The 72,089-nt window shown below is 41.3% G+C and overlaps 1 protein-coding gene across 1 annotated transcript; it reads left to right on the forward strand.

Annotated features, from left to right (window-relative positions):
* The first annotated feature begins 13,037 nt into the window (after positions 1–13,037).
* ACTR3 (actin related protein 3) lies at positions 13,038–41,984 on the forward strand. Its single transcript, XM_042040977.1, has 12 exons — positions 13,038–13,220; positions 28,197–28,252; positions 31,844–31,968; positions 32,523–32,633; positions 34,086–34,181; positions 34,719–34,826; positions 36,932–37,075; positions 37,801–37,974; positions 38,350–38,442; positions 38,893–39,018; positions 40,592–40,675; positions 41,079–41,984. The coding sequence occupies exons 1-12, from the start codon at positions 13,177–13,179 to the stop codon at positions 41,172–41,174; spliced, it is 1,257 nt and encodes a 418-aa protein (XP_041896911.1). The 5' UTR covers positions 13,038–13,176; the 3' UTR covers positions 41,175–41,984.
* Positions 41,985–72,089: the final 30,105 nt, after the last annotated feature.

Raw genomic sequence — 72,089 nt, forward strand, 5'->3', positions numbered from 1 at the left:
CCCATCCCCTTCTGCGTCCCCACCACCATCCCTATCCTCATCCCTATCCCCGTCCCCAATGCCATCACCGACCCCATTCCTAGCAGCGTTCCCATCACCACCCCCACCCCCATCTCCATGCCGTTCCCGTCCTCGTGCTCATCCCCATGCCCGTCCCGTCTGCAGCCAAAGGCTGCGCTGCCGGTGCCCGCTCCGTGTCCCGCCGGGAAGCCCCGCTCTGCCGCCGGACTCGCTCCCGGGTCCTGACCGGGGGTGCCGCCCTGACCGGCGGAACGGGGCGCGGAGTCACCGCTCCGTAGCCACCGCGGGGAAGCGCCAGAGCGGGCTGGCAACCCCGGGCTCCTGCTGGTCCCAGGATCATTCGGGGCTATCCCGCCGCGGCTCCTGGGAGCGGAGCTGGCAGCGGGAGAAGCACCGGCTGTTCCAAGGAGATTTACCATCCCTAACGAGGGAATGGGTAGAACAGCTCTGATGGAGCAGGGCTTCCTCCGGAGACACGGGCATTTATACGGGCTTGTCCAAAACTGTAAGAAAAGCAAGTCAAAAAAAACCAAACCAAACCAAAACAAAACAAAAAAACCCAACCCAAAAAAAAAAAAAAACCACAACCAACTAAAATATGGAGGAACAGAAACGGCAGAGGAAGAGAGCACGGTTTGAAAAACTAGAGAACAAAAATGGGGTGGGGCTTTAAAACCCCCCTTTTAAAAAAAAAAAAAAAAAAAAAAAGGAAGAAGAAAAACCAAAGTGAGCAAGACCCTTGAGAAACGTCCTAAAATGCAGTGAGGTGGTGGAAACGTAGTTTCATAGTTACCATAATCTTTACACGCTCTGATACAAAATCTCACTGGACCTGAAAGTAGTGGCAACTAATTAAATTTTTGAATAGATGTCTGCTTCGCCATCAACGCTCTTTTAAGACCATAAAAAAGTGATATTGCGTAGATATGCAAGCTAAATTAAATCAAAATTTTGAGATGTATAAGTTAGTGACTAACAAGCTGCAAAAGGAAATACTAGACAAAGTCTATCAAATATATTGAATAAAATGAACTATTATAGGCTTAGATGAAATCGCAAAATCAGATTCTGGTCTTCTTTGGTTTGGTTTTGCAGTCTGTGTTAGTAATCTCTGTAGTCAGTGTTGATTAATATTTAAGAACTAAGCTCACAATAACAACCTAAAGATAACCAATGTTGTATGTCACATCTTGCAGATTATTCAGTATTCACCTGCTAACAGAAATAAAGCTTTTTCCAAAATTTAACTGTTACATATTTTGGAAATTTTACAGCAAAAACTGCTAGGAAACAAGAGTAAGCAATGTATACACGAGTAAAAAGGTAAATGATGTTTAATTGTTATTAGGTGATACATGTGATATAGCTGTGAAATTATTTTAAATGCTACTCACACTTACTGTTGAAATCAAATATTATATTTCACCCTTCTTACAAGTTAGTGATTGAAAATATCCATTCCCTCTCACATAAAAATGTGATGTCTTATAATCATAAATCTGGGTGAGTTTTGCTGTTGGGCTTGAGTTATTTCCTGTAGATAAACAAAAGTTACTTCTTAAAAAAAACCCCCAAATTCTAAGAACTTTTAGTCTGAAACTGGTTTGGGCTTTTTTGTGAGCCTGAATTTCTTAGTACAGCTGTATTTTAATTTGCATATAGCAGCACTAAGAGATGTCCAACAAGTTTGATGCCCCATAAAACTGGTTGTTAGAAGCTGTAAGATACAATCCCTACCCTGAAGCATTATAGCATAAATGGCGCAAGGACATGCAGTGAATTATGCTCTTGGTTCAAACTGTCCTTTTTTGATGTACTCTGAGTACACATTATAAATGCTGTATTGATTTGTTGTTCTCCGGGCCTCACCATCACTATTGGCCTTTCAGCCAAAATTGCCAAAATGTGCAATATAGTGCTTTTACATGAAATTTTGACTTTACAACTTTGTAAAAGAGATTTGACATTAAATGAATTTCTTAGCCAAAGCTTCAGGAAAATAGCAGTCCTCTTGAAATGGTGCATTCTGTGAAATTCAGAGGAGCTGAAAATTATATAAAATGTAACTGCAAAAACACGTGTGTATCTCACAGCATCTAATTTTCTTGGCTCTTGCAGATCTTTATTTAGTATTTATACAGAGACTCAGTAAACTTACATAGTTTATCCAAGGTCACTCAGTTCAACAGCAGCAAAACCTGAAGAGAAAACCAAAGAGTTATGACTCCAGTACTCTGACAGAGAAACTGCATATAAGACTTTCCTCTAGCTAATAGTGCTTTTACTAAATAATATACTGGAAAATATTATGCATAATTTATATTAAAATTGGGTGAATGTTTTATATTAAAAAAAAAAAAAACAAACCCCGCTGTATGTGAACAGGGAGAATAAATAAGGCAACAGGGAAAGCTGAGAGTCCCAGGCTCTTCTGTCTTACCTGAACCTGCATTGATACAAGAGCTCTGGAAAAGGGGAATTCACCTTTGAGATGTTGGTTTGCTGCCCCTAGAAAATGTTTTTCCATGGTGATTGGCAGTAGCTGGTTCTAGCAGTGACAAAATATCTGTGATATGCAGATTTTCTCTCTTTTTATCCTTTAGTCTCCTTTGACAGAAAAAAACACATGAAATCCCACCTGAAATAAGACCAGCTCTCTGGGTGTAACTCCATGTGTCTTCTCATGTGTAAGAGTTTTCTTCTTTAGGAGGCAATGCAGCAGTTTGCACGTCAATACGGCAGCACAGTTAAATCCACCTTGTTAATGTTCTGATTTTCAGCCTTTTGACTGGGGCAGGCAAACAGGAGAGAACTGCTGTCCTTCAGGTGGAGTGCCAAGATTTCTTCATCACAGGATGAGGCACTTACACTGTGGTTCCTGGGGTGTTTTGAGAAAAACAGGTCAACACTGGCAGAAGCCCAGAAGTTTGTACTTCTTACACTTTAAAATATCACAGGACCTCTATATTTTTAGCTCTTAAGCAATTTGCTTCCTATTGTAAAAGTTCACATGATGATCTTGTGTCTTCTCTGAAAGAAACTATTATGAGAATTATTTCCAGTTTGTTTTTGCTGTGCCTTTTTCAGGAATTAGGTTTTAGTAAACACATGTAATAAAACAATATGTATCTTGAAAATATACACATACTGCATATTTTTTTATCTTGCTGTGAATATTTTAGCTACATGAATAGCATTTCTGTAGGCAAAGCAAAACTACATCTACTTCCCAGCAGCACTATAATAATTCATAAAATAAAACATCCACAAGTCATGGAAGCCTTATAAATTGCTCTTACAAAGAATTTGAATTTAGCTTCTGCTCGTGTATGTTCTAGTTACAAGAACATAAAAGCTGATTTGGAAGAAATAGATCAGATCCCAAGAATGAAATTTAATACTCTGTAGGTCTCATAATAAATCTCTACAAAGGAGTTGAATCCACTTAATTTAGAGAAATGCTTCCTTCAAAAGGATTTGGAACAGATCTTTGACGAACAAGATGTTCATGTTGATGAACAAGGCAAAGCAGCAGAAGAAACTGTATTAGAAATTCAAACAGACAAAGTCAGCTTTGATCATCTTCTGCTCTTCACAGGGAAATGATTCAGTCTGAGTGTTCAGAACTAGACTCGGTGTAGGACACATGACAGCGGGGTATTCCCCTGTCCTGTTGGGTTAGATCAAAAGTCCATTTAGCTCAGAATCCTCATGTCTCCACAGGACTCATAATGGATGCCTGGGGAAAATGGTGTTCAAAACCGGGGAGTGGTTTCCATGGCACATCCTTCTAGTTTTTAGAAATAAATGGGTAACAGCATCCTCATCTGGAAGGATGTAATTCAGCCAATGCATTTAATAGCTCTTGATGGACCTATGAATTTGGATAATCCCTTCTGTGAACTCAGTAACAAAAAAGCTGTTAAGGATTTATTGAGACAGTCTTGTGACATAGCAGAAAATAGTTTGTTTTGCTTGGGTTTAGGCCACTGGTTAATAATCTTATCACACAATTTGTAATCCTTGTTCCACTTCACCTTCTTTGCATTATTTAAGTTTTAACTGTCTTATGTTTGTCCCTGAATGTCCTTGAGGTGTTCTCACATCCTAAGTCCAGCTTTGCAAGAAGCCACTTGTGATCAAGGGAGTGATCCTATTGCTCAATTATACTCACTGCCTTCCCCTCCTCCTGGTCCAGTTCTAGAGAGGCTGAAGTGAAAACATTCATATGAATACACAAAATATAGTTAGACTGCTAAAGTTATAATTTCCATTCTGTTTTCAGTCTCTTTTTTGTGTATTTACAAACATTTCATATTTTTGACCCATGCTGAGCTGCTACATGGCTGTTTTTTCAAATGTTTTACCTGATGACAAGGCTCTAAGAAACCTCAGTGCTTAAAAATTTATTATTTTGAATAAAATCTATGCTGATCACTATGAGAACTACTGGTGCTTACAGGGAAAATATTACACTGCGGATGTAATAGAAGAAAAAACACAAATATTTTTGTGATGTAATTTTTTATCAACCATTACTTTTAATAGCCGGAGAAAATTAATTGGAACCAAGAGCTTTTTTTACTTCCTACTGAACACTACTTGCAAGTGTTATCTAGTAATAAAATTACTGACTAGTACAACAACTCGTTTGGGGAACTTGTCATCCCTTACTTCAGTCTCTTTACTCTGCTGATTTATAACAGGAAAGAAAACAGGAAGCTTAACTGGCAATGGGATTTCCCAGACTGAAAATTACTGAATTGCTATCACTCAATTATTTTCAGTAGATGAGTTGTGATCATAATTTGCTTTAAAAAAGACAATTTAAAAAACCATTTGAAAGCTTATTCAAGCAAACCAAAAAGGAAATGGAAAGTAAACCTTTTGGAAGTGTTCTGAATTACAGAATTACCATGACATTGAGAGAAATCGTATGCAGGACGGGACTGCACATGTAGCCTTCATGCATGTTGACAACCAGAGAGCCATTTGAACAACCAGAGCTGGCAGAAAGGCATGTGTGAGCATGAATACCTGTGCTGCTGGAGATGTGCTCCAAAAACACCAAACAGGCCTTAACAGAGAGTCAAAAGAGAATTTTATTTATGTTGAATAGCCCCATTAAAGCAAATTCTCTAAAGGTCAAGTCAAGCAGTTCTCCCAGCACAAGGCTAACCAGATGGAATTGCTGATAATCTGACCCTTCCGTGTTCAGAACACAGAACAGATTTTTACACTTGTGCTTTTGCACATTCCTGGGTGAATAACCACAATGATTCACAGAGGCACATTGCAACATAAGGTGGTATTCAAAGGGAATGGAAGCATTGCCCAATATGGTAACAGTGAACTGATCCCTTGCTGGGAATGCATAATGCTCCAGATAAGGCAGGGATTCTCCTAGGAAGGGCCTAAAGCAAAGGAATGGATGGCCCATGTTGATTCTTACCCCATTAGCAAGGGAGGCCTCCTGTGTATATATGGGTTCTATAGAATGGATTAAACTGGAAGCTGTTCTGCAGGGAAATACAGGGGGGAACATTTCATTTTTCACACCTTCTAATTTTAACATGTGCCTCTGGTGTTCTCAATGCAGATGGTCTTAAACTGCGCCAAGAATGAAATTTTATCAGGTGAGGAATTGCACAGACAGAGCTACTGGACTGGGGCTTCACTGGTGCACCATTTTTAGATCAAAATGTTTCAAAGTGTATTATTGATCATCAAGGCCAAGTTCGTTGGCTTGTTAGGATGGCACACCAAATTCAACAGGCATGTAGTGCTCCAAATAGAGATCTTAATGCCCCTATTCTCACAGGAAGGACTAACATAATTAATGTAATCTGTTTGTCTATAAGATTTTCCCCAATTTACATATTCATTAGCATAATTTACCAGAGTGTTTGCTTTTAGTGCTGTTTTTTAAAGCAGCAGAGTAAGAGAAACACTTGGATACAATGTGTTAGTTTTGATATATTTTTGATACTGGACATGTGAAGACCACATCATTAAAAATTGGCTGTGGCCTTCTTCAAAGACATTCACATAATCCTAACAGTGTCAGACACAGCACTGTAGAGCTGCAAATCAGCTTTTATACTTTTTGGTGATTTGTTAAGGTATTATTTCAGGAAAATTTCCTATGGTCTTTGAGCAGGACAAGCAAGAAACTGCAACTTTACAGAAATGAATTAACAGTTTCTTTATATATTACCAAACAGATAGAATAAACCCAGTGTGGATGCACCCAGCATGCAGAAATAGTGCTTTGAAATTGTTTCCATTTTGTATGCAAGCAGCATTGTCACTAGAAATAGATTGAGTTATGCATTTATCGAAGAACACAGTACTTTTAAAGTGTTCCACTGTTGACTAACTTAACTAGCATTGTATATTGTTTCTAAATAAATCATATGTCTTAATAAGAAACTTGGACTGCAGATAGCTGTGATAATTGAAAAAGATGCTGCATGAGCTGTTCATTGCCTTCCCCCAGCTCTGGTGGAGAGAACGTTCCCTATTCTGCAAGGGAACATTCCCTATCCTGCTAGAAAGAAGGCAGCCAAATAATTTAACCCATCACAGGGGGTATTTTTAGTTATGTCTCATTTTGTCTAGAGACAATTGGAGACTGCTTATCCGTGCTTCTCCAATAGAACTGTGGATGCTATAATATCCAGCTGACTGATATTGTATATCCAAGCAGCACCCTGCTGCATCCACAGAAGAACACCTGCCCATGTGAGTTCCAAATTCTCCTCCTAGTCCTCCTCTCTTCCCTGAATTATCTTGAATTAAATACAAAAAGAGTAATTGTGCTGCAGCACAATGACCATAGATGTGATATAATAACCTTATAACATCTATTGTCTTCTGAAAGCTAATCTGAGGAGTCAACAGTTTGGGTAAACTGAAGAGAATGTATTCTGATCAAAAGTCACACACCAAGGAGAAATCCAAACACCTACAATATGAGTATTTTTAAACAATCCCCTTAAGCAAAGCCATTTAGAGTGAGAGGGCAAACATTAGCAGCCAAACCCTCTCAAAAGTTGATAAGCAACTGGTGAAAGCCAGAAAAGTGTCTCAGAACAGAAACCCATTTGTTTACCTGCCACACATTCAATTACTTGCAGTTTCAAATGGTTGGGTAGCAAAAAAACCCATGGTGTCATTGCACTCTCTCTGACTCTTCATGCTACCTCTTTTGTGAAATGACCCACTTGGCTCACCTTGATCCTCTTTTCCAATCCAGCTTTTCTTGCTCTGATACTTGACCCTGTGTTAAGGCTTGGTTTTACCCTGATGGGCTTCTGTGCTCTGCTGGAAAGCTCACAAGCCTGTTAAACAGCTACTAAACTGCAAACTGGTGATGTACTGGTTTTATTTAGCACAGGGATGACATCTCTGAATAAAAAATAAAAGACAACTAAATTAAAAACGGTGATTTTACATAAATTTGTGAGTTACCACGGTTTTTACTCAAATTAATGTTCATGACACGCTATGGAGGTCAGGTACCTACAGTTGTGATTGATTTAGGTTTTCAGTTCAGTTGAGGTGCATAAGTCACATGAAAAAGGCAGCAATACACATTTGTTCCAGTCAAGGAAGTAAATAGGTGCAACTGAGAACACATAATAATGTTTCTATTACACAACAAAGCACAGATTTTCTGATCATGGACAAAATATGCACTGTTATTCCTTGGGTCCCAGGTGTGACTGTGTGGAGCCTGTGCAGTATGGATACAACACAAGGGCAGAGGTTTGTATTCTGCTTTGCTGTTGTAGCAATCCTGCTGCCATCCTTCTTCTAATTCACTTGCAGAGGCATTATAAAGGATTAAGATGCATTCATTATGAGAATGAACAGAATAGCAGCACAAAGAGAACCAATTTTGAATGGAAAAGCAAGCTGTAGATAGGAATGCAGTTTCCCTCGACTTTTGCAGATTTTGCCTCAGGCCAGAACATCAAGTTCTTATTCGAGGCATCACATTTTCAGTCAAATTCTTTTTCTAGGTTCATCTTTTGATACATGATTTGCTGTTATTCCTATCAAATAAAATGGGCAATAGTGGTGTTATCATCATAATAGTCCAAGGATATAAACAAGCCCCAGTTTATGTTTCTCTCTCTCCCTACACACCTTGTTTCAGTGTGCCAAGAATTATTAGCTGGGTTTTTTCCCATCCCTCATTTAGAAAAAAAAATATGGTTGGACTAATTATATTTTGAAAGTTAATGGTTTTAGCTGATCTACGTTGAACTCTTGGAGAGCAGCCACATCAAATGAGTTCCTGGTAATTTGCCATGACTTCACCATGTGCAGCTCCATGAAATTACATGCCTCCCATATGGCTGTTGCTATAGCTATGCCAAAATCATCCAATTACACTGTAATCTTGCTTGTGGCCCTTCTTGAAGGAAATCTGCATACATCTTATATCTGGGTAGATAAAATGGTTTGGGTTTTTTTAGCTCTCTGTAGTATTCTCTCAACTACTGGAAAACTTATTTATATCAAAGTACTCAGAACATGATGGTTAAGAGATTATGCAGTGTACTTTATAATAAATACTTACAATAAAGGAATATTGTCTAATGGATAACCTAGACCTGATTTTTTTTGGCTGTTTCTCTAGCTTTTATTGTCATGTTTAGCTGGGTTTAAGGGCTGTTCAGTGTGATGTACTGGATATTAATGTCCCTTTTAAATTCAGTTTATGCCAATCTGAATGGCAACATGCTGATCCAGGCATCAGATTCCCAGCCCTCCTGGGCATTTCCAGAATCCTTCCACTCCTGGAACTTCCTTTTGGCTTTTTTTGTTTTGTTTTGTTTTGTTTTTTCTCTTGCACTTTACTGTGCTTCCCAGGCCTGGATCTATATATGGATTCACAGCGTTGCTCTTTCTGCGTGTTCAAGGGCAGGCCATTAACTGCATGAAAATGATCCAAAATGAGCAGGATGCTGAAAAGCTTCCCATACAGCTTAGCAAGGGACTTGTAATCCTTTTGTCTAGGTACACACTTCTTTGGGCGGAGGTACTTGTGTGAAATTTTAATATTTAGCACTGCTGGAGCTGGTAAATCATACCCACATCTTGGAAAACTCTGGAGCCCCACAACTTATTTGTATAACACTTGCAGAAAGCTGTCTGCAAATTCCCTCCATCTGAATCAAACTGTTAGACTGTATCTCTCACCTGTTGATTAATAGAAATACTTTCTTTCTGACTTTAATCCTCTCATTCCTTATTCATTTGTATTCACCTGCATTCCCTTGCTCTGTGTTTACATTGTAAACTGCCTGGAAGCAGATGGCAACAGGAGGAGGATGCTCTGCAATGGTAATTACTCTTGTTATCATGGATATTTAGGAAAAGATCACCTTCAATCCAACTGTGCTTACAAAAGCTGGACTTGGTGCATTGTAGAGGGATATGTTGCTGGATTATGTGTGCTGTACAGGATTTCACAGAATCATAAAGGTTGGAAAAGACCTCTAAGACCAGCCCAGCACCACCATGCTCACAGCTAAACCATGTCCCCAAGTGACACATCCACATGCTTTGTGAATACTTCCAGAGATGGTACCAGATAAAAGCAGTTCAGGCTTTTATTCACTCCCATTCCGTTGGTAAGACTGAGAACATATTAAGACATTGCCTCTACACATTAAAAATTTGGTTTTTGGTACACCCTGAAACAGTGAAAAGCTTTTCATAACTCAGGAACAGACTTCTGGCCAAATAAGGATGAAAAGATTCAGAAAATTACACCATGAAAACAGACTGTAGGCTTTTTCTACTGTTCCTGTACTGAAGAAACAAGTAAAGGTTGGAAAACCTTTCCATGAAATCAATCAGCACAGCAATCCTGCTGGATCTAGCTGAATTTCAGCTTTATAAGCTCAGTTTTGTAATTTAAGCACAAGACTTCTCTGCTAAAAATATCCACCAAGATAATGTAGATGCCAATGCATAAAACAACAAAAGGTCTATAGAGAAACCAGTATTGAAATTTAGATTGATCTATTTGAACTTGGATGAGTTAATATATCAAACCTGTATTTATGGTCCAACAGTATGGGATAATACTGCTTGAAGAGAAATCTTGCCCCTTTATTAGAGTGATGCCTGGGTACACAGCCACCTGAAGAACTGCATCTGGAAGGATTAATAAAATGAAACATGAGATCTCATGGCCAGGGATTTCAGTCTTTCAACTCCTTCCCTTGCAAAACCGTGATTGAATTGGCACCTCAACACTGAGAGAAATGCTATGGGTTTTGGTCCTCAAATGTAAATTCCACTGTAATTCAGTAAACCAAAATGCACTAGCACTGCTCTTTTTCAATGTCATTCTTCACGCAGACTCAGGAAGAACACACACTGTTAGCAAGAGATTGCAGTGGAGTTGCTTAATAGAGTTGTTTCACTTTCCATATGACCTGCAGTACTTTTTTGTTCTGCTCAGTGCCCCACCATTTCCCAGAAAACACTTGTATTCAGAGAGAGGAAAAGATAAATCCAGCTCCAGGATATTTTCTGTAGAGCGCATTAGAGTAAGTGCTTTTGGGTGTGATTTAAAGTTTTATAGTGAAATGATGCTTCTGCTAGCAGAAAGTCTCCAGCATACTTTTATAGCCATTCTACTCTCTGTCCTTTGACTTTGCTATTAAGGTTTAGCAAGACTAATCAGGAGCATTATTTGGAAATATTAGGTAATAAAGACTGGTCTGTTTAATAAAGACTTGCTCTGTTTAAATCTGACTGCAGCTGGGCAAATTAGTGGTGCTGATCCCTTCTGTGCTGGCTCCGTGAGCTGTATGGCCAGGACAGGACCTGCCAGCTCCATCCTTTCCACATGCCTCAGGTTTTTGGACCTTGTCTTGTGCTCCTCTGGGAGGATACTTGAACTCTAGCAGCTGGAGCCCAAAGCTGCTCTGTCATTCCATGATTCCATCTGCCAGATGCAGCAGTTGAACCTGCTGCATGTATAACCCTGACTACCAGGTAATAAAACTGAGAGGAGAGTGAAAAGTCCACATGGTAGTTTATATCCTAACTGTATTTATTTTAGGTAAATATTTACCTACACACACACAGCGGCACATACATAGGAAAGTGCTATTTGCACTTTCTCTTAAAAGCTTTCAGAGATATTCATCTTTAATATTCTAGCCCAGCACAGCTCATGAGCTACACAATATCCTGCAGAAATCCCTTTCATTATCTCCAAAATGTCTCATAATGTTCTATTCGTAATTTGCTTTGACATTAAAATAAAAATGTTAATATTCTCAGTATCTCCTTTCCTTGCTTATGTTCCTCAGGAAGATCTGGCAGCCCACAAAAGCCAGATGGTGACTTGAACTTCCCAAATGAACTGCCTGGCTGCTGCTACAAAAAGGGATGGTTTTGCTCCCTCCTATCTCATCCTGAAGGGCATGTACCTAGTCCTTCCTTTGCATTAGCGCTGCCTCTAGCCTATCCCTCCAGTAAAAAAGGCAAAGAGTCTATTAACTAGAGATAGGTTAAACCAGGTGAAGAGAACATGCTTGAAGAAGGAAGCAGGACCATTGTGAGAATACCTGGAGGGTTCCCTAAGGGACATGGGGCCACCTGCAGCTTCATGGCTCCGAGGTGAAGTCAGGATGTCAGACCAGGACTAGGACCAGTGCTGGAGGCTACCGAAGGGGCAAGGCAAGCCTAATATCAAGCCAGCAAGTGAGGCTAGGACAGCACAGACCTACAGCATAGCTCACACAAGAACTGAGTGAGGGGCCAGAGCTGAGATTAACTGGGTCTCCAGTTCTCTGGGACAGGAACGGTGAGGTGGAGGCTCCTGGTGATACTTATTAGAGCCATTAAGATCCATTAGTACCTGCTGAGTTCTGACAATGAAAATTACTCCTTTCTATGGACTACCAAATTTGTTCACAGTTTGACATCTGATTATGCCATGAAGCTCACGCCTTCTCATTGCCAAGACAGGAGCAGCAGGCAAAGGATTGAAAATACCTAAAAGCCCCATTATGAGAAGTGTTAAAACACTAAAATACTTTGAAAACAAACAAAAAGTAGTGTGTGGCTGCAGTATACCACAGGGCAAGGACTGGGCCAGACGTGGTGTGCACAGCACTCTGTCCTTCAGAGCCTGAGTTTTGGAAGGTGGAGAGAGAGAGAAAGAGAACAGACTGTATTTTGTTCACCTGAAAACCAGACCCCAGTAGGACATTGTCCCTTGCCCTCTTTGGGACAAAGATGATGAGGGGTCTGGAGCATCTCTGTTATAAGGAGGGACTGTGGGAGCTGGGCCTATTTAGCCTGGAGAAGAGAAGACTGAGAGGGGATCTCATGAATGCATATAAATATCTCAAAGACAGGTTCCGAAAGGATTGTGCCAGACTGTTTTCAGTGGTGCCCAGCAACAGGACGAGGATCACTGGCCATAGACTAAAGAACAAGAAGTTTCACCTCAACGTGAGGAAGAACCTCTTTCCATCGAGGGCAGCAGCGCACTGGCACAGCTGCCCGGGGAGGGTGTGGAGTCTCGCGCACTGGAGACATTCCGAACCCACCCGGATGCGTTCGTGTGTCACTGCTCCAGGTGACCCTGCCTGGGCAGGGGGGATGGACCGGGTGATCTCCACAGGTCCCTTCCAACTCTAACAATTCTGTGATTGGAACGGACTGTCCGTGGAGGTGGTGGAGTCACGGTCCCTGGAGGTGTTTGAGGAAAGCCTGGACGTGGCACGCAGTGCCATGGTCTGTTTGACATGGTGCTGTTCGGTCACCGGTCGGACTCGGCGATCTCGGGGGTCTCTCCCAGCCCGCCTGACCCTGTGCTAGCTTGTGCTAGCCTGTGACAGCCCGTGATACTCAGTGATTCAGCCGCCCAGCCGCTCCCGCCGCCCTGAGGGCGCTGCCGCCGCTCCGCCCGGCGGGGCGAGGCCGCGCCACCGCACGTCACGGGGCGGGGCGGGTCAGCCATCTTGGGCTCGCCGGGCAGCGAGCGAGCGGGCGGGGGCGGAGGCAGCGCCCGCCCTGCGGAAGTCCTTCGGTGCCGCCGAGCGCAGCCCGCCGAGCCCCGCCGGAGCCTAGGGCTGCCCGCCGTCCCCAGCACCGCCGCTACCGACCAGCATGGCAGGGCGGCTCCCGGCCTGCGTGGTGGACTGCGGCACGGGGTGAGACACGGCCGCTGACAGCTTGGGGCCGCCCGGGGCGGGGCCGGGCGGGTTCCGCCGCCGATGCTGCTGCAGATGGCGGCGGGGGTCGCGCTGCCGGGCCGGGGAGCCGCGCCCGAGCTGCCGCGGGGCCGGTGCCGGGAGGGATGGGATGGGCTGGGCTGGGCTGGGCCGGGCCGGGCCGGGCCGGGGCTGCATCCAGCCGCCTTCCCTTCTCCGCTCGGCGGGAGAGGTGTCCTGGTGTGGCCCAGCTCGTTGCTTTCTGACCGGTCGGGGCCGCCCCCTTCGGTCCCGGGCCGGGGTGCGGGACCTTGTGCGGCTGCCGGGGCCAGGGGAGGCGAGCGGGGACGCGGCTCCCGCCGGTGCCCGGAGCCCCTGGGATGCCCTGGCTCGGGGGAGTCGCCGCTCTGCCCGGCGCCGTCTGGGGGGATCGTGTGTATTTATTTTTTTTTTTTTATGTGAGGATAATGTCATTTATTCTATGTTACTTCTGTCTGTGGAAGAAAAAAACCCCTCCCCCTCCAGTGAGCAGGCGCAGAGGAACTTCCTTAGTTTTGTCAAAGCCTCTTCCTGCTTTCGGGCTTTTATACCTTATAAGGCAGTTTTCAGTGTCAAACCTGAACCAAATCCGCTTTGGAAACGCTTCTTTTCGTTCAGCAGCTGCCGGGCGGTGGAGAGAATGCGGTGGCAGTGATCTGTAGCACAAGCAGCGAGGCGGCAGGAGGCCCTGGGGATCCGGGCTCCCTTTTGCGGGGCTCCCGAGGTTTGGGGCAGGGCAGCAGCCCCGGAGGTGTCCGTGGGAAGCCGAGCCGGGCGGGCTGCGCGGTGCCGCTCGCAGGAATGCGCTCGGGAAGTGCAAACCGCGCTGTGACCCGCCGGCTGCAGGGCGATGGGAAAGAGGAAATGTCTCCATCAGGCATCAGCTTTTCATTGGAAGGGACAGCGCCGGGTGTATTTTCAAAGCTCTTTAGCTGCCACCGATGGCATGCTGCTTCTTTAACTATTTTTTAACTTTTGTTTCACCTTTCATCCCTCTTGCTAAAAATAAAGAAAATTTTCAGTGAATGCTCTGTAGATGCAGATATGTATCATGCTTTTTTGAAAGGGTGTGTTCTGCAATCCAGGTACTTGTTTCTGAAAGCACATGCTCATTATCCCCCCAAGAGAATTTGGTGTAGGACAGTAATAAATCGGTCTTTAGGAAGAGCAGGTATATGTATGTGTGTGTCTAATGTCTAACAATTGTGTGAAGAAGTCATTCCTGTAGTGAAAGCAGAACTAAAACCTTGAATTCTGTGGGATGGAGGAAAATTAGCACAGTGGGATTGAGGGTGTGTAGCTGAGTGCATAGAAGTATTTGTGAGTTTAACATGTGTGTATGTGCTGTTTATTTTTCAAGGCAAAAGATCTGTAACTACTCTGCCACATGCCACCGGAGGCTTTTTCCTATCCCACGTTTGTGTATCGCAGGTAGTCCCATTAAAGGCAATAATTATGTCTTTATAGGTTTGCAAAGTACAGGTTGTGACCACTGGATTAGAAATTCACTTAAAGCTTTCAACAATGCCCCTGCAGGAGCAGCATGCAAACACAGAACTGTGTAAGAAACAACTTTGTCTTGTTGATGTGAGAGGTGTACCAAGGGACGTGAGTGTTAAAACAAATGTTCCTGGGGAAGATGTGTGTGCAAGTACACCATTAATCAACTTCAGAGGGTATACTCTGTAATGTTTTTGAATATGGCGTTAGCCAAATGTTGCTCCTGTTTCATTTATTTATTTCCTTACAGCTCTAAGATGCTGTTTTCTTGTGCACCAGTATTTTTTTTTCATGCGGCCCAGCCTATTTTGCTCTCCAAGCTTTTCATTTCAGGTGCGTTTCCTAGTCCAAGGTTGTTCTTCTGTAAAATTCTGCTTCAAGAAAGTGGGGGCAAAGATTTGCAGCACTGTAAAGATTGCAGAGTGTTGGGGTGGTTTGAATTCAATATTTTCAGTCGACAAAAATATAAAGTGGTGAATTTACAAAGGAAAAATACCATAGTTGAGATGAATAAGAAACAGGTGGGTAATAGTGCAGTGGGTTATGATAGCATAATCATGGTTTTAGCTTTTATTTTTTTGATTGGTGCAACCCTCCCAGCCCATCTCATTTAGTGTGTGAGAAGACAAATTATGTCAGCCCTGTGCTCAGTGCAGATCACCCAAGGTCTCAGTGTTCTGTCTGCCAAAATGACAGAAAGCAGAGAAATTAAGTATAGCCCCCAAAAAGAGGAAAAGAGGTTTTAAAAAATACAACCAAAGCAGGAAGGGTGAAAGGAACTGTGTTGTTTAGAACAGGCTTTAAATGTGCACTGCTTTTCCAAAAGGTAGGCTTTTTTTAGAGGGAGTGGTTGATTGCGATTGTTACTTTGCAATCTCGGGAGAATTTACCTCAATCAGCAAAAGGGCAGGTGTAGAAGAGGTATTAAAGAGTGTCTTCCTATGTGTCTTGTGCTTGTAGCCACAGGTCAGTTTGTTTATCTGAGTGTTAAATTTTGAGGTTTTTAGTGTGTGTGTATGTGCATTTTTGCCAGCTAAAACAGGGATGAGAAAGGCAGCAGTTGTGCTTTTCAGCATCAGCCTGCACAGATTATACAAATGATAAGAACTTCTTTCAAAGCATAAAGAGACCAAAACCCAGAAGAGGTTGGGGAGATCATGTAATCACTGCCATTTGAGGTTTTAACAGCTCAGTCAAACTTTTTAGGGGTCATCTAAGTACGTGCCATCCAACCGGAGCTGGGAAATGGTTTTAATCAGTGACATGACAGTCAGATTATGGATGCAGCCAAAATGCTTCCGGTGTTACATTTGTTGCCTTGAAATTTGCATTCTTTGCTTAAGCAAACTTGATACCTAGAAAATAAGGTAATTGATACCTGCATAAGAGCAGGTAAATACTTAATTGTGGTTTAAAAAAGCTACTTGTCTGAAGTACTGTCCTTTTAATTGTACAGTTGAGTTACAGGCATGATATGAAAAATTGGAAGAGCCCAGTTAGCTTAACATAACTGTTAAACTCAGTATTATGTATTTCCATAACTGATAGCCTTGTCTATTTAAGTTTTAAGTATATTGCAGTTTTGTTGGGTAATCTGTAGAACAACACTGTGGACCTTATTGTCAGGAAGTCTTGGTCCATGTTAGTAATGAATTTGACTTCACTTGGCAGCTGAGAGCCCCTCTCTTTCCCTTCTTTTCACAAAAGAAAGGTCCATGAGCAATGAGCTATAAAGTAGCACCTATGTGCTGTTCTGTTTATATCCTTCAAACACTGTCAGATTTTTGATTTTCCCGAAGTCAGTAGGTATGTTGTGAATGAGACTTACTTCATGCTTTGCTGTATCTAAGGATTTACATGCATTTTAAAGTAAAAGTTCAGAATAGAAATACAAGATGGAGTTCTTCCCTTAAAGTATATGAGCAGCATGCCAAAGAAAGGAAAGGGCTCTTAGTCATTTTTTAATCGCAGTAGGCTGCAGTCTTTTGCTTTGTGCCTTTTGGGTATTTGAATTGTTCTTGCCGCCTCTTCTACAGGCGAGCACAGCGCTGCCTGCAAGTCATGATTAAAAGCTCTTCCTACGCCACTTTAGAATTTAGCCTGATTAGGTTGACAAGTAGATTTTTAACTGTGTCTTTATGTGTGAATACACTTCTTTCCTTCAGTATAACTTGTATAACACTGAAATAGCTCGTTCGGGATGGCAGATAATTGCAAGTGTTCAAATTAATGGCTCTTTAGCTGAGCTGAAGTAAGTGGCTATGTAACTACTGTACTTCCAAAATGAGAACCTAATTATAGCAATGAAAGGGATTTAAAGAATATTATTTGTGTTTTCTATACCTGAACTTTGGTTTTGGTAGGTTTGTGTGCCATTTTTCAGTGGCTGCCAGGTGGATCCATTTGATACTTGAGTGTCACTGGTGACCAGCTTCTGTAGTGTACCCTAGAGTCTTGTTGGGAGGGTCATGTGTGTTCGTAACCCTTTTCTTGAGTAAATTGGTTATGTGATTGTGTGGAAAAAAGCCCAACCTGTTGTCATGGATCTTGTTTCTTCTGCCTCCTCTCCTGTGCCAATCTAGGCCCCTTTTTCATTTCCCATACACAGGTTGCAAAAATTGATGTATTTTTTTAACTTCTTTCTTGAATACTAGGGGTGAACTAAAGGTTTGGGGGTTGCCTGGAGGAAGATTTCCTGGTCTTGATGGGAACTCAGGATTTCTTTGACACCTCCTGGCAGTCCGGGTTCCTGCTGAGCTGAGAGCCAGGAGGATTGAGGCTGCTCAGGATTTCCAGGGTTTCTTGATGTGGAGTTGCAAGCTGTTCTTTGGAATGAGTCACATACATCTGAGAGTTTCTTGGCTGTTCAGTCTCTATAACCAGTGCTGTGAATGAAGGAGGAGTAAATCTGGGCACACAGAACCTCAGAGGAGCAGAAGCTGGCTGGAGTGAGTTTGCTGTGGGGACTTCTCTACAAACCCTACTGCTCTAGTTAATCTTCATGCAACACCTCTATAAATTCATGCTCTTAAGGAGAGCAAAGTATTTATGGGTTGAGTGTCTTCTGTGTGATAAGTTATGAAAGGATTAGGTTGTTCTCTTTCTCTTCTGGGTTTTGACCTGAGAGTGTAAATGAGTACAAGATCCATAAAAAGCAGTAATCTTCAATAAACAGCAAAATCTGTGAGGTGAGAAATCCAGTACTATAAAAGCAAGGTAGGGGGAAGTAGCAGTCTGTTTTGTGAGCTCTGTGACTTTCTAGTATCTTATACTGCACCTCGAAATTATTTTTCTTTCCTAATGTTCCAGACATGGGTTATTTCTGAAGGTTTTTCAAAGCATAACTTATGTTTAGTATGAAGACTTCAGCTCCATGATATTTTTGTAGTTTATACTTCAACTGGATATCTTGTCATGACCTTCTGTGAGCTCCAGTCTTCATGAAAGTTTTATGTGTTGTGTCATCCCAGAAGTAAGTTTTCAATATGGAAAGCATGGACAACATATTTCCTTAATGGCATATGGAAAAAATACTCTTCCAGGGTTTTAAGAGCATCTTTTGCTTGCCAGCGGCTGAAGTGTGGTTAGGGAGGGAGGGGAAAATGTGTCATTCTTAATGTGGAAAAAGGAATTGTACTAGATTAAGAATTTATTTAATACATTTAAAGAACATTTGCAAGGAGACTTTGAAGGCTGATGATGACCTGTGGTATCTTTTAAATGATTCTTAATACATCACAGTCCATGTTGCAACACTAAATGGTCAGAGTATGCAGTATAATTGGGAATAATAGGAGTTCAGTTAGGAGAACATACATATACATATATATACACTTTTGGTTTTTTGTAATTTCATCACAGGAATCAGTTTGTATCTTATTTGAGTGCCTTTCAGAATCCATTCAAGATGCATGGCACCCTCCAGTCCTTCTGTTCCTGCTCCTCTTTTCCCAGGTCTCACTTATGCTTGATACAGAGGAAAGGGGCAGTGGCATGTCAGAGTAGAGGACAAACCCACGTGCATCCCTGGGCTGGATCTGTAAAGTTAATGATAAATGAACCTCCTTCTATGAACTGCAGAGCTCCTGCATGGGGCAGGGTTTGAGGGAGGGCAGGGTTTGAGGTGTGCCTGGGTCGGGGCAGATTCCATTCTTGTTCCTTGGTGTTTTTAGTACCTGGCTTGGACTTTCTGCTCAGCAAGTGTGTTAATTACATGATCCTATGGACATTTACTTGTCTAAATTAGTTGAAAATAGTTTTTAGGAGTACAGAAATACTATACCAGTTCTGAGTAGTAATCCATCCTCTGTATTGTTTTATAGGCACGTATAAGAAACGTCACAGTTGGTCTGTTAGTTCATGCAATTGAAAAGTTTCAACATAATGTTTCAACATTTAGTTTCATCATTGCAGGCTTTCTTTGGGACATGCTGAAAGGTTTTGACAATTTCAAACAAACTTTTTAAAAAAAAACTTAAATGAATGTTTGTCCAAAATTAGAAGACTTTAGGGAGACAAGGTTAATTTCAAAGGTAAAATGACTAAAAACATACTTCGGTTTGTCTGAAAGGAAATTCAAAGTTCTTTTCTGCTCTATGTGAGAAAAGGAATCTGTTGCTTTAATTTTTGGTCTTGGTCACTGAACTAAAATATATTTAGGTGTACCAATCTAACAGAAATCATCCTTGGGTAGATACTTAAAAATACCAGTTGGATTGAAAGCTTGTTAGTGCCCATAGCAGGATTACTTTAACCATCAAAATGAAGCATCAGTCCTTTCCAAGTGCTAGTAGTGATGTATTGCTGGGGCTTTGCTTATTCAGTTATATCCAAAATTGAAAAAGTAATCATTTTATCCACTGACTTAATGTAGGGTATAATATGATTGAATTTTTTTTTCTTTTTGTTCTGGTCATGGGGTTTGCATTTTTAAGACTAGATGGAAAAACTCTAGATAAATGTACGGTTTTAATTTTTTCTGGGTTTTCCTTTCTCTCTTTATTATTCTCTTGTGGTCAGTGCAAATGCTTGCAGCTGTGCACAGGATGTGTTTTGGCATGCTCCGGCTGTAGAGAGCAAGATGCAGACAGGAGGTTATCTGTTGTTACTTTATTTTGATAAATAAATGCTCTCAGTGGATGAATCCAAATTGTAATACTTTACTTAACACCATATCTCTTATCTAGCTTTTCAGTATTAGTATTTTTTTGTGATAGTTTGCCTTACATACAGAGCACTGTTTATTGTCTTCATGAGCTTTCACAATATGACTCCTTGCATATTTGCAGTCAGACTCCAGAATCTCTGTGATCCTGTTAAATGAGACCTGCTTTTTATATTAAACATGATTTACTGGTATGTTTTTGTCCACAGCTGAGTGGGGCATTTTTTTCTACGGGCCAACTGTTTCTAATCGGACCCGTCTTTTATTAGAAGCGTGCTGTAACGTGATAAATGTGTAATCTGGTGCTCTAGTGCAAGCCTGCTCTTGATGGAAAACATTTGGTTACCTACTGAAAGGCTGAAGTGGTGATGGGTGTGCAGGGCAGATTGGAAGTGCTGGGCCAATCCCATGGTGCTTGCTGGGTGCTCCTGCTCTCCATCCCTGCTCTCCCAGTCCATTTGATTTCATCCTGCCCTCTGCCCAGGTTGGTGTGACTGGGGCCATGGCATAGCAGCTCTTGGGTCAAAGCTGGAACTCTCAAGTGCTGAATCCGTGCAAATAGCAAGCACAAAAGACCAGTTTTTTAATGTGGAATAACTTTACAGTTTTAGCCCCTGTATTGCATCTGCTTGAAAAAACTTCCAAGTCAGGCTTTTTCTGCATCATAAGACTTAGGTTTTACCTGCTTAATTTCTTCAGGTGTGGGATTTTGTTTGCTTGCAGGTTAAGTATTCATTCAATTGATCCTTGCTTGCTTTATCTGTTGAAAAATATGTGTATTAATTTATTCTCTTGGGTTTTTTGCTTCTGCGAAATGTCTGTGCAGTCATTGAATATCCTTAGTTGGAAGGGACTCACAAGGATAATTGAATCCAACTCCTGATGTTCAGCTTATTTTGGTTAAATGATGTAGAAAGTTGCCAAATAAATCTCCCCCTCATATTAAATAACTTATACTATTAAGTAATTATTCATGTAAGACTGCCAAACTTTTGGGCATTCTTCCCTCATTATTTGGAAATACTGCATGGAGTAGGCAGGCTGGGAAAAATGCTCAGAAAACCTGGAAAAATAAAAAATAATTTAAAAAAATTATTAGAAAGCCTATCAGTATAGGTGAGTGCTGTGTGGGTGTGGTGTAACACAGAGGCACTGTTAAGACACTTGCTAAAATGAATTAGTGTGTAGAAGTCTCAAAGGGAGCAGTAAGTAGAAGGGGAGTGTTTTGCCTTTGCCAACACAAACTACTCTACTCTGATTATACAAAGATAATATCCAAAACCATTTGCTCTTCTTACTTTGAGGAAAATATAGTCAAAGGAAAGCTTTGTATTAACTTTTGTATTAAAATATGTGCCAGCATTAGATAGTAGAAATGGGTTTAAAAATACAAATAAAATTGTGAAAGACCACAAATTTAGATGGTAGTATCATCAGGGTACCAGAATTTGGATTTTGTTAGTTGAAAGCACTTAAGAATGGTCTGGTTTCAAGTCCACTTTTTGTGGCTCAATCATAAGCCAGTCTTTTGGACATAAATGCATGTTATCTTCCCCTTTACTTTTAGGAGAAGAGAACTTTTCTAGAGTCAGGTTATCAAAGTTGTTGTTTTTTGTTTGGTTGATTGGTTTTTAAAGATTTGGTGGTAGTAAACATAGAGCAAAATTGAAAGTTGTTGCCCTTCCACTCCGTCCAAATGTTAGTGAAGTTAGAAGCAGCACAATGCAGTAGCTTCCTCTTCTCCAGACTGATGTTAAAAATGTTACCTGAAGACTCTTATTGCAGTACATGTGAATTTATTCTGAGAGCTTTGTAGCATAGGCTGCTTTTGTCCCTATGTTCCTCTTGGTCATTCTGGTCTGGCTCTGTGCAGCCATGTCTTTGTGGTTTTCACTACCCATTTTAGCTGGATTTTACTAGCAAGTATGACAGTCGTGTCTGTGCTCTGAGTTGTAGAGGTAGCTGCTGATAAAAAGCAGCACTGGATAAATTTCTACACAAAAATATAGATGCCTTTAAAGATAAATCAGCTTTTTTTAAAGGTGGTTTTTATCTATTTAGGAAATAAATGATTGCTAGAAGCACTTCTAATTCAGGCTGCTTTTGAGCTCATTTGTTAAATTGCACACCAATCTGCTTATGGTTTGTTTTACTGTGAGAGTTTCAGTGTGTGGCACAGAAGTACTTGTTGTCAAGGTGAAGGTTCTTGCTTGACTGGGCTGATATTTTTGGGTGGAAGTGCTCTAAAATAGTTTCAAATACACAGTAATACAGTTAATTCCAAGGTCAAGCTTGTAGACTCTGAGATTTTTAACACCTCTGCTACCTAGAGGTAGTCATTTTCATTGAAATACTATGCTACCCTTTTACCATCCCTTCATGTGTCTTATCTATGGTTTAAGAAGGTTCTTTATCTGAGTGCTTCTAATCTTGTGGGGTTTTTTCCATTTATAGAGCTAATTTTTTGGCTACTATTATTGATTACTTAAAACACTTGTTGATCAAAAATGTTTTAAATTTTGAGAGAAGCAGCTGCTATTTAAAAATGCAAACTAGTAATGTGTAAAAGGTAAAATGTATTAGCTAAAGATCTAAATATGAAAAGCATGAGTAATTTCAAAATCTTGCTGTCTTATGTTTTATCAAGGACATTTGAAAAGAGATAGTAAACTAATTTATTAATACAAGTCCCATTTTCCTAATATAATCAGTTCTTCAGGGACTTCTGCTGCTGCTTAAACAATTTGCACCTGATGCTAGAGCTGGGACATTTTTAAAGGAGTAAGTTGGCTTTCTTCTTTCACTGTAATTTTCTGATCAATTTCTCTTTACAGGGATTTGAAAAGTAAATACTTCCTAGGCTTTTCAGTCCCATCTGGTGTACAAGAAGGATGATAGAAGAAAAGCAACGAATAAAAACATAAGGGCTTGTTCAGGCTTTTCAGTCACATGAGGCTCTGTGTATGAAGACTAGGAATTCATCCATGTTTGAGAAATGTTCCACTTCTTTTTAAAGCAGCTGTTATCAGAAGACATCAGACAGTAAAAACATGGTATCTATCTTATAATTTCCATCTGTATAGAATTTATCCAGTTCAAATGGGAAAGGCTATTAAGCCCTTTTTGATAAAATCTTTGATGGACAGACCATATGTCAGGAGCTGGTATTGAAGAGCAGAATCGCTTCCCATTCTGTTTAAAAACTTCGAGTTTTTGCCATATGATTTATTTCATACTCTTTTGAATATATTGCCATATGCATGTTCTCCTTAGAATCTCCACACTCTGAGCTTTTCTGTAGTGCCTTCTATACCCTGCTTAATTACAATTTTTTGGGTTAAGGTAATTTAGCCAGCAATGAATGTGTGTTGAATGATGTGTGTTGCAATCATCTTGCTTTCTGTCTTTGGCCCTTGTTTCCTGGATCCTTTTTTCCACATGGTTTTAGTAGAGAAATGCAAAGCACTTCTGCCTCAGGAGAGTTCATAAAAACATTGGAAGAGGCTCTCACGGGAAATGGGAGATTGGCTCTGGACCCATTTGCATGGAAGAGGATATGGAGTAGGGATCTCCTGCTGCCTGAGCAAGTGTGACACCTTGCAAAAAGCCAGTATCAGCTTACATTTAAGAATAAATGCATTTAATTCTGTGTAAAGCCTAATCTTATCACTGGATGCTAGACTTGTTTGCAGCATGGCCACTTGGACAGGTTTTGCATAGGATTTGAGGTGTGTTTAGTTAGAGAAACCTTGCTGGGCTTGATGTACAGGCTGTGGTGCACACCAAAGCAGAATTTTAGAACTTACACATGTATGCTGTACAGCCTGTGGTGCCTGGGAAGCCCATTGCATTTGCAAGCTCAGATGGTGAACAGTAATTCAGAGCCATCATGAAGGGAGCAATTTCATGAACAAGAGAAAACAGCCCTCTGAACAAAATGCCCTAGTTTTTCTAATGATGTACCTTGAAGGTAAACCAGAAAGAGACCATTTTGATTGCATTCTGTTGTGGGTTTTTTACTCCCCCTTGCTTTACTCTTCCCACAGAAAGGTGTTTCTTTCTTCTTTTGTTTGTTTTCCGAGTTACTTTGCATCTTTCCAGTGGGACCAGCATTGCAGGTACATCTTACTTCTGTTTGTGTGTGCATTTTAAATGTGTGACATTTCTGTTAGCCCAGGTCATTAGGAGTAGCTGAGGAATAGGCTGCAACCCAGATCTGCTCTAGGAGTTGGAGATCAGGTGATGCTTGTCCTCGAGTGCTCTTTTCTGCTTGTGCTTGGTTAACTCCTGTCTTGGTGTGGACCTGTCAGAGAAATGACACTCACAGCTCATGTTGGACCCCACCCCAGCTCTGTGTTACTTCCAGGAGCAGCTGGACAACTTCATTGCTTACAAAGCAGTTGTCCCTCTGTTCCTCACTTTTGTTAAAATTACAGTTGTGCTTGAATAACTTGGGAGAATGGCATTTGTTCTGGGCAGGGAAGCAGTGGAGCAAAGGTATGTGGTCAGAGTTTGTGGTTTGCAGATGGAGGTTCTGGTAATGACATCCTCGTTACAAGTTCTTACCCTCAGTGCTGTTTCCTTTTGGCTTTAAAATTGTCTGTGTGACTAATGCATAAGTAACCTTCCAGTGACATTGCTTTCGTGTCAGAGCCTCAGAAACGTCTATTCTAGGTGAGAGAGCACATGTAAGAAATCCCATTAGTGCCATTGAGAACATTGTGGGAAGCCCTTTGGCTGTCCTTCCAGAGAGCTCTCAGGCAGAGAGTGCAGAGCTGCTGTGCAGCTTCAGGATGTGAGTTTTTGAGGGTGATGATCACATGCTGGAAATATTTCTCCACTGATAGGTGAGATATGGGTTAGTAGTGTTAACTCAGAAGGAACCTTCATTAGTTGCTCTCCCAAACCTGTTTGTGCTATGAATGTCCATTACAAAAATATCGTGATTTGTTTGTCACATGTCTGTGTGGACTAGAGAGTGGTGTTGCCTTTTGGAGAAGGTGTTACAGGGAAGTCAGTGGGGAATATCAGATAGATGCATGTACACACCTATATGTATATACCGAGAGATAGTGTGGGAGGGAGTGGGGGTGTGTGTGGTTCTCCATGTACAGACAGGCACATGTGTAGAGACTTTGTGTGCTGCTCTTGGATACTCTGTAGCTGATTTTCTGAAATAAAGCTGAAGGTCATGATTACCCAACAAATTTTTTGCCTGTTTCTTAGGGGTTTTCTCCTTTTTTTTTTTTTTTTTTTTAATGAGCTTTTAGGTCTACAGAAATATTTCAGGGAGCTGAACATGGAGAAATAAAGGAAAACACTTGAACAATCAAGGCCTTCACCTTTGGGATTTTGTAAATCAGTTTTGTGTTACAGATATTAATAGAAATCAGCTTATACCATTACACTCCTGTGTGCAGTGCCTTGTGCTCTTACTGCTGAATGCCCCAAATTCCATATGGGAAAGCTGAGTCCATGTCTCATTAACGGCATGTGCCTGCCTGTCTCCATGCAAGTCCCTCCTGCCACTCTTCAGTGCTGTGCAGCAAGACAAAGGGTGTTCTGTGGAAAACTGTGATCCAGTATTGGTACTGCCTTATGATAGCTCTACTATCAGGATTCTTTTCCTGTAGCAGCAATAACTCCTGCCCTGAAGAAGATGGGGTGTGCCTTGTTCCCCTGTGAATCATTCATTAGTCAGACACGTTGCCATGTATGAACTCCTTGTGGAATCTGGATTGCCTATAGTATCCTTCTTTTCATGCAATTTAAATGTTTACTTCAAGTGACAGTGGTAGAATATATCTGATCAGTCCGAATAAAGCCTCCTATCTGCAAAAGTTAATTTGTAAAGAATCCTACTGTTACTAGATTGTGCATTTGGTGAATTGAAGATTTTTATCAACTTTCATTCAGTTTTACTGTAGCTTTTTGCCTCACCTATCACATTTTTAGACTTCATTTTAACTCAAAGAGTATCTCTATATGCATTTAGCTATGAAAATCAGGGCTGTGCTGTGAGCCTGAGGCTCCCAGGGGAGCAGAGGGTCCCTCCCTGACCCATGTGCCAGCAATGCTGGAGTTCCAGGTATGCAATGAAGTCTTGTACGTGAGAGATGTGTTGTGTAGAACACTGCACTGGAGACTTGCTGATACAATGGTCTAATATTCCAAGACCAAAAGTCATGCAGGTTTTTTTTCCTGTTTCTTTTCTTGGAAGCCTAAAAATGCATTACTTTTTTTTTCCCTGAGTCAGTACACTTCTTGCTGAGTAGGCCATAGTATTTTTATATATGCTGATTTTATGTCTGAATACACTCCTTTTATGTAAAATGCATCTTTCATGAGACTGTTTTTCTTTCAGTCTGCTGGCTGTGTGTGTGCTGGGCAAACTCCCACCCACAAGCAACTAAGCTGCCAGTTACCTGCAACAGTTCAGCTTTTGCTTTCTTTGAAATACTGAGTTTAATAATCAAACAGTTTTAACTGTTAAAAAACACTTCTAATCTAGGTGTAGGTTTTACATATGTAGCATTCAGACTCCAAAGTTCTTGTGTAGATTTAGCTTTAAAATCTACGTGCCACAGTTGTGGTTTGCAGGGGAAGGTAGAGGGAGTGAGTCAGTATTTGCTGGTTTACTTAGTAATTGTGGCACTAAAAGCCTCTTAAAACACTATAAATACAGTGATTAGTTTTACTCTTCGTGATAGATTACCGAAGCACCAGTTTGTGGAATTCTTGCTATTTCTTTTGGGAAGTAGATCTTTAAGAAGAAAGTTAAAAACAAACTTGAATGAGCAAAATCCAAGTTGTGTGTCCCTAGTTGAGGCATGTACAGTGCCTAATGCAGATATCTTCATGAAGTGTGAAATTCTTTCTAATATTTAGCTTCTTTTTTTCATTATTTATCATCTTTTGGCTGTGACGTTTTCTTTTCCAGTAAACATTCCTGTTGATCGGTACGAAGTCAAGTTTCTGTGTGTGGCTACTCACAACAGTTAGTGTGTTACACACAAGATGGAGTTTACAGCTTTGAAAACACATTTCTTGCAAAGTATTTTTGGTGCTAGAAGAGGTCCTGTGCCAACCACTTGGTTATTGAGAGAGAAACCCACCTTCCCTCCGAGGATCTGTGTCTTGGCCCAGCGCTGATGGGTGATTGAAGCTGTGTAGGTGTTTCTGGGCATGTGCACAAGCTGCTCCCTGCAGACCTACTGCAGCAGCTCTCCTCTCCCAGCCTGGGGAACCCAGCCTCTTGCTGAGTTACTGCTGTGAATTTATGGTTTGGTAAAGTTACTGCTGCCTTACACCTCCTAAGATCTTCCAGGTTTACATCAAGAGTGCTGAAAGCTGTAGAGGTGCTACTACAGCATTCATGCTTTTGCTGATGATAATTTAGTGCAGCTGCCTGACTGTACAAAGAAAATGAGAACTTTGTCACGTCTGTGTTTGTTAAAAACATGTGGGTAGGCTCTAACTCTTGAGTTAGAGCAGGGCTTTTTGGTCTGCATGGTTTAGAATTTTCCTGTGCTGCTTTGGTGACAACATTTCTGGCAGCTGGTTTTGGTACCTTGAGTTTTGTAGTTACTTTTCATGAATGCTTGGTTAATTTCTTCCGTTTTCATGCATAATGATAACAAAGATAATATATATAGCACAGTCTGGAGTCTGAGTGGAGGCACATAGTTAATTTCCTCTTGTTTTCTTTACTCTTATTAGACACATTTTGACACTGTTTTCCATTTGTGAAATGAGATGTCTTTTGCTACAGCTTGTCATTATCAGCTGCTTGTGACATGAGGATGGCCAGCCCAGCTGGCAGTCCATGGGCAGGGCAGCTTTTCCCCCCTACAGTTAGGAATTGCAAAAACACTTCTACCACTAACATTAATTACATGAAAATATTTCTATAGAAATGCTACCTGCTGAGCAGGGAAGACCTGCTCTGACAAAGTTGTACTCCTAAATATTGATAGATTGAATGACATACTTCGTGTTCCATAGTAAAATGCTGTTAGAGTAGAAGTTAGCAGTGATTCTTGATCTGTGGCAGGAAGCATTGTCTAACACTTTAAAAGAGAGCAATTCTTAGTTTGCCTTAGTCCTTTTTAGTTTGTTCATCTTTAAAGAAAAGTCAGCGTGGTGTCCTTGTTATATGTGACGAGTGGTCTGTTCATTAAAAAGGGGAGGTGTCTTTGTTATTTGTGGTATTAAATATTACAACTGATTTTTTTTTTTTTTTTTTTTTTTTTTTTTTTTTTTTGCCTCAACAGGTATACAAAACTTGGATATGCGGGTAATACTGAACCACAGTTCATTATCCCTTCATGTAAGTATTTGTTAGTGTGTATCAATGCTGAAGTTACTCTTGGAGTTTCTGTAACATGGCATGTAAAAAAAAACACATTAAAAAGAGTGACTTGACCTCTGAGAGGTGACACAGAGTCATAATGTGGCTTTTCTGTTTTGCTACGGATACTCAGTTTAGAAAGATACATTCATTACAAAAGGATAGTAATAGGCTAATTTGTTGGACATTGAAATAATGTAAAAATCCAGTAGCATGGCTACATTTACTTTTTTGGAGGTTCTTTGCCGTTTAGTGATTTTTCTGGTAAAACTCTGAGTTGACTATAATAGGAAAAGAGAAATAAAACTGTATGGTTTAATATCTCTAGGGTTTAAAATGTTCTATTCGCCTGGTAGTTGTCAGTATTACAGCTATGTTAATTTACTGTGCTTTGCAAATACAACAAGAAAAAATGTCAGTTTTTTCCCCCATGTAGAATAGCTTATTTATTTGCTCCCTGTCTTCTGAACTCTTTCTCCCACTTGAAGAGATACATTCCTAATCCAGAGAGTGTAACTCACTCAGCTTCCTTTAGAAATGCTTCACCTTTTGACCTCGTTCACCACTTGGCAGTTCGTCATTGTTCATCTGTGCCAAAGTAATCACGGATTACATCCTGGTGAAAAAGAGTAATTAGCACACCCAGTTTTCCTTGCAAATACAACAGGAAGAGAGCTGGAGCTAATACTGATTCAGCACAGTGACTCTAAACTAGAACTTGGTAGTTCAGGCTCTGTTAATAGTGTTAATATTTCTAAGAAACATACTTCAGAAAGTAATTTTTGTGGAAAGGTGAGGCTAAGTCACTTGTATGAGAACAAGGAATGCATTAAGAGAATCCTTTCTGTATCTTCTGTTTTGGCTTCAGATAGATATTTCTTAATTACTTGGTTTTTCAAATTAACTTCATTAAGTTTACTTCAGTGTCATGTAAAACAGTACAGTTTTGCTTTTCACACAAAAGCTAGTCTAACATTAGATATAAAAAGTTTCTAAATATTGGAAAAGCCCTTACATTGCTATTTAAACTTCATAGCAGTTGTTAAATTATAAGTGGGCAAGTGGTTATTTAATTTCAGATAAACAGACTTTACATACATACTTTTTCTGCATCTTTAGATTTGGTTTATTTAGTTTGAAGATCACTTTCTTGTTCCAAAAAAGAAGAAATATCATGACACTTTAAACACTGGGAATGGAATGACTTGTCAGATCATTAAGCAGAGAAATTTATCCAACAGGGATGCTATTAAAGTAGAAGAGAAGGAGGGGAAATGAGATTTTTTGACAGCCTTTTGATATAGTGTGGGGTGTTGAAAAAAAAGGATGCTCAGTGTAGATGTTCCTACAGCTGAAATGGCCCTTGACTGCAATTTTCTCAATAAAAAAGACATTTTTCTCATTTGTACTGCAATCCAAGCTAGATAATTCCAGTAACTGCCTGAGTTTGTGTTAATCCTCTGCCTCGAATGAAATAAAGTAGCACTGGGTTAATCCACATTAGAGAAACAAAAATAGAGTACAGCAGTACCTAGTTTCAAAGTAAAATGTTACAAAAAGCTCTTTGGTGTCTATAAGTTCCTTAATATTATTCCCAGTGGAAAAATGGTTTGGTTTCTCCTTTGACTTCCAGTAGTGGCAGCTGCATTTTATCAGGTTGATTCTCTAAAATTAATGTTTGCTGTTAAACAGGTCTGAGCAGCATTCCTTGTGCCTTGTTCACTTGCAGCTTATCTTATTCACTACTGCTCGTAACAAATTTTTATCTCCTTATGATGTGTTCTTGATTTAATTCTGAATATGCTTCTGTAGAGATGATAAATGCTTGCATGAAAAGTGAAGTAAATGAGAATATATTGGGCCAATTTTTTGATGAGGCTTGGGTTCACTGCTTTCTTCCGTGGCTGCCTTTTAGATTTTAGATCATTAATTTTGCTTGATTTTTATTCACTTAATCAGGTTTTTCCTGCTATATGTTAAAATGGGAGTCACCTTCTTTCCATTACCCAGTAGTTCCCTTGATTTTTCATTATTTCAGTTAATCTGTGATAGCTGTTGGCCTTTGCTTTACTTCTAAAAGAAAAAACTGGCTTGAATAGTGTTTCAGCACAAAAATTGCTTCAATGCAAGGATGTTCTTCTTTTTTTTTTTTTTTTTTCTTCCCCTAAAAGCTCTTAATTCTTGTGCCAAGCAAACCAAAGGCAACTGCTCTGGGTACTGCTGGAGTGCTGCCCATCCTCAGGCACTGCAGCTGAGGTTTCAGCAAGATTTATTTTCTTGTTTGTATTTTCAGGATATGATTCTTGATTCAGGTTGTCTGCTCCTAATTTCTGCCTTTCAAATGCAGGGCTGAACAAGCTGGCCTCGAGGGCAGAAAAATATTTGAGAGCTCTCATCTTGTTTTAGGCTCGTAACAGGGTGAAACTAGTTGGGCTTGAAAGTTGATGTGATCCTGAGGCAAGTGATGGATTTTACCTGAAAGTTCTTGAAGAGAACACACAAAAAATTTCCCCAGGTGTGGAAGCTCTGTAACAATGACCTGAAAATATTTGTCAAGACTCTTCTCTTGACTTGCAGCAAGCACCTGCCTTGCGACATTTCCTTCCCTGTGATTTTAGCTTCTGCTTCCCATCTACTCCCTATTTGGCTTCCTCCGGCCTTCTGCTTCCTCTCTGCTCTCCTGTAAGCAGCTACAGAAGTTGCAGTATGATTCAGTTTTCTTCCTGAAGAGCTCAGAATAATGACTTCTGTTTCATCCTGTTCAGTCTTTCACAATATTCAACTTCTTGGTTTCTCTGACTCTGCTTGTGTTGCTCTGTGTGGGAAGGGGAGGGAGGATGGGGAGGATCAATGAACTCGGGGTGCTTTACCCATTAGCAAGCTGCTGATTTCCAGGTCCTGTAGCTGTGCTGCCCTGGCTGCTGGGCTTGAGACTGCAGCTGTTTTCTTAAGTTTTTTTTAATCTTAGTTGTGAGCAAACATAACTTCTTGCTGAAGGTGAGAACTGTAAAAATATTTCTGCCATTGAAAAAGCTTTTGGAGGACAACCTTAGAACAGTCGAGGCTGATATTAATGCTGCTTGTATATATGAATTTCCTCATCTGGGTGAAGGATTGTGTTTAAGATTTGAAAAAATACAGCAGATATTGCTGGTGCTGTAGTGCTGGTACCTGGGGAGTGATTCTTTTTAAAAGAATAGCACTAATAATAAAAATTGATATTGTTACTATTGGAGTGTGTGGAAAATTAGCTCATTTGTTGAATAAAATCTGAGCTCTGTAGGGATATCTTATTTTAGTGATTCTTTTTATATTTTATTTTCCTGATTGCATGTTGAGTGTCTAACAATTAAATTTGTATTTAAGCCTGTTACTGTGTTAACTTTTTAAGTCCTTACCATGCTTACCCGTGACTGGAAGTCAAATTATCTGTTGTTCTGTGTAGCTTTTCTGAGTTATGCTTGAAACAAAGGATGACTGTGATTACAGTATTATCTTTTATCAGTGTAGGTTTGCTTTTTTCAGTGCAGGATATGTGACCTACAATAATGTTTGTGTTCTCTGTTGAAGGTATTGCTATCAAAGAGTCAGCAAAAGTGGTCGATCAAGCACAAAGGAGGGTTTTGAAAGGTGTGGATGATTTAGACTTCTTTATTGGGGACGAAGCAATAGAAAAACCAACTTATGCAACCAAGGTATTAAGAGAAATTTAAAAAATAATTGTTCAATACTGTTTAGCAAGCATCACGTGTACAGTAAATATAATATTAAGAATGCTTTTTGGGTAACTTAAGTCTTATTTATTCATTCTAAAATAAGCTTTGGTATTAGTTTTGTTGACCTTGGGGAGCCTGTGGGAATTTGCAAAGCACTGTGAATATATATTTCCTCATAAGTGAGGCTGGGAGGGTGTGAAGCAGAAATGCCACATTCTCTTGTTCCTTGGCAACTTCTGTCAGCAGCATCAGAGTGGGGCACTGGGCTGGGGGAACTTCTGGTTTATCCCAGTGCCACCAATCTGCTGTACTGAGAAAAATGCAATGTGTTGTCTCTGCTACTCATGGTTGGAATCAGAATTTTGAATAGGTGTCACATGGGAATAGGGGAGGCTTAAAGCAGGGTTTCTTGCCTGTGTAGATCATATACTTTTACTGCAGCTGAAAGCAGATTTTTTGTTTGGTTTTGGGGTTTTTTGTTTCTTTTTTTTTCCTTTTCTTTCCAATTATAATTTGATGTTTTTCTCCAACAGTGGCCTATCCGCCATGGTATAGTTGAAGACTGGGACTTGATGGAGAGGTTTATGGAGCAAGTAATCTTTAAGTATCTAAGGGCAGAACCTGAGGATCATTATTTTCTTTTGGTAGGTAAATTTATGCCCTGCTTAAGAAATTCTGTATGATGAATAACAATGTGCTGATTTATGTAAATTCTTAAATATAAATATGCATCTTTTGAAAACTAAAGTAAATAAATTGCCTGCAGCTTTCTTGACTTGCCTTAAGCCATCCAGGTTCTTTAATTTTCTAAAAATGTTATTGTGTCTGAACAGCAAACATTTTTCTGTTCTCTTCTCATTTCCCTCCAAATTGTCTGATTCATGACCTTTTTCTTTTACTTCTCCACTGAATTCAATAATCTCAAGTTTATATGTTTAAGACAAAAAAAATACTTGTGTTTTGACTTTACATAATTGCAATTATTTTGTTTTTACAGTACTGCCATCTGGATGAAGTATCTAGAGAGTAAATGTCTGTCTTTTATTTTCTGTGAAACTGGAAGGGTTGATTGTCATACTTGGGCTGATTAGATCTAAATTAAGCTCAATGTTATTCTGAAGCATTTGCTATTCCTTAGTATTTTATTTAAGGCCATTGAAATAGGCAGTTTGGTTTAGTGTGATATTTATAGATCCAAGTTTGGAATGAGAGGTGTTGGCCATACCTGTTCAAATGCCTTCATCTTTGAAGCAGTAATTAGGTCCAGTTGCTCAAGGCTGTGTCCATACAATCTGTGAATATCTCCAAGGATCAAGATGCCATAACAACCCTGGTCCCATTTTCCAATATTTGACCCCCTTTACGTTACCTTTTCCCCCCCCTAATACCTGCTTAGGATTTCCCACATTGCAGTTTGTGTCCCTGGCCCCTTGTTCCAACACCTTTGTGAAGAGTCTGACTCCCTCCTCTTTATCCCCTCCTGTTACCCAGTTGCTGCAATGGAAAAGTGATATTTTTTTTCCTCCAGATATTCTGTAGTACTATCCAAAAGGCTCCTTCAGAGTAGAGCCTTGAGTATGTTTGATTGTTCAATGAAAGCTATAGCACACTATTATGGTATGTTTTATGTTGTTCAGCTTCTCTCACTTGAGTACATTCCTACAGCTGAGCATATCTTGTGTTAGAGTGGCTGCCTTCTGAAGGAAAGCGGCTCTTTTCACTGAGAAATCTGAAAAATGTCATTCTTTAAATGTGCTAAACTGCATCCTTTGACATATTTTGATAGTCCTTGATTCTTTCAAGTGAAATCAAAAGTTGTAATGAGCTAACCAACCCACAAAGGGGGCCTTCCGTGTAAATGCTTAAGCAGTAACTACTGTAGTTTTTATTGCACTTCTGTTTTTTTCTTTTAATGCAATTTGCATAAATTCTTAAAAGCACCCTTTGTACATTACTATTTTTACATGCTATTGTTGTTGAATGACTCATCTTCCAAAACTTAGGATTTGGTAGTTGTTCATTTTTTTTTTTTAAAGTCAAATGTTCAGTTTCAATGTAAGTAAAACTCATGGGATTTGGTTTTTTTTGTCTCACAGACTGAGCCTCCATTAAATACTCCAGAAAATAGAGAATATACTGCTGAAATCATGTTTGAGTCTTTCAACGTTCCAGGGCTATATATTGCTGTTCAGGTAAGGGCACAGCTGTTGAAAGTCACAGCTGCAGTATTTCTCCTTGGGCTAAAACTAGTTTCACTGTGAAAAGTTGTGTAAGTGATGTTTGGAATATTTTAGGTCCTTCTGGTTGGCAGTTCCAGCACTGCCTGTTTCAGTGGGTAGTCACTGGATACTGTTCCTCTGTTACCTCCATAGAAGGCTTCTGAGCAGTAAAGTATAATATCTGTTGCATCAGAAGTAAATAAAAAAACCACACCACATCATAGTAATTGTATTAATCCAAGAACTGCATCCCTTTCAGTATGAAGTAACAAAAAATGATGTTTGAGCGTGGCTGAAAAAAATGTCAGGCAAGAGTCAAAAGTTACATTTGTGCAGCCTCTTTTTTTTAAGCTGTTGTGTAGACATATGTAATATTATTAAATCAGTTTCCATGCTGTAAATTACTATGGGGGTGTCAGTCTGAGTGTCCTTGGGAGGGCTGGTGGAAAGTGGGGTCTGCAATGCAGCTGTTTTACTAGTATTTGATTTTGGTGTGTGGCTTTTCCCAAGGCTGTCCTTGCCTTAGCTGCATCTTGGACGTCGAGACAAGTAGGAGAGCGAACGCTGACTGGTACAGTTATAGACAGTGGAGATGGTGTCACTCACGTTATTCCTGTGGTAAGTGTGCCTCAAAGCTGCACAAACACCTTCAGTGGAGAACAGTTTGTCCTCTGAGTTCTCTGAAGTGTACACCTACACAGACTGAAGTAGAGATAGGAGTCTTCAAAAACTTCAGATAATTCCCAGGGCTGTGGGTGTGAGTTTGGTTCATTTTGTAGTGCAGAAGTCTTGAAGAACTTCTGTAACCCTGAGCTTGGCAGGGCTAATTGTCTTTTAGTCAGTTACCTTAAAAGGTGAGTTGCCAAGGCCATGCTAAGTGATGGGCAAAATTCCTTTAGCACATTTCCAATTTGGTTTGTTGGTAAGAGTGAATAGGCTCTTTACAGTAGTCAGTAGAAAAAGTTTGACTTCTTATGTTCATTTAGCTCAGTCCATTTATATAAAAAGTAGAAATAATACAAAGTATTTGAGAGCAGATGTAGTGTTTTTGAGAGTTTTTCTCCACCTCTTCTCAGTGTTTAGTAGTGCTTCAGCCATACAAGCAGGGAGGTTTATATAGCAGAAAAAATCCCCAAACTGCTTGACTGGAAAAAAACAACCCCGAGGTTGGTTAGTGTTGAATATCTGTTCCAATACATCAGGTTGCTAAAGCAAAAACTTGGATGATTGTGTGATGTTTTATTAAATAATGAGCACTTAGGGCTGCAGTTTCTTTAATGTCAAATTATTGGTTTTACTGCAGGTATGGATTTCCTTTCAGAAAGCTACATATTCAAAATTTTGTAATTGGAATATTTAATAGTGTTCTTCATTTCAAGTGGCTGAGAATAGTTTTCTCTGCCTATATTTCCTGGGGGAGTTAAATTCATGTCTATGTACCAGATACATTTGTATTTTCAAAATGAAGTTAGATTACAGTTTTTAAGACAAAAATCTATACAAAGCTTTATCATGCCACAGTAGCACTTTTTTAAAAACAGTAACATTGGTGGTGGTCAAATGTACACTGCCATGTAGCAATTTCTTACTAATTTTGGTGGAATATAGTGGCTAAATCTTTGTTCAGACTGTTCATCTGAGATAACGTACTTTTAATAAGACTTAGGGAACAACTGACACCTCAGACCTTCTGTAGGTAAACTTTTAAATTGTACTTAGTAGTGCAAATTGCTGTTTAAAAGAGTGGAACTTTTCCTGATTTGTGGGTTTGGTTTTTTTTAAATTGAAATAAGAGTAGGTATTCTATATCATTTGACGCATTCACCTCTTTTGCAGAATGCCATTTATTTGATTTCTGAAATTTTTAAACACGTTGAACAAATTGTCAACAATGTTCCACCACTTCTATAACAAAACAGATAAAAAGGAATTAACAAATGCTTATTTCAGTAGTGAAGTTAACAATAGCGGTAGATTTTTTTTATGTCATTATTTTCATGTTAGTAAGACATTTTTGTATGAATGTAAGATGTGTGAATATAGGAAAATTTAAGCATTTTATGAGTGTGATATCTGGATTCTGTTTGGATTTAGCAGGTCTGGTAGGGTGGAAGGCCAACCTTGCACACTTGGTTTCTTTGTTTAGACCAGATATTTTTAATGCATTGATACTGGTCCCCAGGATGAGTGTGACTTGCAAGGGTAGGTTGATGGGTGAGGATGGGCAAGTCTGATGTTCTAAGCAGTCTCAATTCATGTGCTGAAATGATGCATTTTCTCCCTGCTTTCAGAAAATTAATTTTGGTTCATGTGGAATTGTAACGTCTTACGTCAGTGGCTGTGACTGCAGGGCCACATCAGTTATTCTAAAATAATATTTCATGAAACAAGGTTCCTTGACCTTTTTGGTAAGAGTAACCTCATTTTGAAGAGAAAATAAAGGCCAAGGAATAGTGAGTATAGTGATTTGTCTGCCTTATGTACTAGTGACCTTTCTGTTCCTTCTAACCTTGTAAGAATTATGAACCAATGCAAAGTAAAGTAAGGCTATACTGTGAAGAATTGGATTTGTGGTAATTAAATGAGCCAGTCTTAAAGGGCTTCAGCCTCAGAATCAGAGGTAGTGGATAGGAGTTTAGACTCCATGTCTTTCTCTCTCCCCCCTGAGCTTTGTTGAACGTGGTTCTTATCAGTATCTTTGTGCCCATTAATTTTGTTTACAGGCTGAAGGATATGTGATTGGCAGCTGTATCAAACACATTCCAATTGCTGGGAGAGATATCACGTACTTCATTCAGCAGTTGCTGAGGGAGAGAGAAGTAGGAATTCCTCCTGAACAATCCTTGGAAACAGCTAAAGCAGTGAAGGTAATGTGAATGTTGCAGATGTGAAGATTTTGTATCACAACTTGATATATGGTTTTAAAGTGCAACAATATCTGAAAATAATTGTACTCTGACTAATGGTGCTCTAAGTAATATAAAAATGTCTAAATAATATAATAATATGAAGTAGCTTAAACCCAAGGTTTACAGTTGGGTTATACTCAGTCTGGCCTGGAACTTCACTCTTCACCTGTTGTCTCCCCTTTCTCTTCCCCTCCATTATCATTATTGTTGTTGTTATTGTCCTGTTATTATTGTAATGTTCTGTAGGAAGAACTATTGGTTGAATGTGTCATATAAAGAGCTGTAATTGCTCTATATTCTTTCTGAATATTAATGTGTTCTTTTTTGTAGTACACATTAGAGAACAAAGCTATTCTGAAAGACATTCAGTCTAAAGTACACTTAAATTTTGTTTCTCTGGCAGTTCTTCAATGTACTTCAGAATTAATTTCTCACAATCATCAAAGTTTAGAGGAAAAGCAGAAGAAAAGTAATTTAGCTCAGCAAGAGCTTTCAGTGCTGCACAGAAATGATCTGTAGTAGCAGAGCCATTATCTACCTGTGTACAGTAAATGTCAGTTCAGCTGTTTTGAGGCCTATTCTTTATCTGCCAGTTTAATACTTACTCTTAAAAGTCTAAATTACTACACTTTTTGAAATTTCTATACTTTGGATGGTTCTAACTGTATCCATTCAATTTTCAGGAGCGCTTTAGTTATGTTTGCCCTGACTTAGTAAAAGAATTTAACAAGTATGACACAGATGGTACAAAGTGGATTAAACAATATACTGGAATTAATGCTATCTCAAAGAAAGAATTTACCATTGATGTTGGTTATGAGAGATTCCTGGGGCCAGAGATTTTCTTCCATCCTGAGGTAAGTTGATTTGAATTGTCTGTACTTCCTGTTTTAGATGCATTTTAGATGATAGCAGAGAAATCCTATTTGCAAAATTGTGAGGAAATGGTTATCCTGACTTACATTTCTCCTTATTTATAAATAGATACCAGCTATTGTTGCAAGCCAGCATGATTTGATTCTTGATTGCTACTAATTTTTATAAAAATTCTGGTTGATACATAAAGTACTTATAAATGGCAGCAAAAATATTTGCCAGCTGTTTGCATTGTTAGTTTTCATGCCATCTCTAGAATTATAGAATGGTTCTTACCTTGTTTCCTCTTTACCACTTTTCCTTTGCAATACATGGTCCTCCACATTGACTTGTCTTGATTTTATCCTTGATTGCAGTTTGCTAATCCTGACTTTACACAACCAATCTCAGAAGTAGTAGATGAAGTTATTCAGAATTGTCCCATTGATGTTAGACGTCCTCTATATAAGGTCAGTAGCTAGAATGTCTTTTTTATATATACTGGTTTTAGAAGAATTGTGATTTTTATCAAATTACGTATTTGAAACTCTTAAAAACCAAAACCAAATGAGCAAAATTAACCATTTTTCTAGAAATGAATCCAGTATGCAGAAGGCTTTGTTGTTCACGTAGATGTTTTCAGAATGTGTTTTTTCGTTAGGGAAATGAAAAACTGAGTGAAAGTGGTGAGATGTAATAAGACATAAATAGATTTTAAAGCACAGCCAATTTTAATGACAAACTCTTTGTGAATTCATGTTGTGTCATATTTGTGTTAGATATTTTAAATCTTACAGTAAAAGCATACCTGCTAACTGCAGCTTTAAAAACTGTGTTTAGATATTTAAAATTTAGGAACTGCAGAAAACTGGAGACCTTCATTTTCAGATGTGGTTGACCAATTTTGTTGTTCAAAACAGAATATTGTCCTCTCTGGAGGCTCAACCATGTTCAGGGACTTCGGTCGCCGTTTACAGCGAGACTTGAAAAGGACTGTTGATGCCAGACTGAAACTTAGTGAAGAACTTAGTGGTGGCAGACTGAAGGTTGGTTTGTGCAGCTCATGCAGTTAACAAGCCTCTGTTACCTGGAAAATGTACAAATAACATCTTGCAATGATCGTGGTCTTTGTTGAAATGTCTTTATCTTATTTGAAGTTCCTATAGAGGCTTTTCAGAGATTCATCCTTTACACTGATCACATACCAGCAGTTGGCCACTCCAGCTGTCTTTGTGCTTGGTGTTTATTGATCGGTTACAATTCATTGTGCTTGGTCTTTTGAGCTTAAAGATAAGAGATGAATCAAGCTCATTGTTGAGCCACCAGGAGGGTCAGGAGCATGTGTCCTGTGAGGAATGAGTGAGCCTTGATTAGAGAAGGGAAGGCTTTGGGACTCCTGATAGCGCCTCATTACATATGTGGGGAGATTATTGATTTTAAGGTTCAGCTGGATAAAACCCTGAATACCTTCCTCTGACTCCATAGCTGACCCTGCTGTGAGCAGGAGGCCAAACCAGAGACATGATGTGGTCCCTTCCCTCCTCAATTATCTTACATCATATTATCTTATCCTACAAGGGACTTTGTTTTTTTACTAAACTGCATGATCCTTAATTTGTGTTTTTTCCACTTCAGACTTCTGACCTAACTGTTGCATTCTTCTGTTGTCTCTACATAAATAAAAGAGCAGCAGAGGAAAAATAAAGTGTTTTTTTCCTTTTAAAGCAAAATTGAAGTGATTTTCCTCATTTATTTTTTAGTAGCAATCTAGCTAGGTGAGCTCAAACAATCCTTTAAAGCCCCAGCAGTGCTTTATAATATGCCATGGTAGGCAACTCTGAAATTTCAGTCATACACAGTTCTCTGGCTCAAGAAACATCATTTAGTCTCTGTTTTCTTTAGTAGACTTTTACCACTTAGTAAGGAAGCAGAGTCTGAGTAAGGAAATTGGATGTGATTCTTCTTTCCTTCAAAGTGCTGGGCATGGTAAAGAATCACTGGCTGGAATTTTGCAAATGTGTTACAGAACATTTTTAGATGCTGTTTCAAATTTCAGCGAGTTGGGCTGAAACAAATTAAATTCTGAAACTGTTACATACACTGCTAGTTTTGATTAACACAAGGAATGAAGGTTGTGGCTGACTGGAATGAGTGCTGTAGTTTAGAAAAGCATGACTGACTCTATTGATCCTGGATAAACTTTTAATCTGCAACTGATGCTTTTTTAGAGCAATTATGTGAAACTTAAAAATTAACCTCCTAAAGTGTGTTTTTTCTGAAAGGTCTGGGTAGTATGGATCAATGCTTATAACTGCATAAATAAATAGTCCATCAATAAATTAATCAGAACATAGTGTGAAAAAAATGGGTGTGAATGCAAGTACCTCTTTATGCCTGATAAAGCAGGTAACTGTTGCTCTATAAGCAGGAGCCGTTTCTTACTCTTCACTGTACAAGGGAAAGTCTGATGCTGTAATTGTAAATTTACATACACAGCATCTAAGAAAATACTAATTTATGAAAAGTAAGCTTGGTATATACACTCCTTTAAAACTAGGTCTAGTTTTTACCAGCAGAAGTCACTTTTAATGTGTTCCTTTTCTCTCCTCCTTTCTGCAGCCGAAGCCCATTGATGTCCAAGTCATTACACACCATATGCAGAGATATGCAGTCTGGTTTGGAGGATCAATGCTGGCTTCCACAGTAAGTTTAGCTGTAAAGCTGAGCATGTTTGAGCCATTCTGACTCTGCTTTTGGAGCTCTCATCACCCCTTCGTTGTATATTGAATGTGGTTGGGGAATTTCTGATAGACCTCAGGTAGTAAATAGACCCTTCCTGCCTGCCCTGAAGTTTTTTGCATTAGACTGTGAAGACTTGGAAGAGCAAATGAAAGCTGAATTAAAGCTTTGTGTGAGTTGTTAAATAGTGCATTTTAGTTTTGTGGCAGAATATATTCTTTGCATTGGTGTTTAGCCATGTGTGATGTAAGTTAATTTTAGGATTTCTGTGCTATCTTTGTTTTTTCCCACTGGCTACATAAAAGTTGCTATTGTTAAAATAAGGTGTCTATACCATACACTAATGTTCTTTTCCTTCCCTTTACAGCCTGAATTCTACCAAGTATGCCATACCAAAAAAGATTATGAAGAGATTGGCCCTAGCATCTGTCGTCACAACCCTGTGTTTGGAGTCATGTCTTAAAGCTGACCCTGCAGGGGTCGGGAATGGGGAAGTGGGGAGGAGGAAGAGTCTTTCTGATTACTTGTTTGTCTGATGGCTGGTATTAAGATAACAAACATGACTTGACAATAAGGAAAAGACCAAACACAATTAAGCAGGATCATTTTAATAAGTGTCTCAACATACGGATGTAGTGGAAAGCCAAAATGATCACGTTTTTTCTTTAGATTGATTATTTGAACCTGTGCGTAACAAAACAAAAAAGTGGATTTTAGTTCTTTCTGTGCCCTGATATTTTGTATATTAATGAATTATCCAAGATTTGATGGGATTTGATGGTGTGTAGATAGTCAGCTCTCTAATGCTTCCATTGTACCCCTTCATGGGTGCAATACAGGAGCTTGTTTATATTTCATACTTTTTTATACTTTGAGGAAAAATATGAATAAAAGAAACTGTAATATTTGAGGAAAAAAATTTACCAGTGACCAACTTGAAAGTAAATTAAAAGAAAAAAAAGTCATGAGTCATGCAACTAGCTCTTGCAAATCATGACCAGTCTAAATCCTGGGTTCCATACAATGCGAGTGCTTTTGGAACTAAGAAGCTACTATCTTGGATTAACCAATGCCTGCTAGTGCTTTCTGATTACTTGGTGCATTTTCATACTATCTCTTGCTTTAAAAAAAAAAAAAAAGTAAAGACAAGACTGTTGGACCAGTATTGCAGTTCTGTAGTGTCATTTCTAATTAAACCAAATAATCAGGTTATTAAAATTTGGTGTATTTAAAGCCTAACACCATTCCAATAAAGGCACAAAATTTCTTTTTATGTTGGTGTCAGACTTGTTAATCTCATGACATGGGAAGTTTTGAGCATGGGTCCCTACATATCTGCTGTGGCTTTTGAGGAGTGAGGTTGGTCTGTGAGGTAGAGATGTAATTTGCTTTGTGTAACTCAAGTGTGAGCATTTTAGAGGTGCAGTTTGTGTGTTCAGCTAGATAGCACTTACCTAGAGAAGCCTGACAGCTCCTCCACTGTTGGGTTTGTTCATCTACTTTGTTCTGTAACTTCTTTCCCCCCACTTTCTTGCAGGTGGTGCTATTCAGGAGTCAGCACTGCGTTTTCAATCTCTGTGGTTTTTCTGCAAGAAAATACCATATAGATAAAAATAAAGTGAAAACAATCTCTTTCTCATTCTTTCTAGGAAGAGCACTTTATGTAGTGATTGGAATTGCTTACAATTTCTGTTGATAGTTGATGGGAGAAAACTCTTCCTTAGGCGCTTCTGAGCCCATGGTGGAGTTGAGGCTGTTTGCACAGAAGACCACAAGAGGGAGATCTGGTTTCTTCTGAGTTGCAAAGATGCCTCAGATTTTTATCAGAGAAGCTTATCAATTGCCAGAGCTTCAAAACTTGGTAAATGTAACTCCAAAACAAGGATAAATGTGGGAAAGTGTTTTTAAAGCAAGCATTGTAAAACGTTTACATGCTGGAATCAAACAGAAAATGGTGCAAACAGGAAATTGTTGAACAATTTCATTACAAAACTCTATTAGTAACATCTTCCCTATCACTGATACAGTTTTGTAGTTTTTTTGTAAGTCACTGTTTGAGTCATAACTGTACACTGATTCCTGTGGTAAGAAAGACCAATAGGCAAATACACATTAAATAAAAAAAGTTAATTTGAATTGTGCTTTTCCAGCAGTCCTGGTTCTGCAACAGTATCATACTCTAGTGACAGGATTTTTTAAAACACTGCAATGGCCTGAAGCTAAGGCAAGAGTTTTTTTCCTCTCTAGAAAAGAAGAGTCTTTAAAATTCACTTGAAAAACTCAAATTTCTGACACATAGATAACTAACAGTGAGCAAGTGCAAAGAAAAGGAGTGAATTCCTCTTCTTGTCACACACAGCTGTGGGGAGATCTCAAGTGTTGCACAAATTCTGTGTTCATCTTCCTGAGGCTCCAGGGAAGCTGCTTTAAGCTTCTATTTGTCATTTGTGTAGAAGGGGAGGGATAGCAACCTTACACAACCATTGGTTTTTGTTTGGTTTTTTTTTTTTTTTTTTTTTGTAGCTGTGATCTAATGAAGTAAGTGGGAGTTTTTTGTAGTTTTTTTTTTTTTTTAATAATCTAGATGTAATTTTAGAGAAGTTACACAGCCACAGCTGATTTGGGATATGTTAAAAGAGCTAAAAAAAATTATGAATAGCTCCTATTAATGACTTGGAGTGCATGGAGAGTCATCAATATTTAAACACACCAGACATAATACTAAAATCAGCCTTGTACATGGGAATGACTGGCTGGAAATGGCTCACATCAGTGTTCTGCACCTGTAACACCAGATCCAAATCTGATCTGCTGCTGGTGAGTGGTGGAGGGGCTGAGCAGCCTCTGGGTAGGTCATCCCAGAGATTAGATAGAGCACACATTGCACAATGTGAAACAGAGGCATTTCCAGAAAATCCCTCTGCAATCTTGACGCTTGGATCTCCCCTTGTTCTGTGTTGGGTTGGGCTTAAAGCATCCAAAAGGTTAATTGCAGAGGCAAGTGTTTAAAAAAAAAAAACAACACATATAAGGAGATTATATTTTTCTTCTCCAAAGGCTTGTTACTGTGGAGGTTACAGGAAAAAAGCAATTTTACACCTATGTAGGAGGATTTAATGGGACTGATATCTAGGAGTAGCTTTGTGTCTGTCCTGTGACTGGCTGACAATCCCTTAGCAGGGCAATGCTGAAGGGCAGAGGAGTCCAGGAAGGCTGGGCATTCTTCAAGAATGAAATCTCAAAGACACGGGAGCAGCTCTCCCCATCTGCTGAAAGATGAGGCAGCCTTTTCCAACTTACTGATTTTAGGATTCTATAAAGGAGACTTACACTTCTACTGTCCTGCTGCCTGCAGGATGAGCTGGAGCACTGCTGGTTTTGCACAGAAAATTGCAAAGAGCCCTAAACAGTTCCAGTCTGCCTGAACTTGGGTCACTTTCCTCTTCTCCAGGAGTTTGGTTTTATTTCAGTAGATGAGGTAGGACTCCAGGTTTAATTGGCTTAAAAGCTGATATTTTCATGCAGCTGAACTTGGAATAAATCAAAGGTCTCTGCCAAGTCAGTTTAGGCTCATCTCTTCATTTTGTGCAAATGTTTGTACCAAAGGCTAGATATTGTTGGGATGAATGAGTTACTACTTGAAAAGCTGTCTGGAGGTGACTGCTGGGCTGGGCTGCTACTGCCAGCTGTGGGGTAGTGCTGTGCAACCTCCCTGCCTGGTAACTCTGGTGTTCCTGTGTAGGACAAAAACTCCTGTGGCAGTAAAGTTAGGAGAAATACGTTGTTAGCATCACTTAGTTGCGGACTTGTTTTGTTTATTTTTTTATTTCCCCCATAGGAGCAAAGTGGTGGAATAACCAGCTCCAAGTGCCGGGCCCCTGTTCTGATACAAGCCTTTTAGTTTCCTATTTTAAATGGCACAGAGATCCCAGCTCCCATATGGATGCTGCAGATGTCTATTTCAACAATTTTATCAAAATCTGGGTTGCCAAAGCGAAGGCCCAGCCTGACCTGTGTTGGCTGCAGGTGTCCCTCACCTCCATGAGAAGTGATGCCCCCCAAGTGTTTGGGCTGTAGCGTACAGAGTGGCTGTAGTTTTTTTTCTCCCCCCAAAGTTGTTTTTAGTGTAAATGCACTTACTGCTGGAGGGAGGCCCAGAGAGTACAGCAGCAATTTTAGTTTATAGGAGCTGGAGGTGTAGTGCTTGATTGTAACACTGCTACAGCTGAGAAAAGTGCTTGGGTTCTTTACTTATTCTCATGAATTAAAAGGTCAAGAAAGATGTTTTGTTTGAAAGACAGACCAGCACAGAAGAAACTATTTCTGCTTCATAGAAGCCGAGAAGCTTAACTGCTCTATGAGCACCCAGGACAAATCTCTTTTAGCATCTTAGAGTAGTTCCAATTTTTTTTTTTTATAAATGCACATTAGCTGGAGAAGGGGTTTAAATACATCTCTCCTTCCCAGCTACATGCCCTGGCTACTCAGCTGTATGGAAAATTTTCTTCCTGGTCCTGCTTGGGTCTCCCTATCCCTCCCTTGTTGCAGAGCCCAAGGCTGGGCCTGATGCCAAAAGCATGGCAAGGGTCTGTCTGCAGTGACTGCTCTGAGATGAAACCCCCAAAGCCTCCATTTGGCAAGGTGCTATTTAGTTGTGGGTTGGTTTTATTTTCTCCAACTTCTGAACTCTGTTTTAGCCAGACCATGTTAGTGGTGAAAAATACCAAAAGTTGTGCCTCAAACAATAATAAATAGCAAATATGAAGCAACTGGTAAAACTCCCAAAGAAGCCAGAAAATCAGGAACATGCACGGATCTGTTGTAATGCAGATTTGCAGCTGAAGCACCGTGGGGGTGGGAGGGGGCAAGTGGCCTTACTGCAGCACGTTCCACGTTTCAGTTGTCTGAGGCTGTGCCTGGCAGGAATGCAGCCAGGGTTTCTTTCACACTTCGCCACAGGATGGCACTTTCCCACAAGAAATCCTGCATGGCTGCAGCCTGGAAAACCCTTTAGCGCAACCTGCCTGGAAAAAAGCAGCTCACTGAAAGCATCTGATGGCAAACCTTCCTGGAAAGGCTGGTGCCTTGTAGTCACGTCAGGCTGAGGAAGATTAGAGCCTCGGCTTTCTATGTGGAGCCAAGCAATCAGTGTCTCCCTGCAGATGCTCCCACCAGAAGTGGTGGGAGATGTCCTACGGATGCTGAGCAGGACTGAATTTCTCAGCACAGGGAATACCAGAGGTGCACTGAAAGGGAATCAGTGAGTGGGAAGATGTCACATGCAATATGTGACACCACTTCAGGGGATAACTGCGAGCAGGTTTTTGTACTCTCACTGCAATTCAGTTCTGAATTACCTCAACCTTTCCTTGCAGCTGGTTGTAGGGAGCGCACAAGAGATGGCACAGGCATGCACCCATCACACAAGCAGAGATAAAGCCAGGGAGAGCTTTGCTTATCATGGTCCTGAGAGAGATTGGTTGTAGCAAGGTTCTGCTTGTCCCCCACAAAGTGTAGGGAATGATAATCCTACCCTGCTACAATGATACTGCACGGATGCCTCAGCACGGCTCTCAGTATGGCTTGCCAGGCATTTCTGAGCAAAATGTGCTGTTGCCTGAGGGTTGTTTTGGGGAAGAGGAGTATTTTTGCATTGTTTTGGGGAGCTGAGCCGTAACCAGGCTGCTCTGGTCTAATCACAGTGTTCAGCCTCAGCAGACACCCTGGAAGTTGTCCTGGGCTGGGACTGGGCAGCAGCTGTGTGTGCCTCTTGTATTTACAGACCCCTGAGTATTTATAGAAAAACTCCTCTGATTATTTCTAATGCACTTTGGTCTCATTGAAGTTGTGACCTGGCAACCTTCTGCTCCTCTCTCACCTCCATTAACCCATCTGACCTACAAAAAGTCTAATGTGGTTTATTTGCCAAATGTGGAAGCTGACAGCAAGGTCCAAAAGGGCAGATACATCTTTCCTCAGCTGTGAAACACCTTGAGAGGGAGGATGATTTTGTTATGTTTGTGCAATCTCATCTAACTCGTGGTCCTTCCACTCTTGTATCCCTGCGTGCCCTGCAGCACCCTGGCAGCTGCTAAAATCTGTCCAAGCCAGATGAGCACGGGCCCATCTGCAAGGTAAAGGTGAGAGAGTGCCTGACACATCAGGAGCTGAGCCAGAGGGGCTGAGCACAGAATGTGGAGCGGGTGAACGGGAGGTGCATCCCACAGCACAGCCCGTGTGTTTGCCCAGGTGACACTGGGGCTCCTGGTGTTGTTCTGGTGGTGGACTCGGTCACTTGATCCTTCAGCTCCTCACTGCATGGAGGCAAAAGCCTCTGAGTCTCTGGTCTGGGAAACTGGTGATGTGATGGCAGCTTTTTGATGGCACAAATACTGCCCACCAAATACCTACTGTCCCTTGCTCCCCCTCCTCCTCCTGTTGTACTCAGGAAAAGGGTTTCTCATTTATTGTCTGTGCCCTACAGAGCTGAATAGATCAAAACTAATGATCAAAGGGATGACAGAAACAATGCTCTATGACCTACGTGGGATCAATGTATCATTTTGTAGCACTCTGCAACTGCCCTCCTCTGCATGGTTTGTTTGTTTGTTTGTTTAATTCCAGTGTGTCCATCATTTCCCTAATGAATGGAGTGTGTTTGCTGTGGTAATGGCACCAGAGCTGAGCACCAGGCTGAGAAACCAGATGGCGTGGGGACTAGGGGACTCTGTGCCATTTGTGGTGGTGTCCAGACCACAGTCATGGTTCAGCTGTGCTGCCTGAATGCAGCCTTCCCCTTCATGCCTGCTCCCACCTCCTCTCCCAGCTGAAGAACCTACAGGATAGCAGTAGTTAAATGCTTTCTCCAGGTAATGGCTGCCTGGGCCCAGGTGCTGCGACCCACTCCAACCCTAATGAGAATTGCAGCAGCTGCTTTTCCAGCCTCCAGAAGACAGGGAAACCAAATGGCAGACTATTTTCCAGCACTGTAACAGTTTAAACATGTTATAAATGGGTGTGTTAGAGGGACAGATAAAATATACCTGGAGGGCTTGGTATGCAGTGGGGTGGGATTTGAACTGACAGACCTGCAGCTGGGGTCTCCATGGTTTCCTTTTTGCAGCACCTCTGTGCAGCCTGGAACCCTGACTTTCACTTGGAAGGTTAATTATCCTTTAAATGAGAGTTCTGTTTGGCTCCAGCAGTCAGAGCAAGGCCAAGAAGTCGGACAGAGGGACTGCCCAGGGCTGAATCCTGAGGGTCACTGCAGGTGAGCATCCAGAGCTGGACTGGGAAGAAGGGGCAGCTTTCCTTGCCTGCTCCTTAGCCCACCCAAGCATCTCCCCTGACAGCTTTTGTGACCACATACATGCCTTCTGCTGGGTACACAGGCTGTTGTTCCTTAGAAACAGAATTTTTGTTAAATACACAGCTGGGTAGCAATTTATTAATTTTCATAGAGTTCTTGCTCTTCAGAAACTCAAGCAAGCTGGAGTAGCTTAAACAAAAAATCTGAGGAGAAATTCACTGGCATAAAAAAATTGCTGTTAAAGGTTTCATTCAAAACATACTAAAAATGTGAAATTTTGTTGGCAGAAAACATTTGCACCTGCCTGGTCCTATCTGCAGGGTTTTTCTCTCTCTGGTGGGCAGTGCTGGCAGCTGCCTGAGCCCTGATCCTGGGGGAGGAGGTGCTGCTGCTGCAGGACCGTGTGATGTAGGGCTGCAGTGAGTCCCCTAAGTCTCCTCAGATGTGTGGCCCCTGCCCACCTGCTGCTGTGGCCAAAGCCAGAAAGTGATGAAAATCACTCTGTTGCTTTGTTTGCTGTCTTTCCCAAAGGAAAAAATATTTCACTCTTCATGAGTATTAATGACAATGCAGGATTTATTTTGCCTCTCTGACTTTAAGCCCTGATTCACATTAAATACCATTTGGGGGGTTTTTTTCCATTGTTCAGCATAGGGATAACTTCACATGTGTTGTTTCTGGTGTGTTTGAGCAGCAGAGGAGAAGGGAGGGGGACTGGGAATTCCCTGAGGCAGGACAAATGTCCAGACCTAAAGAGGAAGGTAATGAAGGTACAGGGGCTCCTCTGGGGTGGTAGATCAGGAAAGGCACTTTTCCAATACATTATAAACAATCAATACCTGCTGAGAAAGCAGAAGGAAGGAACTGCAGGGCTGGGAGTCTCCTTGCTTCAAACCACATGCCTGGAACTTTTGGACAGCACTGTGGCACCACCAGCCCAGCCTGGTGACTTCCATCACCTTGCACCCCTCACCCAGGCTTTGGCAGCAGCATCCAGAGTCACCTTCCTGGGGCTTTCTCACTGCAGTGAAGTTATAACTGGAAGTGTCAGCCTTTCAGCCAGGGGATGGTGCTCAAATTCACACAGGGCGTAAAAAAGGAGGCAAAGAATATAAAATGAGAGGCAACTGCAAAGATACAGAAAAATTTAATTCAGTTTTTATACTATTTGTATTTGCTTTAACAGCTTTGGCTTGCCACTGACCCAGCACACTGGCTTAAGTGAACACGTAAAAGGTGCACATTAACTTGGTAAACACAAGAGACTTTTCAATATTGTCTTTATATTGATGTGCACAGGTGGTATTGAAAAGGCATTTCACTCATTCACAGCTGGACCACACACTGTGAAGCTGTCATGTATATTAGGTTTTAGGTAGAAGTGGCTCAGATAACTCCAAATCTGCCCTTTTCATTTAAAAAAAAAAATTAAGATGTGATGGGAAAGATCATTTAACACCCAGGTCTTTACATCTTGAGAGACTTGCTGCATAACATTTTTTCTATAGTGCCCCTCTGCCATGATTTTTAGGTATTACATGGAAATAATGTGATAATTAAAATCTGATGTGAATTTAAATAAATTACACAATGGAGGAGTGTATCACTTATGGCACTGAGGTGCCTGAGCTCTTTATACATGAGTGGGGATGGTACCCCTGCAGTAAGGGGCCCTTTGCCCGGGGGGTTACTGCCTGCATGCTCCAGATGGAGTTTTGGATAAGCAGCTCCACGGTAAAAGGGCTAAGGCAATCAGGGAAAAAGGAGGGGAAGGACCGACAGGCTCCTGTTCTTAGTGGCTGTAATATAATAACAGCAAATAGAAATTTAAATTAGATTGCTCTCCAAGATTACTACCCAATAATTGGTCAAGGAGTCACATAACTTACTGAAATCTAATTCTTACACTTTATGCCTATAAAATATCTGTTGATGCATTTTCTCTCACCTCTTTTCTTGCAGGAGCATTGATCATTTTATTGTTAAGTCTGATGTTGGATACAAGTGCTAATACTGCTGCTAGAGCTCTTGGTCTGCATGCAGCTGTGTTTTGGAGGAGATCACTAAGCCTTTGGAGTATGATTTACTGCAGCAGCAAAACTTGCTCATCCCTTTCTGGGCTCACCTGAGTTAAAAATACAATCTCCTCTTAAGACAGCCCCGCACACAGCTGGGTGTAATTCAGCCCACAGCTTCTGCTGCCTTAATTCACAAAGATCAATTTACAGAGGGAAGCCTCCAGCTAACTGATGCCAGGTGGTGGCTTTGGCTTCCTGAGGGGGTGGGTGACAAATACCAGTGGCCTGAAACAAATCAAGGGCTAATGCTGTGGCACAGAACGGTGCAGGATGCCTTCTGTCTGCGGGTATCTAATACAGCTAACAAGCAGCTAACATTACTGCCTGATTTGGCAGGAATTATTACCTGCTGAATGGCTTAATAGATTTCTAGTTGCTGTGTGTATAATTTTCACTAGTCCCCAAAGGAAAGCTATATAATGTTTGCCATAGTTGTTTGTAGAATTGGGATGCACCACAGGTGTACTTTGAACTTCACAAACTGCTCTGTATTACATCCCATTATGCTCCTTGTGGGGCTGTAATTACTGGGAGCTCTTCTGGGGCAGCGGCTGCTACTTGGGATGTGATTTTCCAAAGCAGGACCTTACACTGTCTGGCCTCCCTTTGTCACTGCAGTGTTTGCCTTCATTATCTGTAGTGCACAGACATTGGTAAATCAGCCCAAGTAACTCTAGGACAGCTTAGAAATATGTTTAGTGCTTGCCTTCAGAGGTGTTTTTTTATGAGGGCTGTGCTTTAAAATAAAGTAAGATTTGAAAAATGATTTTGGGAAGTGGGCCTTTTTCAATAGCTTTTAAAAATACTGTATTTAAAGTAGCAACATGGTCAAAGGTTTAATTATTTAGGCGGTCTACCTTATAGGACAATAATTCACTATTTCAGATTCTAGTTCAAGAGGAAGAAATAGATTCCAGTAATGCTTAGAAATAATCAATTAGATTCTGACAAGATTCCCTGTACCTGTGTCCCTATATTAGGGGAGGAATGGTGTGATGTGGGTGTGAAATGAAGAGAAGGACCCATGCATTGAACACAGAGGGGTCTTGCTCACATTCATTAGTCAAGATGATTGCAGCAGCCAAATATTTGATTAAAAAGATATATAAGTACCCATTAAATAAAATAAGCCTGCACAGGTCTTTGGCTGGCGTGTCTGAAAATGCCATAAGCCTGGAATTGCAGCATGCAAAGTGAGGGGAAGACTCTGTGAAGTGCCCACCTAAGGGACCTGTGAAAATTAATGCCACAGCAGAAACGCTCTTTAAAGGTCAGCCAGGACTGTGAGCCAGCCTGGGAGCTCAAAGCACTTGTTTAGCACAGGGCTGCCTGTTTTGTGAAATTGTTTTTCAGCAGAGGGGTTTTAATTACAGTAACACTTTGGTTCTTCTGTCAGAGGAAGTGGAGGAACTCCCCACCCTCCAAAACAAACCAAACCAAACCTGCTGTCTGCCTGCTCCAGATTGGTGCATTCCCACCATTTAGCAAAGAGACTTTAAGGGAGAGCAAAGGATTTGGTTCATGAGGGCTGGTGATGGCACAAGAGTTCTGCATGTCACATCCAACTGCTCTGGCCAGGCAGTGATCCCTGTGGCTCCAGGCTGCTCCAGGGTACCACTAGGTACAGCCAAAAATATACCTGTAGAAAAGGGATATACTGCTTGTAATCTGGGGATGTTGCTTGTGAAATGTGTTAAAAATATACCAGAAGTATATTACATCCTCAGTAATCCTTGAACATGCAAGCAAAAATCTTGGTGCTCTATGGGCAGAAGCGAGGAAAATCAGAGCTGTAAAGGACCTTTTAAAGCTCCATTTTTGTTCTGACTGCAAGTATCACTGCTAGAGCTAGTTTAAAATAACGCCAATGTCCAAAGGGTTTCTGCAAGTAGAAAACGTAATGAAAATCCAAACAGCCATTTAATGGTGAGAGCAGTCACTGTTTCATGGGAAGAAAAGCGTGTTTTCTTGCTATGCACAAAAATTAGAAATGCCTAAAAAGATGCCATTTCTGTAAGGGTTTTTCATGCTGAAGCTTCACCAAAACCACAGAAAAGTGCAAGCAGGAATGTTTCTCCTCTATCTTAAGTGGGAAACTGTCAGAGCAGTATTGCCTTGATGGCATGGGAGCCCAGAGGGGGTGGCTGGGCCAGGGCTGTGGCCATGCCTGCTTACCAGTGTCCAGGGGAAGTTGTCTCATGCTGATCCAGACTGGGCGCAGGATGCTCCCATCCTACCTCTTGGAAGCTGTGTGACTTCACAGACTTTGATATGGATGTCAGGGAGGTTTTGCTGCTCTTCCAGCAGGCTGATTTACATTCCCTCCACACACAGCTATATTGAAACCTGCTTGCATTTCTTTGGATGTTCCCATTTTGCAAAATCCCCAAGTGTGTGGCTGTCATGTCTCCTTCTTCGTGATCTTCAAGACTCCTTGCCATCCTCCTCACCGATCCTACCAGTGTGTCCATCCAGTGCTGGTACTCCCTGCCTTTATTCCCTTTGGAGCAGCAGAGCCTGTGGCTGTTCCAGAGAACAGCCCAGAGCCATGGTCACATTTTGATGACATTTACCAGTTTCTGCTTATCTTACACTCACCTTATTTATTGTCTGTTCTTGGGCTACTTCTTGTTCTTGAGCTTTCAAAGCTTGCTTTCCTTTCTGAATAAAAATTCCACATTTTGGATTGCATATTCAAGGTGGCCTGTTTCTTGTCTCATTTAGCTAATACCTGTCTAACTTCATTATCCTCTCTGGACTTCTCAGCCTCTGAATTAGTCAGGGATCTGCCAGTAACTCCCCATGACACGCTGTGAGGGAAGTTATTAAACACTGCTGGTTCTAAGTGGTCCCCTTGGTGCCCCAGTGCCACTAGCCATGGAGCTGGTGTGCAGTGTGCTGCCTGGGGCTCTGTCCCCACAGCTGGGTGATGTTCCTGCTTAGTCAGAAGGTGATGCCAGGTTTTATTTGCATCTTGTTATAGTTTAACCCCAGGTGACAACTCGGCCCCTCTCAGATGCTCGCTGGCTCCTGCATGATGGGATGAGGGAGGGAATCGGAAGAGTGGAAGTGAGAAAAGTCTTGGGCTGAGGTAAAGACAGCTCAAAAGGTAGAACAAAAGTTGTTCTCTCAAGAAAATCAAACTGAGGGATTCATCCCCCCCTTCCCATGGGCAGGAGGATGTTCAGCCATCTCCAGGAAAGCCGGGCTTCATCACACGCAGAGGTGACTTGAGGAGACAAAGTATTGCTTCAAATGTCCTCCCCTTGCTCATCTTTCCCCCAGCTCTGTGTGCTGAGCATGATGCCCTGTGGTCTGGGATATCCCTTGGCTCAGCTGGGCTCAACTGTCCCAGCTGTGTCCCCTCCCAACTCCTTGTGTACCCTCAGCCTCCTCACTGGTGGAGCAGAAAAGACCTTGGCCCTGTGTATGCACCGTCCAGGGATAAGGAAACCATCCCAGAGTTATCAGCACTGGTTCCTTAAAAAATACAAAACACAACCCTTACTGTGAAAAAAATTGACTCTATCCCAGATAAAACTGGGACACACCTTTAAGGCCATTGTTCCTTGCTTTTATCTGACCCCTTCTAAAGATGCTTTTGTTTATACCAGGTGAAAACACCAGGAAATCATGAAGCCTCATTAACTCCCCCAGAGAAAATGCCAAATCTGTGCTACCCGAAAGAAAGGATGTGAAAGGGAGATGATGGTGTTAGGATGAGGCTGAGAGATGGGATATGTGAGACTCATGGGGGATGGACTGCCCATCTCCCTGCCTACTAATTGACTGCATTTCTTGTGCAGCTGAGCTAGAGGAGAAACATTGAGTCTAAATAATAATAATAAAAATAATAATTCAACAAGGAATACAAATCATGTGAATGTGAGTAAAATGTAAAGCTTTTTTGCTAGATAGACTGCAGAGCCCCAGTCTATCCTGGACAATTTCATAAATCTAATGAAGCTTTCACACCTTCAGGGACAGAGCTTAAGCTGCTGGACTTCCTATCCATCTTGGGATCAATAGTGCAGTTAAACCAAAATCACCTGCAAATAAAGAACACGAGGCTGGAAGTGCAGTTCATCTCTCACAGAGGAAGCAGAATAATAATCAAAAAGTCCAAGGCAGCGAATTTCAAACTTTCTGCTTCATCTGTGATGCTGCTTCTTCTGGGATGACCCAACAGTAACTGAGGAAAATGATCATGGGAGCACAGGTAATTTCACATGTGGTAGGATCCACCAGGAACCTTCGCTTTGGGGGCTGTGACTTTAAGGCGCTGGGTAAAGAGCAAAATCTCAACCAAGTCACCAAACCTGGCAGAGCTGGTGGGAGAAGTGAGAGATATGAGCTTGTGTTCATTTTCACCTCTGTAGGTGTCAGGTGTGGCACTTAGTGGGGAAATATCTGCAGGCATGAACAAAAAGTCTGGGGCACAGAAACATTCAGCTCTCACTGAGGTGGAACTCATCCTTCCATTCCAGCCAAACACAAAAATATCTCGGATTAATTACCTAATGGCTGAGGTGCCTTACTGCACAAATTACTTTATTTCCTGCCACTTCATGAAGTGTGTAAGGCCCTGGCACTGGGTAAGTGCCAACATAAGGGAGTAGGAAAAGTCCTGCTTTAGGAAATCAAATTAAATTTTTTCATTTGTCTTCGCAGGGGTGGAAGAGCTATAAATTTACTCATCTTTAAGAGGTCATTGCATGGCAATACATTGCCCTCCACTGGAAAGAAAAGATTATGTTCTGGAGGGTAAAAAGTAAGGGAGCTGACTGTAGTGGTTAAATACACCATACATCCCTGGGTTATATAGTTGACATGAAAGTGTGTGATTCCCAGAATTGAAATAAGAAGGTTCTGGCAAGGGAGAAATGAGCAGAAAAAGGGACAGCAACATAGAGGACAGGTCCTGGGAGTGGGCAGCTTAAGGGGACAGGTAACCATGGGGAGGACATCGGTGAGGATGCAGGGACCTCTCTCAGGACCACCTGTTTTTCTTCCAAGCTGGCAGCTCAGATCAAAGTTACGCTTCAGCTTTGCTGGGGTCATGCAAGAGTGAGATCTGGTGGTCTGCCCACTCACATGGAGTTCTGGGGAAGAAGGGATGTGTTGCAGGAATGAAAATCCTGTGTCTCCCTTGCTAGAAGTGTGAGTTAAGTGGGCTGGGGAGGGTACAGACAGCTTGAAAAGGAGGTAGAGGTGTGAAAGAAGGCCCTGCTCAGAGATCTTGCAGGTCTCACTCTTCCCTCTACATGCTTTGCACCTCAGAGGAAAAATATATCCTCATGCTTTCATTCCAAGTAATAATCTTGTGTTGCTTTAATCACCTTTCAGATCCTGAATCTGCAGAAAAAGGGTGGATTGGTAAAAAACTGACATTTGCGTTAACACTGGCTTTGTTTCTGTTTGCTAACTGCAAAGCCTGTCCTTTATGAATTATATCTATCTGGAACTGGAGTGAAGGATGGGAAGTTAAACGTATCATTGATACAGACTCAAATTTCATGGCCCATCAGTGTCCCTTGGTGTGTAGGGCTGCATGTCTGAGGTTGTCAGTGAAGTGGTTGCTCACAGAAGGAAATGGGGCTTAGTCATCACTCCTTCTGCCAGGCTGGGGTTGTCTGCAGGCAGGATTTTATCTTAAGACACACAGATTTAAAGATGAATTTTCCTCCTTTTTTTCCCCCCCTTTGCTTTGGTTCTCAGTCTGGCAGTAAAGCTCAAATATCTCCAGCTCGTCACAACATACAGGGAGAGCTCGTGGGAGAGTAATGACCAAAAAGCACAAGATCTGCTGGAAACTGCTTAATAACAGAGTGTTTTAAAATGCTTCTCTGACACTTCCATTTTTTATTTATTGAATGTGGAGTACATGCAAATAGAGTGTCTTTGGGATTGCATGCTGAACCCTGGGACATTCACAGATCCCAGCTATAAATCTGGAATAAGGCAACACACTCCCACTGTGAAATCATCACTGCTGTAATAAACATGAGAAGTTTCCTCTTTTTGGTCTTTTCCTCATGTCAGTTACTGCAGATTTCTACTGTCTGGTCCAGTACAGGCATCCTTTGAAGACATCTGGGCTCCCAAACTGGCAGGTCAGCTGTGAGTTGCTTGTCTCCCCTTAAAACTGCTGGAAATTAGGGCTCAAGCTCTCAAAAGTCCATAGTCACCTAATCTGTGTTAGTAGCAGGTGGTGACAAAAAGAATGAATTGGTGAATTGACACCAAAACCTTGCCAGCAAAAGAAATGAGAAACCACCAGAACTGGGGAAAGCAGAAGGTGAAATGTGATCATATGAAAAATAGGATAGTCATATAGCCAGGTCAGGAGAATAATGTAAAACAACAGGACTAAGAGAAATGGTAACTGCCTGGAACTACAAAATAAAGGATGCAAAAAAAGTTAGAGGATAGCATGAGAACCATGCGTAGGATGGTGTAAGGCACAATGAAATCCTGCCTAGCAAAATTGAAGAGACAATAACATGTAGGCTGGTGTAAACGTGACAGACAAGACTGGTGGGGGAAGATTTAATGTGAGAGTTTCTTGGGCTGCAGTAAGAATGGAGAGAGATGCTGCAGCTGACAGAATGAGATAGAAAAACTGTGTTATGCAGAATTATCTGTAAGGCAGTACATTATTATGCCCTATCCCAACTATGAAACAGATTTAAACTTCACAGATGATCACCTCTAGAATTTGGAAATGTCTCTAAATTCTCTTCTCTACAGACACAGGAAATACCATCCAGAAAATCCCTAGCAGGGACTGTAGCATTTGATTCCAGTGCCTGTGGCTTGGGCTGATATAGGTGCAGGTACAAGCTATGGGCAGGGTATGGCATTTTAATAATTCCTGGTCTGCCCCCAGGGCTTTCCTCTGAGCAGTTTCATTGGTCTTTCCCAATTATTTGAAGAGGTGATATGGAAAACTATGCATGAAGAGAAATCTTTGCTTAAGGAAGATCTGAACTGGGACCGTGTGTCTTGGTTAAGTTTCCTTCTCTTTATTATCTGCCTTATTTAAACTCATTTGGAGTTTAAATACGTAGAGAAAGTCCACATTTCAATAGGCAGATTCCCTTAAATAGTGAAAATGATTCCAGTTAACAAAAAACTTCAAGAGATAGAATATGCTCAGGAATAACATATCCAAAAATTAATAACAATAAACTATGTATCATGCTGTAGCATTGCTGTTTTCCTTCAGAAAGGAACAAACTGCCAACAGCATTTCACAGGAAAAGGAGGGCTGTGTCTTTGAAGGGATTACTGCTCATGTCTTCACAGGGTGGCTTGCATCAACAGAGACTGCCTCAGCTTAGAACAAAGTGCTCAGAAATGTCACATTGCAGCCAGGCCTATTGCTGAAATCCTAAAAGAAGTAACTTACAGAAAGTTACCAGACTGAGTCTTAATTGGCTCAGCTGAAACATCTTGCTGGGAATTGTGGCAGGCAAAGTCAGCACTTGGATCTGTAATTTGTAACCCAACATGACTTTGGAATGATGTTAAGGTACAAAATGTGCATTTTTGGCAGCTGTGTTCCCATGTTGCAGTCCAGTGGGGCAGCCGCCTGCAAGGCAGCTGCTTTAACACGGGGATCTGGTGCCATTTGAGATCCCCATGGGGCACCTTGCTATGCTTCACATCTGCCTCAAGGAGGTCTCAGATGTCCTTAAATCACCCCTCAGGTAGCAGTAGTCCTTATGGCAACTGGAGGGAGCCCTTGGCATCCTTGCTGGGAGGAGTAGCCTCCTAAGATGATGAGTTGTCCGTGCATCACATGGTGAATCTGCACTGAAACAGCAGTGGTGAATTACTGACAGAACAGAAGGGGGCAGGTTCAAGCCTCTCTGTGCCATCTCCTCAGGGCTCTCCCTCTCTGACATCCCGCTGGCTGTCCCCAGAACCTTTGTGCTCCCATCTCCATCACTGAGCCCTCCTGCTATCAGCCAGGGAAGCATTAAACTTGCCTCTGGCCCTCGCCTTGATGGAGGAAACAGAGGAGAAGCAACCTTTGAAAAGGAGAAGACACACAAGGCTGCTGTCTTGCTCACTGTAAGCTGTACATTATTAAAGGCCCAAGTTGTGTTTATCCAGAGCTCTTTGCTGGAGCTGCAAGATGAATAGAAAAGGGAATGAGGGCACAAGAAACCCTTCCCTGAGGCAGCCCTGGGGCTGTGCATCATCTCCTCAGTCAGCCTGTGTCCCAGCTCTGACAGGATGTTGAATTTCTCTAGGGCTTTCCATGAAAGTCTTGTAAAACCTTTATCTGAGACTCAAAAACAGGCCCACAGGGGTAAGAAAGCCCCTTCAATTTCCAACAGCGTGTGACAGACGTGTCCAAGGAGCAGAGAATGCAGCAGGGGAAAACAAGGATAAAGTATCATTGCTGCTGCCTGATCACTGGGCCACATTCAGCAGGTTTTGATGGCCAAAAGCACTTCTTTGTCTGATTTCTGACTATTTAGAGAAGAAGCTGATATCTTTGTAGCTGCTACCCTGGGGCCTCTCCTTTGCTGTGCTCTGGCCCTTGTGAATGGATCTGGGAAGGGTAGCTGAGGAGAGAAGGGGAAGATGTTTTCCCTTTTCAACAGCAGGTACCTGCCCATCACTCCAAGTTAGGAAAAGTGCCCTGGGACGTTGGGTTTTGTGGTTGTGGTTTTGGAGCCAGGACCCTCCAGGTGGTTACTCAGAGTGCCTCATTTCATTTCAGCTTGGAAGCGCCCACCTGCCTAGAAATCTACAGGAAGCTCAAGCACAAATGCATATTTAATGATGAAACACAACTCGATGTGCCCTACAGCTCATCCAAAATATTCTGAGTCAGTGACAATGTGGGGCTCAAGGGCAGCAAAATGGGACCACAAATGAAGAAATTTGCCATGGCCAAGCTGAGCTGTGCCTCTTTGTGTGCATGGTCTGAACCACTGGAAATACCAGATAGGCGGACTTTGCTCATCCTTCCATGTTCCAGACAAAACAAAATCAATATCATCCTGTTTGAGTCCTGCTAAATGCATGGACATAGCCAGTTCCTGCAGCCCAGCTGCTCCTTTTAAACTTTCCAAGCCAGGTAACTTGTTTCTGTGTCTGAGCCCCTATTTAAAGCCCATTGTTTTCTGCTTACTTCTATTTCTCTAAACCCCAGCATGCTGTGTGAAGGGAATGAGTTTAGTAATCTGTAACTGAGGTCTGCAGAGTGAATTAAATGTGCTGAGTACTGCTTGGTGATACTGCAGAAAGAAAAAGCTGAAAAACATAGAGAGGATAAAGAATGATCAGACTTGGTACTTTAAACAATTAACATTTTGAAGCCCTTTAAAATGGAAGAGAACATCTGTTAATAAAAGAAGAAAATGAGAAAACCAAAATCCCTAAAACCAACTATGGGAATCAGCAGCGAAGGCTCAGATCTGTTGTATGTTACTTCGAATTTTCTAGTAAATTCTAAAATCTTGAGTGTGAAGTCACAAATTGATATATTTGCATCTAAAGCAATTTCCAAAATGTGGGAGGTGAACAGCATGCACAAAGGTAGAAAAATAAATAGAAGCTAGACAGGACAAAGCACACAGTATTTGGAGAGGCAAGCTCTGGACACACTGAAAAATAAAATAAAGGAGAAACTCTAAGTTCAGTTCAGCAGAGCTGATGGGAAATGTGAATTTTCATCCCAAATGGAAATCAGATTTTCATGGGAACTGAACTGGATTAAAAAAAAACCAAACCAAACTTAAAAAAACTCTGAAGTGGAACTGCCTGCCCAAACACATCAAAGTATGGGTCTGATCATTGCATCCAAAGGGAAATCACAGCAAACTGGTGTCTCTGCAATGTGGGTGCACCTGTTTTCCCCTCAGTACAGCCATATTCCCCCATCCCAGGGAGCTCCCTGAGTTTTGGCCCAATTAGCTACGAACAAACGAGGTGTCCCAAAACACGGCAGTGGGGCACCTGGGTACTCCTCAGGCTTTCTGCCAGGGCTTTGCTTAATGTCACTTTTTGTTTTTTGGCTACTGAAGATGTGCATTTCTTGTAACTTCTGCTCTTTTGGAAGTAAAGAGAGATAATTTCTATAGCTGCAAAATGAAAAATATGTTCCAAACGAGAGAAGACAGAAATGTAATGGTTGCACCTTTCAGGCTGACCTAGAGGTGGAGTGATTTCAATTAAAAATCGATTCCAGTGAGTACCAGACAGAAGAGAAAAGGAATAAAATCAGAAAGAAGTTTGCAAACTGTTAAAAAAATATTTTTCATTCGTATTTGAATGTTCAGAGTTGTATTGCAAAGTGATAGGGAAAAGGAAACATATCTGTCTAGACGAGGATGTCAAGCTCCCTGCACAGGTACCTCACAGAAAGACCAACTCGACATGCAGCACTCCCCCTGCTCTGTCCCACACTCAGAACTCCAGGGAAGTGTGTTTCATCCAGCATTAAAGCTGCTGCTCTCTGTTGTTTCGACTTCATCAGCAAATAAAAAGGTAAAATCATTGCAGATGGGTGGTTGGAGGGGGAGGGAAGGGAAGGAAGAGAGTTAAAATGTGTTAATACTGCAGGGTACTACACACAAACCCTCTGCTTTAGCGCTGCCTGGCGCACGGAGGGCTGGGCTGGCTGCTTGGGCATCGCCTGGTGCTGAGCCGGTGCTCTACGGCGTGGGGGGAGAGATGGACCCCACACCCTCTGTGCTGTCCACAGCCATCACTGCCCAGGGCAGGGACAAACTTGGCAGCTGGCAGGGCTTGCTCTAAAAAGCCAAAACCAGAAACGAGCCGCCACTGCCCATTTTCACTCTTGCCGTATCTGCTCCCGGCTATGGGCGCATACGAACCTTTATTTGCCAAATTATAATCTGGAGCAGGCCCCTGAGTAATGGCTGACCTAGCATAAGACAACATGAGAAACGAGGAGCTGTAGAGAACTTCCTATAGAGGCTATTTCCCAGACGATTTCAGTGATGGAAAGATGCTGTCCTGTTATTTCCCGAAGGAAGCCCAGCAGGCTCTACCTGACACTCCCATTTACAGGAGCTGCCTTCTGCTTAGAATGGCAATTGTGTCTCTCTGGCACTTGTTTTATTTTTATTATTTATTTTGGCTCTCTTTTCTAATTCTACAGCTGCAGATCCCATAAAATGTAGAAGCTAAATCACATTACTCACTCCTGACTCGAGGAATGCATTAAGGTGAATCTTGTGTGGGATTTCACAAGGCGTGTTTTGAAAATATAAACAGATCTTTCACTGTAACCCCTTTTTCCTTGATTCGCCCAGAGATAATCAAAACTCCATTGAATTAAAAATATAAACCATAGTGGGATTGTGTCTGCAGACCCACAGACATCAGGATGTGGAATCCACACCCTTTTTTCATAGCTGAAATCCTGAAGGTCAGGCTTGTGGCTATGGCCATCACTGGGTCTGCAAAGCCCATGGCTCTGGTGCAGTGGGTGGGATTGCACGAGGTGGTGGGGGTGAAGGACAGGTGGCAGAGAGCAGAGCTTTGGCTGCCATCCCTCCTGCAAAGAGCACCTGGTTGTAGATAGCAATTTTATTTAAGCTATTAGAATTAATCATACAAACACTGGTCATACAAACACTACTGGAAAGAAAAAAAGAGATAAGGCACATGTAGAAGCTCTGTGATGAAAAAATATGGTACATATGGTGGTTCAGAAAAGGAGATTTCTAAAATGTTGAACAGCTGAAGTTGGTCTCAGCTTTACAATTGCTCATTTCACACCTCCCCATGGGCAAATGGTTGGTGGAATACAGCAGTGGGAGCTCTGACTGCACCAGACACCAGCAAAAACTCTGGGTTGCCTGTCCTGCTTGTTTTACTTATTATCCTGCCTGCATAGAAAATACTTCAAAAAAAGTATAGGAGTGCAAATACATTGCACTACACACCCCCAGCTCTCATGAGAGAGGAGAGATGGCTGGAGTTGATCCAAAGGGGCCGCAGCTCCCCTGGGCCAGCCAGCTGCACCCTGTGGGGTCAGGTACAACCCAGGCAGACCCTCAGCTCACTGCCACAGGAGGCACAGGTCCCCACTTGGCAGAATCAGCCTGGGAAAAAAGCTGATCCCATGTGGGATCTCGCTAGTGTGCAACATTACAGCAGCTGCCATTTGCCCCAGGTGGTTCCTGGGTCAGAGAGGAGCCCCCCTGACACTGCTGCACTTCACCAAACCAAATACAACAGCATGGATTGTAAACACGTGGCTGGTACAAAGTAAGAACTAACATGAGGAAGGGGAAATCTTATTAAAGTCATGTGGATCACTGGGGAGGGAGGGTTTATTTGGGCAAAATGCATTTTAATCTGATTTTAATGAGGCTGATATTTTAAAAAGGATGTTGAAGAACACTATTGGGGATACAGAAAAAAAAAAGCTGTACGCAGAATTTCAGGCTGCAGAGTTGGTTAGGCTTCATCTGAAAGTGGCAGCATCAAGAAGTTTAAATCTTTTAGATTACCAACAAGGAAATGGAGAGGTAACTTGATTATGGTGGAAATCCACAGGGAAAGAGTAATGGTTACTATAGAATTAAATGGCTCAGGTTAAAGAAAGGTATAAAAAGAAGGAATATCAGAAAGCTGAAGCCAAATACATTCAAATGGGAAATTCAGCACAGTTTTTAGCAGTAAGGATGATTAATCACTGGAAAAAATTACCGCATGAAGCAGCTGATTCTCAGTCCATCAATGTTTTCAAATTGTGTCCAGTTGTCTTCGGCCCAGAGTGGACATCTCCAGCTGAACAAAATGGTGCCAGAATCCTTGCAGTGGTGCCAGGGACAGGATGAGGAGCAATGGCCAAGAAGTTTCACCTCACCATGAGGAAGAACTTCTTTATGTTGAGAGTGACAGAGCATTGGAACAGGCTGCCCAGGGAGGCTGTGGAGTTTCTCTCTTTGGGAACATTACAAACTCACCTGGATGTGTTCCTGTGTCCCCCGCCCCAGGTGACCCTGCCTAGGCAGGGGGGTTGGACTGAGTGATCTCCACAGATCCCTTCCAACCCTGCAAGGCCCCACACACCTCCTGCAGACGCTCTGCGGTTCCCTGTGACACCTCATCCTTCTGGACATATCCTTGAGCACAGTTCTTGAGAGCTGCCTGGCTCAGCTAGCTCAGGAATTGTTTGGAAACAATCCTGGGTTTTACCTCACTGTTGTATTGCTTGCCACTTTTTGCTGGGTTTGTTAAACACAATTACGTTTTAAATATTGCACAGAAATTTGGACTGGAATTCTCTCTGGCAGGAAACCCACCCAAATGGGCTGAAAAAGCGAGATTCCCACATACAAGGCTATAACTGACAATCATTCCTCATTCCATCATTCCTCAGAAGAAGTGCTGCATTTATATTGTTAGGTGAAGCTACACAGAGCCCATTAAGAAATCCCATTGCCCCTCTGGAGAACACTCAAAGCACAGGCACTAAGATGCTGCATTTAGAGAGATAATGGATAGAGATGAAATCAGTTTTTCAGATGAGTCTTCCATTTCCATAGGGGCTGGCTTTATGGTTTCAGTGATGTAAAATAAAAAGAAAGAGTATTCACTTCCTAATGAAATGAAAAATTTCATTAATTTGGATATATTCATTCCTTTAAGAGCTTCATTCCTTGAGTTCATTAACTCCTCAAATGTGGCTTGAGCTGATGTTGCTTTGCAGTCCTTGCCAGGATTTTCTTTTTGTTCTCTGGCCCAGGCCAAGGCACAGAGAGTTTGCCAAGCCCCAGCATAACGCCTGTGGTTACCGAGCAGAGAGATTTCCTGTGGAATGATGAGAGATGTATCCTCATATTCAAATATCCTGATATTCTCAGCTGTTCAATCTGGCTGACTCCTGTAGTAATTACAGATCTCATCCTGGTCCTGCAAACCATCCAGACCTTGGTAATTTGTGTGACTTTCAAGGAAAGCCATGTGAGCTCAGTTTTTTTGAACCAAGTGAGGTGTGGCAGCGGTTCCAGCACAGTGGCCGGGGGCCCCGTGTGCAAGTGCTCTGCAGAGCTGGGGAGAGGCTCCACGAGGCTCCTGGGCTCCTGCAGAGTCTCAGTCATTCAGAGCCCCATTAGCACCACTGAGCATCGGCTTTTAGGTTATTTGATCTAAGTAGCCACCAGTGTGTATGAGGTTTCAGCAGCACATGAGATTTGTAGAGTCTTTCTACTTGGAGCATCAGGGGTGGGCCGTAGGATGAGAATGAATTCTTTGATTAAAAAATGTAATTTGTGAAACTATTTTCCATGTAGTCAAAGCGATGTTTTTATTAAAACACAAGTGAAGAAGGTGTTACAGCAGTTTAAAAGTGAATTTCTGTTTGTCACCTTTCTTTTCTGTCCCATTTCCCTTAAAACATTTAATGCTCTTGGGACTGCAGGGTCCTTTCTTAGTCTTAGTTAAACAATTTTTCTTTTCTTTATCTTCAAGGTATAAAAAATTTTCTGTGACTGAAATGTGTCCACCTGCAGGTTGATTAAAGTATTTGCATAGCTTTGTGTTGTGGAAATCATCTTCACTGTAAAGTTCTGCAGAAAACAATCTCTAAAGATCAAAACAAATACCATTGTGGACTGAAACCCACTGTCCTTCCCTAAGCAAAAATATAACTTCATCGAATGGGTGTTCTACTGCCACAAGGTCAGCAGCATTTGGTCTTTTGTATTCAAAGTAAGTGCCATGGTATAAGCACAAGAAATTTTGCAGTATTTTTGGATTTTGTTTTCTGAAACTAATAAATTATGAAAACATGCTTCCAGGAAGCTAGACTTTGATCTAAAGAAAGTTCATCTATAATAAAGCCAAAGGAAAAAACCAGTATAGAAACTGATGATGGACAAATTTTTTATTTATAAATTTATAGCTCTGTTTATCTCTGTCTATACATACACACCAATCTCTTTATATACCTACAGATGTTTTCTATTTTTGTTCCATCAACCTTCAAAAGCCAGGAAGTATTAAAGTATGTTCTTCTGATTCCAAACCACTGTGATTATTTGCATTTTGCTAAACAACACATTTATGAGAACCTGCCCCCTTCCATCAATAATCTAGGGTAGAGTGGTTCAACTTGTGGAAAAAAGCGGATGTGAAAATCAAAAGATGCTCTGAAATATAAATGATGGGAAGACTATCTTTGGTTGTAAAACTGATAAAGAGTAAATGAGATTTGTGAGTGAAAAGCTGGTCCTTGAAAAAAGACATGACAGGAAGAGGGGTGGTGATATGAACTTGTCAAGGTACAGCACTGGGAAGGACAATTTAAAAATAACCAGTTTTTTTTTTTTTTACAAGCACCTGAGGCATGTGCTTTCTGCTCTGGTAGATGAGGAATGAGGAGGAATGAAGGAAGGAGCTCTATAACTACTTTGAGGTTCAGAAAGTGATGAGCAATAAAACCATTTAAAGTCCCTGGCTGAACCTGAAAGGAATGAAGGATGACGATGCCAGTGATGGGGGCCAAGGTAATCATCACATGGCTGGGACCTCAACAACAGCAAATAACATCACCTGAAGGGAAGACTGGGCTTGATGAGGCACTTTATGGGAGGGAACAGACTGCCCAGGGAGACAGGCAGAGGTTCCAGAAGACGCTTGGATACAACTTTAGGCAGAGAAGCGGAGAAAGCAGGAAGAAAGGCTTGTGTGCCTCTGACCTGATCAGCACAGGGGATTTACTGAGAAAAGGATGGTGAAAGGCACTTTTTTGTAATCCTGATCATGAAAGTGTTCTTGAGAAGGCAAAGAGGGAGAAGGTAATAAAGACAGCACATTTTAGTTCTCTCCAATAATTGGTAAGATTTCCACATGGAAAACAAATCTACAAAGAAAACGTATTCCAAAGTCTTTGCTGTTCATTGAGGAATTTGAAAGCAAAGTTTCTGCTGTGGAAGCTGGATAGGAAGTTGAACTGTCAGCTTTTTAGTCACTTGAAATTTTAAAATGAATTGTTATAGAAAGTGGAAAGCTGGTGACAAATGATGTTTATAAAAGGGATCTTTGAGTCACACACAGTTATCCTCCAGCTATCTGGAAAATCACACTCTTGCACATCTCCCCCCCAAATAATGCAATATGTAAGGAGGAGTGTGGCATTCAGAATGTTTGAAGTGGTGTGTGCCCAGCACTCTGGGAAGGGCTCACTGGTGTTCTCAATAACATGAAGTGGACCTGTGCCAGGGAGTACAGGGCTACCAAAAGTGAGATGTATGAGCAAAGAGGGAGGTGTTGTAGCTGTGTCCTGTAGAGGAGAGGATCAATGAAACACCTCAGGCCTAAAATATAGCTAAAAAGATGTGCAGAGAAAGAAACTGTTTCCATGGATATGACAGGTAAAGGAAGAAGTACTGGACTTAAATCGCAGCAAGCAGGACCTAGGCATTAGAAGATGTTCGTACTTCTGGGCTAGCTAAAGCACAAGGACACTCTGATTCTCCGAGTATTCTCAAAATACATCATGATGTGCTAAAATACAGCCCGAATCAGCACTTCTCAGAATGGGAATTAGCTAATCTGCCACTCTCCCTTGGTGAAGGAGTAATGGGCAAGGATTTTCTTCTTCCTCCATGTCTCTCTCATTTGAACTACAGTGAAAAAGGCTGCAGGATTTCCATTGCTGAGGTTTAAAGAGCAGATTAGGCAGACATTTGCCAGGGTTTTTTCTGCCTGTGTGGGTTTGATATGTAGTTTCAATTCCAATTGCAAACTTTCAACTGGAAATTTGAGGAAAAGACCTAAACACCCAAATAAAGGATGTTCTTTTCTATCCTCAATTCCACCTCTGCAGCAAGAATTTGGAAGCTGTTGGAGCCCAAATCCATTCAGCACTTGTGGGACTTTCTAACTTGCAGTGCTGGAAGGCCATTTTCCAGAGTGTATGGCAGAAATTAAAAAGTCTTGGAAAAGCTGACAGGACTTGGAGAGAGCATCCCTTTTCAGAGGAAATCTGCCTTATGGCAGATCTGCCTCAGATCTCAGGATTCTGGCAAGGTTTGCCTGGAAATCAGCCCTGGTCTGTGAGCCAGACGAAGATTCAGCAAAAGTCCTGATCTGAGCTCAAGATCTTTAGAGAGAAATAATTCAGCCTCCATGGCCACAGCTGTCTTCTGATGAATGTTTCTGATTAAACTTGACCAGTTTGTGGCACAAGCTGTTTCTCGCCCCTGATCTCAGAAGTGCATTAACAGCATTGAATTCCCTAAAAATCTGCCAGGGTTGTTGCTGTGAGGAAAGACCCCCAAGCCTTGGAAGCACTATACGGGATGTGCTCCTCAGAGTTTCACCACAAAAGCGCCCTCTGAGCTTTCTGAAATACAATTTCCTGGGGGTGCCAGTGGCAGTGCTGAGGGTGGCGGTGCTGAGGGGCCCGGCCGTGCCCGGCCGTGGGGCCGTGGCAGAGAATTCCGGCGGGAATCTCCCCACAGAGGAGCCTTCATAGCGAGTCGACAGCCGGCGGCTGCCAGGAGCAAGGCCCCACAGGCGCCCACTTCCCCGTCCTGTGCTGTAAGTCAATTTTCATTATGCTTTTTACTTTTCTGTCCATTGTTTTTAATTATTTGATGATTCACAGCCTCCCTTTTCTTTAGGAACCGGGTTTACGGAGGCAACACTCCTTTCCCAGCCACGCTGGCAGCTGAGGGGAACTCAGGGGTCTCCTGCCCCAGCTGCCAATTCCCTACATGAGGGTGTTCTGGCCACCCCTCAGGGTGGGTCCTTGCTCATCCCAAGTGCCAAAAGTGACCTTTTTCAGTTCTACCCCTTCCTTCAGGCAGATCCCTACATTATACCAAACCTTGCAAGTCATGGAAGAGGTAACTACTTCAAACTTGCTCAGCTTCTTCCCAACTTGTGCACACTGGAGTGTTTCTTACTGATGATACTCCATATTCCCAACAACAACAACAAAAAAGGCCATAAAAATGATTTGAGAATACCTTAGTCAGTCAAATATGCTTGTCCATAATTATGAAAGGCGCACAGTTATATTGTCTGTGGGGAAAATATGGCTGAAATGTTGAAATTAAGTCTTTTAAACTTCAAATTTGTATTAGGAAATAATCTGTGGCGAAATCTGAACCTTAATTTAATTCATTTTATGGAATCAAACCTTTCAGATATTTCCTGTTTTTCATGAGGAAGATGGTACCATTATATGGAAGGAGATTGCTTGTTATCATAGCTAGTTTAATTAAACTCATAACTTCTTCTAGTGTTGGATGTGGTCTAGCATCCAGACTCAGTAGTGTAACAATTTATCATCAGTCTGGACATTTCCAGTAAAATAGCAAATGGTTTATTAAAACCATAATTATTTCTTGGCATAGGAACTGCCATCCTAAAAATCATTATAACAGTCATTGATTTCTGTATTCTAAAAAACCTGCAATATTTGTTTAAAAACAAAAAAGTTGTCAAAACAATTTCCCTTAAAAATGTTAGGGTTTTTTCCTACGGTATCGTGACAATTGTGGTAAAAGGAGTTGTAGTTCTGAGCGTCTGCACTTCAGCATAGACCAGGGCAGAAATTTGTTTCATACAGCTGGAGAAAACAAGATGTCATTCAAAGAGAAAATACTACAGTTAGTAACAACTTGCTGGCTTATGCCTTTTTGTTTTCTTTAGCTGGGTAACTTTACTCTTTCTTAAATGTTTTCTTTCTCTAAGTGTTCTTGTCACTATCTACAAAAAAGCTTCAGATTTGATCAAGCTTTTGCTTTAGCTCCAGTTGTGGTCCTGTGCAGCAGCGTGCTAAACAAAGTTTTAAACAGAAACCAATGTGAAGACATGTAGTAACAAAATCAAGTTTCAGAGACCGTGGATCTAGATGTGAAAGCTATAAATTACAATTTCACTGGCTTAAGGGAAGCAGAGATTTAATATTTAAGATATCCAAATTTTTTGCATATGCTATTCTAAAATGAATAGAAGTGTTTCAGGTCTGCTACCAACTGAATGCCATTATTCTGAGGGTGTCAATTCTGCAAACACCTCTCCCTGCCGCTGAGTACTGCAGGATTTAAGCACACACTGGGAGCCAGCAGGCACCTGCTGCAGGCCTTAACAACCCCAAATTGCCTTTCTATCAGTAATGTGGTGATTATGTTACCCATACCAAAATTCCCTCTTGATCATATCTTAACAGATAAATGTGTATTTTGTGCTAACGGGGTATGATAGCAAAAGTAGTTTTCCTGGTAAGACTCTTCTTTCTTCAGTGAAAATTGCGTATTCATCTAAAAGCAGTTTTGGACAGAAAAACCTTCTGTCATCTCCTCTTTGTGCTTTCAGAGACTGTGGATAAATGTAGCTGTAAATGCTTTTATTTTGTGTTTTTTAATGAAAGTGATGGCCTAGGTATCTGTACTCCCTGAGAGTTTCTGTAGTTCCTGCCGGCTGGTGAAGCAGATAGGGTTTTCCTGGTGGTGCAGCAGTTCTGGGAATGTGGGATGCTAATAGGATTGCAATGGGAAAAGGAGTTTACCATATTGCTGCAGGAAAATACTTTCCCTTCTGAAGTTATTCACCAAGTGCTGCAGCAGAGATTGAGAGGACCCCACTCATCCAGCAGGGGCATGGGCAGCAGCTGCTATATTTTCCAGAGCTGTGTGGGTGCACATGCACACAGAGGTCAGTTCCCAGTCTGTCAGGATGCAGGAATGAGGAGCACTGAGTCATCTGAAGAGACTTTCTCTGAGTTTCTTTAAAAATAGAAACGGAGGGGGAAAAAGATATTGTTCCTAAGTGGTTGCTTGGAATTACTTCTGGTAGGGGCCAGATTGCAATTACAGATGTGCTGAACGCAGTGTCAGCTCTCTTGACAAATTCAGTATTTGTGCTGCTGTCCACAGTATCTATTTCAGACAGCTTGAGCCATAAAGTGTTCTGGCTGTAAGATTGAGAGAGCGAGTAGAGCCTGCAGATGCTTCCAGAGCCTCGGGTTTGTGTTCCTCACGTACATTCACACTGATTGCTGTAATGAGAGGACCAAGTGATTTTAAAATCAGGGCACCACCAATTTGTAGTTTTCCTGCAAGCCCTATGCCCTCCTGTAGAAGCAGTAAGAATTGAAGCTTGTAGTTTCACCTTACTTTGCCATTCGTCTGCTCAGTCTTTATTTACATTCTGAAAGAGTAATATTGATCTGAGGACATTATTATAATTTTACTATTTTCTATCATGTTTTCTAGGCATCCAATTGTTTGATTAGATTTTTTTTGACCATTGCTGTGCCTGGAGCAGAGAGTTTTATTGAGCTACTCTGGATGATGCTTTGTGAATTTAGAGTTGTGCAGCATGTAGAGACAGCTCTTGCAGATTGTATCTCTTGAATTAGACATGACTGATTCTTATCACCTGGCCTGTGTGAATGAAAAGGGTAGCTGAGAGCCTGAAACCTAGCTTCCAACAGCAACTGGTCTTAAGTGATATTCAGAAATGGTAGAGGAAAGGTACGTTTATACTTAGTAAAAGCCAGTCAGAGAATTTTAACTAAACCTTGTCAACATCCTTTGTTTGATGTCTTCGCTGCTTGTGGGTTTATGAAAACCTTGTCTTTCAATTAAGGTTGATCCATCCATAGGGAAAAAAAGAAGTCTTACTTCACAAAACATTTCATGTGACATATTTTTTTCCTGAAAGTGGGTATTAAGTCTTCATATGCTTAGAGCAGGAGTTCCTTCTGAAAGGTACCTCAACACTGAGCGGGCTTTTCAGGCCTCCAGAGAACAATCCCCTAAGACCAATTCACCTGGCTGTGAACTGGTTTCTTATGAGGAGCTGTGCATTCAGACTTGGCATGATCACTGTTTCATTTTCAAGCACGAAGTAAGTGAGAGTCAAGCTCCTGTGCCATGCAGTAGCATCTTCTCTGCTCTCCTGTGTTACTCCTGGAGTGGTTTGTGCAGGCTGCATGACTGACAGAGGAGGATGAGGCTGTGTTTGGTATCAGCCAACAGGCAATAACTCACCAGTTGCTAAATGAGTTGTTGCTGAGCGATAAATAGCAACCTAGAGCAAATGCAGCCTTGGCTGAACTGCAACTGGAAAAAGGGAATGACTGGAGGGGAAATATCCATCAGAGGTCAAACAGGCCTTTCATCAAAATGTTTGTGTTTGAATGCACTCAGAACCTCTAGATGGGCTGGTGCTGCTTCAGATGTCATGGGAAAGATGTGAAAAACAGAGGAGTGTTTTATATATTGAGACATGGAAACAGATGAAAAACAAATCTTTACCTGGTCTGGCTTTCATAGGTCCAAAATGGATGTTGAGTAGCTCAGTGCTGAGCTGAAATACTCTGTGTCTTGGGTGGAGGAAGCCAAACTGCCAGAGCCCAGGGATGCAGATTTAAGAGCTGACTCCCCATCACCAGGAATGGGGGATTTAGATTCTGGTTGTGTGCTTTTCACCCCTGTATTGGGATCATAAATAGTTAAATGAGCTCTACTGCCTCTGAAACTTTCACTAAGCTCTCTGTATGTGAGACTCAACAGGGCTGAATAACATGGAGGAGCAAGGAAAATGTTCTAATTTCCTTATTAACTCCAGTCAAATGTGGAAACTAAACTCATACTTGACAAAGAAGCAAAACACAATTCTAATTTAAAAATAAGTAACCATGAAGCTTAAAACCACTGAAACACTGTTTTTTTTCCACCTTTGTTGTAAAGGACCATTTGCAATTTTCGTTTCACTCTTATCCTCAGGTTTGTCATGGTTTACAGCCTGGATTGAGTTGAAATTTGTGATATGCTGGAGCTGAATTTCCCAAATCCTTCCCTAAGGTGTCTTACCTAGTGACACCTTATACCTTTCTATCATATACATGTAGAGCGTGACTGAAACTCAGAACATTGCTATTTGAGAAATTTAGATATTTAGGTTGTAATTAGAAATATGTGCTAAGGTTTAGCGATGTCAATGACTTGTTATAATGGTCCGTATGGGT

The sequence above is a fragment of the Corvus kubaryi genome, unplaced genomic scaffold, assembly GCF_017639235.1.
Source record: "Corvus kubaryi isolate FWS band 111438036 unplaced genomic scaffold, C.kubaryi_AGA036_p1.0 37396, whole genome shotgun sequence".
Lineage (NCBI taxonomy): Eukaryota > Metazoa > Chordata > Aves > Passeriformes > Corvidae > Corvus > Corvus kubaryi.

What these genes read in the sequence shown, in the direction of transcription:
- ACTR3 (XM_042040977.1), top strand. Translation starts at nt 13,177, where the DNA reads ATGGCAGGGCGGCTCCCGGCCTGCGTGGTGGACTGCGGCACGGG. An exon ending in AGGATCATTATTTTCTTTTG is followed by an intron (nt 32,634 to 34,085) that starts GTAGGTAAATTT and finishes TTTGTCTCACAG; the next exon opens with ACTGAGCCTCCATTAAATAC. An exon ending in TTAGTGGTGGCAGACTGAAG is followed by an intron (nt 39,019 to 40,591) that starts GTTGGTTTGTGC and finishes TCCTTTCTGCAG; the next exon opens with CCGAAGCCCATTGATGTCCA.